Here is a 72,089-nt window from a genome sequence, read left to right on the forward strand (position 1 = left end):
CACATTAAGAACATTATATCTCCTGAATTAGACAGCTACCAGTTTGCCTACCGGGTAATCAATCTAGAGCACAGAGGATGCAATCATTATGGCACTCCACACAGCCCTTTCCCATCTGGAGAGGCCAAACACATATGTCAGGATGATATTTGTCGACTTTAGCTCCACTTTTAATACAATAATCCCCCACAAACTGGTACAGAAACTCCACAATTTAGTTTTATGGATTGGTTTTGAACACCAACAAAACTAAGGAGGTTATTGTGGACTTTAGAAGGTCCAGAAGGCGGCACCTGGGTATCCACATTACAGCAGACCTCTCTTGGGCTCTGAAACACCTCCCATTTGGTCAAGAAGGCTCAACAAAGCCTTTTTTTTTCCTCATAAAGTTTGAAGCAGGCTGGACTCTCCTGTTGGCTGTTGATAAATTTTCTATGGGAGTGTCATAGAAAGCATCCTATGCTATTGTGTGACTGTGTGGTATGCTAACTGCACAGGACAGGATCGATTTGGCCCAGGTGGTTAAGACTGTGGAGAGGATTGTTTGGGAATCCTCTTCCAGATCTGGACTCGGTGTATGCAGAACGTCTGCATATGAAGGCCAGAAACATTGCCAGAGATTTCCACTTGCCCGGATCAAAGATGTTTGACCCCCTGCTCTCAGGGCTGAGGTACAGGACCATGAAAACACACAAACAGACTGAGAAAAAGACTCTTTTCAAGAGCAGTGACATCCATTACACCCCTTGCTCTTACGCGCTCTAATGACATAATGCTGCACTTTTTGTTGCAACTGTTGCTGTTTGTTATTTATTGTTGGTTGCTATTTATTGTTTTTTTTTTTTTGTGACTTAGAATTAACAGACATGATTTTGTTGCACTATGTACAGTGACAATAAAGTAAATTGAATTGAATTAAATTAGTCTTAACAATATTTAAGCAGTTGCAACTGTGTACCAATTCAGATGAAATTTCTGTGCCACCTCTGCTGTGCAAAGATGAATTCTGTTGTTAGTGATTTAAATTGATCACAGCTCTATAAAGTGTCTTAATATATTCATGATTAAATATTAAACATTTCTCAGGCAGTAAATGTGGAAGTTTCAGGTGAATTTGAAAAGTACTGGTTTGGTCTTGGTCTCAACTCGGTCTCACACTGCCTTGGTCTTGTCTTGGTCTCAACCCCTAAAAGTCTTGGTCTTGTCTTGGTTTCAACACTAGGTGAGTTTACATGGACACTTTTTGCTTTCATCGGAATGAGTTAATTCTGATTGACGAATCCGAACGTAGTGTTTACATGACCGCTAAATAAAGTGATCGGGTTGATATGCGCGTTTATATGTCACAAGCTTCTGATCGGATTTTAATCTTTTGACATGCACACACTGCATGAATATACAGAGTTTCCCGCTGTTTTAAAAAGCACACTAGATATTTATCTACTTAGTGTTCTAATTAGGCAATGAACCAGCACATGAACTGTTGTGCAGTACTGCTTTTAAAAATAAAATTGTCAAGACATTGTCATAAAGTTAAGCTTATTTAACCCAAAACCAGTCGTTTGTTGGTTGGTTTATTAAACAAGGACTCTGGTAGAATGTTGTCCTGCTCCACTTTACAGATTCTGAGTGAAAGGAGAGTTTTATAATGACGGGATAGTTATATATGACACTTTATTCACCAGGAAGAACACCTCGTTCCGTGCGTCATACATCATTATGCTATTTCTACGTCACTGCGCATGCGCATGCGCACTACTTTTCAGTTTTCGGTTTTCGATCCGATCAAGTGTTTACATGTCCTCTCGCTCGGATTACAAAAGGAATAAACCACCCCTTACAATCTAAATTTTAGTCGAATCTGGCCTATTCAATCTGATTGACATGTTTACATGGGACTTTTTTATTCTGATTGTGCTTCTAGTCCTATTACGATCAGATTAGTAGGGTCCATGTAAACGCAGCTACTGTCTGGTCTTGGTCTCGGTTTTAGGTGGTCTTGACTACAACACTACTCTTTATGCAGAAAAGATATTTATAGTTGAAGGCATAACCCCGCAAAGCGTCAAAGGTGATATTAATACAAAATTCAACCTCACAGCTGAATTTATAAATCTGTGCATTTTGAATCAAGGAAAGTGAAGGGGACAGTTTAGATCACTGACATACTTGCTAACATATTTACATACTTGCTCAATGGTTCATTTTTAACAAAAGACCATACTCCCCACTTTTACAAATGCATATTAACACAGAAATGTAAATAACTGAAATTACACGCTACAAGCTTTTCATTTTTTCTAATCTGCATTATGATTTTCAGACAACAGATCTTCCCACTTCCTGAGCTTCCTAGTTTATTTCCACTCAACAAAGTTAGCATGTGCAACACTCACATCAGTGTGTTGAGTTTACAGTGTTATCCTGCAGTAGAGCAGCGATCTGTTTCACTCGTGTGTTTGATAGTTCATGTTCACTCAGATTCAGCTCTCTCAGGAGTAACGGGTTTTTACCCAGATGTTTAATCACATACTGACAGCCGTCATCTGCAGCAGGACCCAAAAACCTACAGAAGAGAATATGAAGGAGGATTCAATTAATATCTTTACATATAGGGGAAATTTTGAAAATTTTGCTTTAAAATTTAAAAAAAAAAAAAAAGTTGCTTTTTTTTAAAATCCTGATGTCACTTTGTTAACTTTGATGCACCAACAGGTTGTTCAACATGTGATATAAGTAAAAAAATATAATAAAATTACCTGCATATAATTTGTATTTTGTATTATTTCATCACATCTCACCTCAGTGTCTTCAGTGTACAGTTTGGATCCTGTAGTAAATCACTGAGCTGCTTCACTCCTGATGGTCCAGGATCATTTCCTGTGAGATCCAGCTCTATAAGGTGTGAAGGATTTGATCTCAGAGCTGAAGCCAGAGCTTCATAACCTTCTTCACTGATACTGCAGTCTGACAGTCTACAACAGAAATGAAATTGTAACAGCCAACTGACTAATGAGCTATTCTAGAAATTACCTTTATATACATATATTAAACCATAAAGTGAATTATTTTTGTTCCATTTTAGTTTACGGGCTTTAATATTTTACACATCAACTCACCCAAAAAACTTAAAACAGTCGTAAACTGAGAAATGAAATTTCCCTCGGTCTTTTGACATATAACAGTGTAACAATGTACTATAAAAAAAAACATCCTGTACGTTTCAAAACTCAAACTTCTTAGTTCCAAAAACAACTTTTATTGCAAACCAAGTTTAGAAAATGACTCGTTTTGGAATTTGTCACATTATGATGTCATAGAATGACAAAACGCAGAAGATCAATGCCTGCTTCTATATTATTGCCTCTTTAGCCCTGTCCACTGTTTCACGCATGTAATATGAGAGGGGAATACTAGAGAGTGGCAAAGACAGCATTAATCTATCAACAAAATCATAAAGAGATCCTATGAGGATTAAAAGATACTGTAAAGTATCTACACCAGTCGCAAATATTGTTGTGTCGCGAATCCATTTCTCTTTCATGTCAGAAGCAGCACCAGCACTCGAAGCACGTCAGAGATAGAACGGGACATCAGTTTATTGTCAGGGATTTGTTATGTCAGTTCATTCTCTTCCATTGATTTATAATGGGTTCTGTTGTCTTTAGCTGCATCATGCCACTTGCATCGGATGTAGACACAGAGTAACATTAGGAAAGCTCCAGCTCTAACACTGAAAGATGCAGTGCTGAGTCTGGCTATAATGGATCCAACAGTAATGTCATGACGTGTTTTTACAACTATTGCATGACTTTTCCACAGTGTTTGATATGTACTGAGTATTTATAGGTTAGCCAATCATAGCAGTGGGCATTTACTTCTACATCTTGAATGTGCTCCATATACTGTATAAATCACAGTGTTCTGCAGAGAGGGTCAAAACCAGGATGCAAAATAGCCATTATAGGTGGCTATTTAGGTGGATCACAAAGGTTTCAGTTATCTAAAACTCAGCAGGTTTGAAATTATTTTATCTAAATCAGGGGTCGGCAATCAAACCACTGTGCCAATAACACAGTTTACTAATAGGCCTTATTAAATTATTTGCAACTACCATCTTACCTTGCTCTCTATCAACATAAAGCCGATGCTTTGCAGTGGAATTTGCCCTCTGCTTCTTTGAACAGTAAAACCCTGCCTACAACTTTTGATTAGACTGGCCATCTCAATTATTTTGACATTGACGAGTGCTGTTAGACTGCTGATCTGAAGCACCTCATACGCACAGTGGTCACACAAATTATTTGCTGGAGACATGCACGTATGTATTTAACACACGCAGATTAATTATCACACTTTAATAGTGTTTTAAAGCTTCTAACAGGCTGTTTGGCTTAAAAGAATGATTACCTCAAAATGTACATCAGTATGCAGTTTTCCCTATGGATTGTTTGCCAATAACTATCCCTATGCCATAGGTTGGTGACCACTGATCTAAATGATCCACAACATACAAACAACCACAAAATAGCTAAAAAACTTAGAAAATTAAAAAACTAAAAAAATTAGATTTTGAAATGTCCTAAAATAAGTCCAATCCTTAAACCCCATTGAAATGCTGTGGTAGGGCTGGAAATGTAGAGTTCATGCTGGAATTAAAGCCTACAAATTTAACTGAGCTGAAGAAGTTCTGCCCTTTATTCTGTGATAAATTATCTAGCTCCATGTTAACTGATGGATCTGAATTCTAACCAAATAAGAGGGATTGTCACAAAACTTACCTCGTATCTCTAATGTGCAATGTATACTCTTCAGTCCACTACATAATTGCTTCACTCCTGAATCCTGCAGATTATTATTGCTCATGTTCAGTTCTTTCAGATTGTTATCTGATCCAAGAACTGTAGCCAGAGCTACACAGCTTTTTTCTGTTAAGTTTCACAATCATTTAGCCTACAAGATAAATAAATCAAATCACAGAATAAGATACATGTAATATATTTGTTAAATACAAAAATTAAATTAATACTGATTATTTTTACATGACAGTAAATATACAGCATATATAATATATATTAGACTTTCATTGATTTAAATTTCCTAGATAAAACAAACTAGCATGCTTGAATAAAACTTACTAAAATATGTAAATAAATAATAGGTTTATAGCAAGAGTATATCTCCTTTATAAAAGATGTTTAAGAAGTTGAACTGCATATTGGAGTATAAATCAAACTATGGAACAATGTGCTTGATAATAACGTGATGTGCTTCTTCTGCAGGGAACTAAACAGTTTTTTTTTTTTTTCACTGAAAAACAGAAATTTCTGCATAAAACCCATGTAAATCTAATAAATAATAGCATTACACTGTAATTCCAAAGAAATAAACAAAATGTGTTCTAATTTAACCCCAACAGAGATATATACTTATAACTGGTATATGGTTAATTATCACTATAAATCAGGGGTGTCCAAGCCTGCTATGTATCAATGTAGACAAATGCAATTTTAAAATGAGAAGAAAACATGACAAAGTATATTAAATAACTTACAGAGCTCTTTTGGCGGTTTTGATGACTGCTGATAAGCTAATGGACACTCATCTGATTTCTTGAATTTCTGAAGCTCAAACTCCTCCTGCTCCTCCTCTGATGTCAACAGCACAAAGGCCAAAGCAGACCACTGGGCAGGAGAAAGATCAGAAGATGACAGACTTCCTTTGCTAAGGTGAGTCTGAATATCTTTCACCAGAGTTTGATCATTCAGTTCATTCAGACAGTAGAACAGATTAATGGATCTCTCTGGAGACAGATTAGCTTCTAATTTCTGCTTGATGTACTGAACTATTTCCTTTTTGCTCTGGTCATTGTCATCTTGCTGCTTCAACAGTCCTCGTAAGAGTTTGTCGATTAGACTTGGTTTGACAGACCGAGAAGGAAGCGAAGGAAAAGATCCAGGTGTCCACTGTCACTGTCAAGTGCCTTGTCGACTGCAGTCTTGAGCAAATCAATCATGGTTTCATTTTTTTGTTTTCCTGTTCTGTAGACTCATGAAGAAATATACTTCTCTTCTCTATGTCTAGAAAACAGATGAGCATAAAGGGCTGCAATATACTCTTGAATGCTCAAGTGAACAAAGCAGTACATGGTACCAAGAATGATCCCTGTTTCCTCCTTAAAGATCTGAGTACACATGCCTGAATACACTGATGCCTTATAGACGTTAATACCACAGGGCTTCTAGGTCTGTGTCATAGAAAGATCAGGTTGTTTCTTTCCAGTTGATGAAATGCCAGTTTCCCCAGTGAAATAAAGGCATCTTTATCCCAGGAAACATCTGGTCTGTATTCTCCATCATATTTCCGTTTGGCTCTGCAGGACCTGAAAGCAGAGAAAGTGCGTGTACATTTGTGTCAGAGTCTTGGGAGTGTCTTTGGCATTTGAGTCCTGCAGTTTTTTGGAGGCGTCATCAGCCTGACAGTTTTTTCACATAATTTGTTTTTTTCTCCTCCAAAAAGTTTTGGAGAACAGTGGCTGAAATCCAGCAGAAGACTGGGATGTGTGGCACATGATAAAAAGACTCTTTGATTTTTTTAACATGATCAATTATTTTCTTTGGCCAGATTCTCATCTGTGAATCTTTTTCTGAAGTACTCCTCCTTTTGTGCATCATTGAATCCTCTTACCTCTGTTACCCGATCAATACAGTCAGGAGGAATCTTTCTGGCAGCTGCTGGTCTGGTGGTGATCCAGATGAGAGCAGAAGGAAGCAGATTTCCCTTGATGAGGTTTGGTGAGGAGAACATCCAGAGAGGCTGGTGATGAGACATCACACCAACTTCTCATTACCATCAAAGTTTAGAGGAAGACGAAATTCATCCAATCCATCAAGAATAAACAGGACTTTTTGGTTCCTTCTTGCAAGATTCGTCCCTTTTGTCTCTGGGAAAACTGAGTTTATAAAGTCCCATCAAACGTTGGTTTTCCCTTTTTCCTTTAAGTTCATCTCTCTGAATGGAAGGGGAAATATGAAAGCTGATGCCCTGATTTTCTTTTTTCTTCAGCCCAATCCACAACAAACTTTTGCACAGAGAATTGATTTTCCGATTCCAGCAACTCCTTTTTGTCAGTACAGTTCTGATCTCCTTGTCTTGTTCATGGGCTTCAAAACATCTTTGTGCACTCAATTGGTATCTCTTGTGATTCATGACACCTGGAAGTAACTTCAATCTGTCTTACCTCATGTCAGTATTGACCTGGTTCACTACAACCCCCTGAGTGATATAAAGATCTGTGTAGATGTTTATTCAAAAGTGTAGAGTCACCTTGCTGTTGCAATTCCTTCAAAACACACATGATACTTCTTCTTCAGGTTTGATTTTAGCTGATGAAATGAAGTTCAGCTCATCTAAATACAGGGACAAATATATAGCAATTTAGTTTTAAACCATTTTCTTTAATACATTTCTAACTGACAATATGAAAGATGGTCATGAGTCTCTTTACCTTCTAGAGTATCTGCAGCTTCATCTTGCTCATCTCTCTCAAGAAGTGGAGTGGGAGATCAAGAGCTGCTTCTTTGATACTGCATCTATTCTCATTAAAATCCTTCACAAGGTTTTTGCAAGTCTACTTTTTGTAATATTTTTCTTAAAGTTTTTCCAGCTCATTCTTCAGAAATGTGATTATTTTGCTTTCAAGGTCCTAAAATCAAAAGAAAAACACATTTTTTTTCCTTTTATATTTTTGTGGTCCTTAAAAGTAAACATAAATCAGAAATCAAATTTATATTGAATATTTTTTGCAAGCACTGTTTCAGTAAAACTAACTTTTTTGTTATAAATATAAACATTATTGAAATGTGTTTTCCTACTTGGAAGATCCACTGGAGATTTGTCTTTGAAATTCTTGTAGTTTCTGTGAGTCTGGACATCTGAATCTAATGTTTCATACTGAAGCCCTATTAGTGAATAAATGAATTATTGCATTGTTTTCAGGGAAAATATTGAAAAAATAGTTTGCAAATATTTTTTTAACAAAGACAAATAAAAAGCAATAGCTTTTTAAGTTAGGGGTGTGTCAATCCAATATTCAGTATCGTGTTTCGCTCTGATACTGGCATTTTTTCTGCCGGATCGGGTATCGGTCAGACTAGACCAATCTGCGTATACTATTCTGTGTTATTGTTAAGCCCCACTATGTTTATATAGCCCCACTTTTCGTGCACTGCTGTATATTCCAAGTGTTCTGAAGCTGTTCCACAGTTGTTAATCTGAGGTACAGATGAATATTTAAGTCAAGTTGATACAAAATCTTCTCTCCGCTGTCTGTCATCCTCCATTCAGTATTCAAACTAAGTGTCACGTTCGGTTATGATTGTCAAGACAATCAAACTCTCTTCAAGAGAATTAAATGTTCCTAATATTATACTTGATCTGAGATTTAAACCTGTTAAAGAAAAGGCTCAATAAATTATCGCACAAATTTAATACACTATGCATCAATGTCTCTTCCCTTTGTGCATTGAAATTTTTCTATGCAGAGCACTGTGCCTGCGTGACCCCATATTGCTTCAAGAGCATCATTCTGCGCACAGAATGTGCATAAGTGCTTTGTGCCGCTTTGGATTAGAAACTTTTGTATCATAATACTTTTACACAATGACAGATTATAAATTCATTATTAATGACAGATTATTAGTTAGTTATTAATAGCATTTCTTGTTCATTTTATATATCATATGTTACTGGCCTCATTACTGTGATATGCTTTAAAATAAATGTATTTTAATTTCAAAGTAGGCCCTATATATTTATATACAACTATATTACTTTTTTCACGAATGTATTTTAAAAACCATAACAAAGAGCAATGTATAACATTTTACCAGATTTAGTGCAAACACTTATTCACTTTTATTTGTTCCCCACTAAATAATGTATTATTTTTTTTGACTAAAAGTTTAGATTTTATAAAATTATTGTGCACTTTTCTAGAGTAACTTTTGCTCTTGAATTATCCACTAACCTAGTTTATTAATAGTAGATTGCAAAAAAGTTGGGACACTGTACAAATTGTGAGTAAAAAAGGAATGGAATAATTTACAAAATCTCATAAACTTATATTTTATTCACAATAGAATATATATAACATACCCAATTTTGAAAGTGAGACATTTTGAAATGTCATGCCAAAATATTGGCTCATTTTGGATTTCATGAGAGCTACACATTCCAAAAAAGTTTTGGGACAGGTAGCAATAAGGGGCCGGAAAAAGTTACATACATATACAATGTACATATAAGGAACAGCTGGAGGACCAATTTGCAACTTATTTGGTCAAATTGGCAGCATGATTGGGTATAAAAAGAGCCTCTCAGAGTGGCAGTGTCTCTCAGAAGTCAAGATGGGCAGAGGATCACCCATTCCCCCAATGCTGCGGCGAAAATAGTGGCGCAATATCAGAAAGGAGTTTCTCAGAGAAAAATTGCAAAGAGTTTGAAGTTATCATCATCTTATTATTCTACAGTGCATAATATCATCCAAAGATTCAGAGAATTTGGAACAATCTCGGTGCGTAAGAGTCAAGGCCGGAAAACCATACTGGATGCCCGTGATGACGGCCCCTTAGACTGCTCTGCATCATATACAGGAATGCTACTGTAATGAAAATCACAAAATGGGCTCAGGAATACTTCCAGAAAACATTGTCGGTGAGCACAATCCACTGTGCCATTCGCTGTTGCCGGCTAAAACTCTATAGTTCAAAAAAAGAAGGCCATATCTAAAAACATTGTCGGTGAACACAATCTAATTCTGGGCCAAGGCTCATTTTTAATGGACTGTGGCAAAGTGGGAAAACTGTTCTGTGGTCAGACGAATCAAAATTTGAAGTTCTTTTCGGAAAAACTGGGACGCCATGTCATCCGGACTAAAGAGGACAAGGACAACCCAAGGTTGTTATCAGTGCTAAACTGTCATAAACTCAGGGTGAATCTTAAGGCTTGCATACATGCTTAGTAGAGGACTGGTGCCGGTTTTCTCACAACTGAAAACTGTGTCACACGCCATACTCAAGGCCAATACTTTCCTGTGAAAATCGCCTGTCCAAGTCAGCCAGCAGTGACTCAGTCCACCACATTTTTATTTGCGGATTTATTAAAAAAAATACACAGAATTTCCATTATTTAGTTAAACTTGCTAAAGCTGTAAAATACTGAAAAATAGACTCCTCTCATGTAGCCTATTGCGACAAGGGGCTTTTCACATATCGCGTCTTCTGCACGCTCAACTCAAATGTAGACACATGGCAGGCATGCTCATAATGGAAGCTATGTGGTCTGCTTATGCAGTTTATGCATCTCTGATGGTATGGATTTGCATGAGTGCGTGTGGCATGGGCAGGCTTAACACATCTGAAAAGGCACCATCAATGCTGAAAGCTATATCCAAGTTCTAGAACAACATATGCTCCCATCCAGACGTCGTCTCTTTCAGGGAAGACCTTGCATTTTCCAACATGACAATGCCAGACCACATACTGCATCAATAACAACATCATGGCTGTGTAGAAAAGGATCCGGGTAACTGAAATGGCCAGCCTGCAGTCCGATCTTTCACCCATAGAAAACATTTGCAATATCATAAAGAGGAAAATTCTACCAAAGAAGACCTAAGACAGTGGATCAACTGAGAAGCCTGCTATTAGACAAGCATGGGGACGACATTCAATATTCCTACACGTTAGGCAACTGGTCTCCTTCAGTCCCCACTACGTTTGCAGACGTTATAAAAACAGAAGAGGGGTTATGCCACACATGTGGGTAAACATGGCCTTGTCCCAACTTTTTTGAGATGTGTGTTGATAGCTATGAAATTGTTTTTTTTTTCCCTTAAAATGATACATTTTCCCGCTCAGTTTTTAACACATTTGATGTCATCTATGTTGCATTCTGAAATAAAATAATTGAAATGTGAAAACTTCCACTCATTGCACTTCTGTGTTTTTTCACAATTTGTACAGTGTCCCCAACTGTTTTTGGAATCGTCGGTTTTGTATTTTTGAGACTAGATTATGATTATATATTTTTTCCTTTTGTTATTTTTTCTTTATAAGACGGTTGTCTATATTTAGTCAGATTGTGTGTAACACAAAAGAGTGATGATCGTTCACCACACAACATTTCTGAAAAAGTGGGTATCGAGCCAGCATAGTTTAAGTACACACTGTTAAAGTAATAGGATCTATTTCAAGTATAAATATAGGTTAAATATTGGTCTCTCTGATTGTACCATTTTTTTTGTCCTACAAGAGAATAGCACATGGGCTGGTCGACATAATATATACTGTACTGACAATGGGTATTTTCATACACTATAACAGCAGTTATGTTAGTGCACCAAAATTTTATGATGATTGGCAAAATATAGATTTCACATCAAATCATTTTAAGTATTATTTGCTGAATGCCTTAGCAAATTAAATACAAACTAATAAATAGTTGAAACAATATACGGGTAGTTTCAGGATACATATTCAAATAAATATTTTAGTTCTAGAATTATTTAGAAATATTTTGTTTAACATCCATGTGCAACCAACAATAAGAAACATGAAATACCTTTTGGAAGATGATGTTTTTTTCCTCGCTGAAATTTGGTTGCTGGCCATCTTTTGAATGGTCACTCTTCACAGACACAGAGCTGAACACATGTGAGCCGTGATCTTACACTAATGACACCAATGAACATAGAGAAAAAAAAGAAACAATAATGAAGGAGGCACTCCAGTCTAATTTTTTAAGTTTTAATGTTATAAGTTGCAAAAATAGTTAACACAATGCTATAATTTAATACCTTTTGGTAGATGATGGTTTTTTTTCTCCCTGAATTTTGGTTGCTGGCCATCCTTTTTACCTGTCCACGTCTTCACAGACCACAGAAGCTGAAACACATGTGAGTCGTAAACTTGCACTAATGACACAAAGAACAGAGGAAAATTAGTACAACCACATTAAATGCAGTTGAGGAGCACAAACTCTTGTTGGTCCTATTGATAAGATGAGAACATACTAAAACAAAATTAAATTACAACAAATTCTAAAATTCCAATTCTAAATTATTTGCACTGGCTCCCTGTCAAGTTCCGAGTTTGATTTTAAATCATTAATGCTTCACATTATATAGGCACTGCATGGTCTGGTCCCTCATATCTTTTTGCACTTTTTAACTTTATATACACCCAAGCGTTATTTTTACGGTCCTCACAAGCTTGGTTTTATTAGTATTTTCACAGACACGGTTGCACTTTTGTAGGGGACAGGACTTTCCTCTTCTTCCTAGGGGGCGGGGGGGGGGGGGGGGGGGGGGGTGGGGGGGCTATAGGTCTTTGGAATGCACTCCCTCTACTAATTAGAGATGGGCACAGAATCTAAGTTATTTTAAAATCTACTTAGAAAACTCATATTTGAGGTTAGCTTTTTTCTTGACTGTATTATATTTTTATATCTTAAGTTTGTTTTTAATTAAATTGTGTTGTCATGTGTGTGTTTGTCTTGTTTGTTTTCATTTATGTAAAATGCCTTGCTGAGAACTGTTCCTTAAAGGTGCTATATAAAAATAAAGTTTATTATTATTATTATTATTCTATTACATATTATTATAAACAAAATTACCATCATGTTTCTATTGCAATTAATATACCAGTAACAATTAACTGGTTGTCCACGTGATCAAGTTTGATAAAAGAGAACCAAAATCTTTTGCAAATTTCTCTGTAATAAACCTATCCACTGGTTTACACTGTAAAGCAAGAGTTGAATGTACCTTTCTATTCATTTTAAAGTAGGGCTTGTCAGATTTAAATTTGTTCACTTAATTATGAAAAATACAGCGAATTAAAATATTTTAATTACAGTTAGCTATGTCAAGGTAATTTAAATGCCAAATAGATTTGCATACGCAGGGTAGGAGTTGTGGAAGTGTACTAAAACTGTAAATTAAATTAATTTTCATGCGGACATAAGCCTTTGTAAAGGTGTAAAATCGCGTTTCAAGCGTAAGAAAAAAATGCTTTGGCAGGCATTTTACTATTACTCTAATTGTAATTCAAAGTACTGTGAAACTGCAGCTTCACCAATGCTAAAGCAAAATAAATATGATCTCTGCCATTCTGACTTCCCATTTTTCTGCGACTACACTTTTGGATGTTTGTTTTCGCTAAATACAGGTCAAAAGTTACTGCAAAGCCTGAGAGACATTGAAATTTGCAAGCGAAAACAACAGTTTAAAGAACCGCAAAACAAAACGGATCAACAGCACTGAACCAGTCTCTGTGTGAAAAAAAAACTTACTGTCGCAAATGTCTAAATGACGTGTTGTGCACGTGTGGCAAAAAATTCCCGAAATAAACTGTTATGTACAGCTCCGTCTTTCTTTTCTCTGCGCTTACCAATTTTGCCACGATTCTCTCACTAACTGAGGTTTCGCTTAAGCGTGAGGGAGAGGGCGGGTCCACCACCTTCTTGTGTAACCAATCAAACGAGGCTCTCGCTGACTCTCCATTTACTCTTATTCGATTGGTAAATAAACCTTATGCCCAAAACATTAATCTTAAATTTAGTTTCGGATCGTTTTCTCGCTGCCCAGAGATGGTACTTTTAAACGTACACACAGGTTACATTGAAAATAATATATAACAAATTAATTAAAACCAGGAAAAAATACTTTATATCCAAAGTGCTCGTGAAAAAAAACAAAAACCTTACCAAGATTGCAGCTTTTACAACTTTGTTATTCGTAATTACTGGTTCATTTTAGGCTGTTTGTGGCAATATTTTAATGACAAATGTCGGAGAGTGGATTATTGTAAGACGAGAGGGGTGCCAGTTCGAATCTCACTTGCAGCGGGCTTGATCTCCCATATATAGATTTGGTGCTCTGCGCGCCCTCAGATATTACGTGTAACTCAAACTTTGTCCTGTGTATGCGCAAAATCTTACCTCTGTTTCTCTGAGATGCTTTCCTCAGCTGGAAGTCCTTTCCTCGCTCCTCTGACATACTGCAGCTAAGCAAACTAACGTGAAAACAATCAGTTGTTCAGCATGACCTGATAATGACAAAATGTTACTGAAATGAATAGCAATGACAATTTAGATGGATGAATGTTGATTATTATGGAATGATTTTGTTTGTGCTTGCATGAGAAATGACGTGGAGTCTGATCTATAAAAATCTCTCAGAACTAAGTAAAAAAGGCAGGTTGAGAAAACGTATGGATCTAAATATGCTGTACCTATATTAATATACTAGTACATAATAAGCATGATGTGGTAACACTTTACAATAAGGTTTCATTTTAACACTTGATTTATTAAATAAATAGAATTTATCAGAATAAATGTTATACAATCAGTAATGAAGAATAGCTTTTGAAAATAAAAGTGTAAGCCATCATTATAGTGAGGTGCCAATGAATAAGACAAAACAAAATCCTAGTGTCGTGCGGTATAGATGGAACAACGGCAGTCCACCACCAGTAGTTCTGATCTCCGCGGGGTCTTTGAAAGCCCAGACCGAGGCACTGATTAGCAGCACACTCCAAACACCTGCGCCCCGCTCACCTGGTAGGAGACAGACACAGAACACAGTCAGGAGTAGGAGCCACGGAAAAGCCGTACAACCCCCTCCCTTGACGACAGAAGTCTACCAAGAGAGACTCTAAAAAAAAATACCTACACACACTACCCCCCCCCACACCCAAACCTAGCCAATTTAACGAGCATACATCTCACTTCTCAATATAGGAAACTATGAAGTGATAACATCAAATGTTAAAAATACTCAACTTGGTCCTAGGGGTTATGGCTTGGATACAACCGCCCAAGCTGCCAGCATATGCACAATGGCTACTACTTGAATCCATCAAACCCTCCCCGTTTCCTCCCCTCCCCAGTAGTTCGCAATTACCCGCCCTCCCGAACTCCAGGCTCCAGCAAGTCCTGGTACCTGGAAAGCCAAATTTAAGGAGACTAGGCAGAGAAAAGAGATGGGAGATACCAGAGAGAGAAACAGACAGGAAAAGACACTGACTCACTCCCGGCTCACACGGGCAACGGGACCAGGCGTCATCCATAATGTTCTTCACACCCCGATGTGCCGGATCAGTAGGCTATACGGTTGTAAAAACTAACACCCAGCGCATAAGGCGCTGACTTGGTCTCTTTAGAGAAGATCAATAACGTTAGTGGGTTATGATCAGAATAATGGTAAACTGAAGCACGGCACCCGCCCCTTAAATAAACATCAAAGTGTTGTATCCCCATATTCAAGCCAGTGTTTCGTTCCTCGATGGTCGAGATAAGTTATCTGTGGCGGTTAAACTTTTTCGAGAAGAAACACACTGGCCGATCTACGCCTTGCTCATTCCCTCTGCAAGAAGCACAGCCCCAGCACCCACGTGACTAGCATCGACCTTCATCTGAATGACTGGTCCATGCGGGGAGCCATTAAAACAGGAGCAGATGTAACACAACAATTTCACATTCTCAAAACGCGGCCTGACAAATCGCGGTCCAATCAAATTTAACTGACGGGCCCCTCAAAAGGTCGTTCAATGGGGGCAACGACGGTGGAAAAGTTAGCACAGAAGCCCACGATAATAACCCCACCATTCCTAAAAAACGTCTAAGCTCAGGTTTTGGTAGCTGTAACAGGGTAAATTAATCAAAGCCACCACCCTTCGCGTGCACAGGCCTCACCTGGCCCTGCCCCACCACCTTCCCCCAAATAAACAACTGCTCGCATGGGCAAACTCGCACTTACGATATTTCCAGTTGGAAACGATCTTCAACCTAGCCGTGTAAAAAGAGCCTTGATACCTCAAGATGTTCACCACCCTCCCCTATACACTACCAAACATCATCCAAATAAAACAGCACAGCCCTGTAAAACCAGAGACTACGCGGTTCATTAGTCGCTGAAATGTGTACGGGCTCATTTCGTAACCAAACTCAATAACAGAGTACGAATATAGGCCAGACGGCGGTTAAGCTGAAACCTCACTGATACCCCGAGGTGTCAAAGTAACCTGATAGGTAGCCCTTTAAGTAAATCAAACTTACTTACGAACCTGGCGGGAGCCTACCCGGTCAACGACAGTCTTCAACCCTTGGGAGCGGAAAAGAGTCTGGCTTTGTGATTGTTATTTAGCTTCCGATTAATCGGTTGCAAAATCTATACGTCCCGTCAGGTTTACTAACTAGAATACAAGGTGAAGCCCCAACTGGAATAAGAGGGTTCTGCCAAACCATTATTCAAGAGATACTTCACCTCTGTCTTAGGGGCTGCTGTTTCTCAAATGGACACCGCTAGAAACCTCTGCTATCGGCTTCAGTATCACCCACATCAATGTAATGTTGAATCAAGTGAGTGCACGACGGTTTCCGTGTGCTGAAACAAGGCAGGAAAGTAAAATCAACGACTCAACTTCTAAGCCCTTCTCCTTGGACAAATGCCAAGTAGGGTGTCCAAAACTCAGACAACTTCTCTGAGTTTTCTTCAACCGAGGCTGGAGCCCACAGATCGTATGGGCTAAACCAAATACTCATCACCAACCGCTGCCCCCATGTGGGAAGAGAAGCTAGCTATCCCAGCAAACTGCCCCCCCCCCCAAGCAAAGCAATGACCTAACCTGCATTCCCCCGTCTCCTGCTGCCAGAAAATGGGAGGACCTACTGTAGTAAGGTTTCACAAATATTAATGTGACAAGAGGTTGCGTAGTAAGTCTACGGTCCGGAGTTGCAACTAGATCGTTCAGGGTATGACACCTTCCGAACAAAGCGCCCGTGTCAAGGACCTGCATATTTAGCCAGAAAGGGAGAACCGGCTATCAGCAACAGCGCCAGAAACCTGATCTCCCAAACTGGAATATTCTGCGGCTCAGCCCGGCGATTCATACCAGACTATTAATGTTCTTTCTGAGCCTTTAGTCCAGAATTTCTACACCCATCTTCACAAGCTAAGAACAATTTCCGGCGACAAGCCGTTTCACATACTCCAACAAGTGTAGGACTTTTTTTTTTTCAGGACACCGTCAGTTTAGCCTGTAGGACAGATAAAGGCCCACGGACTCTATGGCGAAACCAAATCATTAGGTGAAAAACCCTTAATTTCCTGTGTTACCTCACGTGGTGCACGCAACAACCATGAAGCCCTTCCTCCCCGGTCTTTGCCTAAGCTGAACACAGTAACCCCTAAGCAGGGACATGAGGCTGGTGTGAAAAAAACGCGCAAAAGAGCCTGCGCTTTCGGGCGCGTTGATAAGCACTACGAGCTGATTGTTTTAAGCATGCAGCTGCTCCAGCACTTCTGAAAACAGATGACGTAAAATTGGAGCCTCTGTCATTGGATAATCTGTGGGATAACACAAGATGGAGATAAACTGAGAGAGAGGCCTTCACCACCGCCTTGGTAGAAATTGTACGTAACGCATAGGCAGCCGGGTAAAGGGTGGCACTGACACAATCACAGTCAACAGGTAACACACCCTGACTTTTGCTGGAGGCATATGGGTCCCCAACACACCATTTCCGATAAAAATACTCAAATGGTTTCCCTAAAGCGGGAATAGGGTTAAGTGGAGCGGGCTTGATCACCTGATTAGGCTTTCCAGTTAATGACATGTATGAAGGTTTAATGACGCATTGGCCACATACTTCGTAGGCAAGAGCAGTAGAAGTACTATAAAGTGTCATACGTCTCCGCACCCCAATGGGCCCGCTATGTTATCCATTTGAGCCGTCTGTAGTATCAAGTTTCTAAACTTCACAGGCACTACTATTCTGGAAAACAGGATCTCTTCAAAACGTCGTTAATCTGAGGCATCCACGTACGAACCACCACCACATCCTGAACAAAATAAACCCCTCGTGGCACTATGTGTCGTTCCTCAAACAGGCAAAACCCCAGCACACAGTTCACGTCAATGTTGAGTCCGTCACTTCTGAGCTACAACAAAATCACTAATGACAGAAGGAAGATGGCAAATCTGGCAAAACACTAGGCTGTAACTCAGGCTTACGATTTTTCTATAAACGCTAGGATAAGAGAGTGACAGGCCGAGGCTAGACGGTCGATAGCAAGTGTTACTGCACAGGCAGGGGAACACCTCAGGTAAGCTCTGCAGGCTACTATACAGCATCTGATGTGGATAGATGGGACCACTCTTAACCACCACAGGTGACGGCCACATCACGGCCAAACACGCTCTACAGCCAAGTTATTACCCAAGATTAGCTGTACATCCATCTTAATGTACAGGCAACGAATGGCGCACAGCAATGACAACCATCACCCTGAACTAGGTCTGACTGTAGCTCAATCGCTAGGCAGAGGACAGTTTACAACCTGCACCCATTCCCCGCACTAAAACATTACCATGCTGGACTCACTAGAAGAGGCAAAACAGACTCTAGAAAAAATTCACAGGCCCCGTAATCCTCTAAGAATTTAACTGGCACCTTTACAGAATCTGCCCACCCACGATACAAACCCATCTGTAATGCAGGAGGATACTCATTTGGACCTCGGCTTCAATGGACCTCCGAAATGGCTATAACTGGGTAGATCCAACACGCTGTCTGCAGACAAATTAGAGGAGGCACACCCACTTCAGGGTTTGACCTATGCTCATGATGCCGGGATGAACTCAGACCGTGCCGCGCACACCACGAAAACGGCAAGAGACAGGTCTTGCGCGGCAGGTTTGCTTCTCTCCCTCCTTGCTCCTTCTCAGGCAGGACACATCGTTCTTCCAGTGCCCCTTCTCTAAACAATAACGACAAGCACTCCGGACCTGCCTTGCCACGAAAAAACGGTTCTCTGGCACGTACGGACTAGTGGCACCCGGGGGGGTCAGTATAGAAAATACTGAACGTTCACTGAAACGCCCAATGCGCTGCTCGCGGTTAGCCCCTTCCTGGATTATATTCTTTAAAATTTTGGCCTGTGCGTTAAAACTATTCAGCCGATCAAAATCTGCGGCATTCTGCTGCGGTTTTTACATTCCGGCTCCATTTATATAGATTGCGATTCGGCATCAGGGCGGCGGGGATTAGTTTCTAAATTGCTCCAAAACACTTATGTTTAGCAAAATTCTTCACAGGTAGAGACGCCTACTGCCAACATACCAACGATTGAAATGAACAATTCAGCTCTCTTACTAGCATCTGTATAAGTCTGCTTTTGCTCCTTCTTCCAATTACGAACCCTAGCCCCCCCCCCCCCCCCCCCTTCGGTCTATGGCTTATGGAACTAACTCATATACCTTAATCACCAGCATCTTCACGCTTGTCGAAATCTTTCTTTCAGGCACCGACAAAGCAATAAACGCCTCCTGCGCCGTTTCCAACTAGCAACGCTCTGGAGTAACAACGTTCGTTCAGAAGTCACTCCAACCACCGATCATCTGCCACACTTTCAAACAGTGGTGAAAAAACACATCCGGATCTTTCTACATTCAACTCGGTAGCAATTCTGCCATATTAGCGCTATCAGGGGTGCGCGCTGGTCCAATCGGGACATCGCCACCGGTATCAACTGCGAATTTACTTACTGCAAACAAACCTACACGTTCCAACGCAATTTCTCGATCCACTTTTGGTTTTTATTAATCTCGCTGACGTTCCGCTTCTCTCTCTCTTTGTTGCATTTCTAACAGCTCTTTTTGTTGTTCAAGGTAAGACCCAAAGGACCTGCGAGACTCACCCAGACTTGCCCGTGGCGTTGAAACACCTTCAGGCTCCAACTCATCCATTGAAGCTATTGATGGGAGAACTTTTCTTTCAGCCAATTTAGTTCTAACCACCTGCCTTATCGCGACAATTTTAGCATTTTTTCTCAAGCCCAATTCAAAATTATAATGTTCACTAAACATCACACAACTGCTCCTTAGTCAGCGTATCTAAAACCTGATCTGATGAGAAGCAGCGAAAAAATTTATCCAAAAGTATCCATTTATTTCCTCTACAGTTTTGCTTTAACCCTTAAACCAAATTTTTAAATGAGCACATTTATCAATGTAAAGTACGGCCACCACACTGCAGCTACAAGACAAAAAAACAAACCAGAGCTTGCCTGCACCACGTCGATCCACTTCATGCATACCAAGAACAGAGATTTTTAATTTTTAATAAATAATATAGCATATATGCCTCCGCATATATATATATAATATATATATATACCAATATATATATTATATATATATATATATATATATTTTTTTTTATTTTTTTTTTTTTGTGTCTGCAACACTGCGAAAGGCTACACCTACCCCAATGAATACACCCCAAATACTTTAGTACTGGCTGTATTTAAACAACCCCAGGCACAAACAAACCAAATTATTTCTTTGTCTCCCGCACCGACGTAATGCTAAAAAAAAATCTCAACCTAATTAAACTAATCCGCGTGTGTCTTTCCCAATCATGTCCATGCGTTTAAATGCCCAATCAAACTTACTGCGCCGGATCACCATAGGATCCGAATACAGTCAACCAATTAGGCACGCGTTAATCAAAGCGGCTTACTACTCCATACCCGAATCGTTTAACAACACATCTGTTAACTACTCAAGCACCAATAGGGACGAATACACGCGAAAAACCTTATTCTACTTATTCTTGAACTAAATAGCATATCCACATTTGAGCGGAGCCTTTGAAAAAATTAAAAGGGAGCATCCAGGGATGGGTGCAATGAATAACACAAATGCACAAAAAAAGGCAGTCCACCCCAGTCGGTCTCATCTACAGTGTCTTTAAAAGACCTGGCCCAGGAACTGATTAGCACAACTCAAACACCTGCGCCCAGCTCACCTGTAGGAGACAGACACAGCACACAGGCAGGAGGAGGAGCCAGGCAAAGCCGTGACAATGGTAATTATCAGACCTGAGCTACCATGGATTTAACAATGAACAGTTGTAGGTTTATTTATACCGTTAACATATCATGATAAGCTGAAACAAATGTATAAGCTCATTGTTAATGTTAGTTACTGAATTTATTCAGTGTAACTACTGGACCTTATTCTGATATGCTTCTGGTAAAACCGGTAAAACAATGAATACTTTATTTTTCTATTGCTTATTATGTTTTATGCAATAATATGCTATGAAAACCAAAATATTAAATTTTGTTTTAGATTCTTTAATAATAATGTAAGTGCTTTCGAGGAACATCAGTGTGTGGCGTTTATCTACCTGTCTAAATTTGCATCAACAAGTGTTGTGTAATATTCAGTTACTGTAAAAAGAAACTCTTCAGTAAGGTGGGGAGTTGACATTCATATTCATTATAGTCATCTCAGGTACACTGGCAGGAGTAAACAATGAGTCAATAACCTATGCAAGCCAAGGCTAACACAGTTAACAAGAGATTTTACTCATTTATGTACATGATGATGAATATATAATGTGGAAACATCCACAAAAGCTAAAACTAAGCCATATTATGACATTGGTGATGATGACATGTATGATTTCATATCCAATTTAAAAATAATATTTTGAGGATTGTTAATAATGATAGATCACATTTATGATTTCATATCCCAATTTAAAGAAAATAACATTTGAGGATGTTAATAATAATCATCTTATCTATCTATCTATCTATCTATCTATCTATCTATATTATCTATCTATCTATCTATCTGTGTTAATTTTTGATAATGACATTTCATTTAGGACACCACCTCTGTTTGATTAAGATTTATTGTAGATGTGCTGAACATGTATCTTGGAGTGACAGGCTTTCCACTCAAAGTGTTCCAAAATATTTTTTTGAGCTGTCCACAAGCAAACTACCTCACTAAGGTTTGAAATCCCTGAAAGCCCTAATGCAATTACACCCATTTTTTTTCTTTTGATATGCAACAGGTATAAATTCCATGCAAAAAGTAATGTCTAAGTTTGTAAATGAGACTATACTGAGGTAAGCAACTATGAGGCTGATAGATGATTCCTGTGGACAAGGCCGCTAAGTGGTTCATGTGTGCCTGTATAAAGGGAGGAGTTGGGGATGGAGGGAGATTAAGCCACATGTCTGTGCAACAGAATGAGAGCAAGAATGTGAGTGGAGGTATGAACCTTACATATCTCTATTTAATTGTAGTGGGAGGAGTTACTGACTGTCTATTGCTGACTGTCACATAAGTAGTCTGCAGACTATCATGAGCTCCATTTTTATAGGCTACCTTTGACAAAAAAAGAAGTTTAAAGGAGCTTATTTATTTATTTATTTATTTATTTTTATTTTTATTTTAGCTTCAATGATAAATATAATAAAAAAATATGAATCATGATAACTACACAAATTTAAGTTAAAAAACAAACTGGTAAAAAAAAAAAAATATGACAATAAAAAAAAAAGAGATGCCCTCTGCTTAAAAAAAAGAAATCATTGAAGGCTATAAATGACACGAGGCCTGTGTTTGGGTGAATTAAAATGTTTTTACTATGCAGTCCCGCCAACCACAATCAAAGGTAAATTAGTTTCCTGAAACAAAATAAAATGCATCAATGAAAGTTATTTTCTGTTAGCTCTGTGCACTATTCTAAGTGGCTATCCAGCAAGTATACAATAATCAATAAGCAATATCAATAATTAAAAATGTATTTGAGTATTAGCATTAGGTATACAGCAGATGGAAGGAATGCATTCAAGCCAGAAATCTTTCTGCAGTACACTGTAAAAAATGGACTCATGGGGTCTTGTAATTTTCATTAAAAAAATTAAGGTGATAATTAAAAATTATGTGTGGATTTCTTTAAAGAAATTGTGATTCAGTGTTGTATAGAAAATAATGAGGATTTTTTTACTAATAAAACCAAGAGATGTGTTTTCCTAATTTTTTTTTTTTTTTAAGGAGACTTAAGCAGTTTTGGGGCTTGAATTGATTTTAAAAGAATTAGCTCAATTTGCAGTTTTATATTAGAGGTGATTGTTAGTTCCCAGCATGCTTTGCATATGGCTGGATACAGAGAGTAAATTTTGAAATTAAATGCTATTTGATGTTTTGAGTAAATGGAAGCATCTATTAATGTTAATGTTCAGTTATGTTTGACATTTGAAAGAGTTTCTGTTACACTGAAGTTTCCATTACACAGTGCAATCATTACCATAGTGCAGAAGAGTAGAGCTTATGGTTATGGATACTACTCCTCTAAGGCATTAAGCCTTGTTTAATGAGCAGTAGCTTTGCTAGTGCTAGTGCAGTATTTTTCAGTAGCTACTCCAAAATTTTCCTGCGCCAGGCTCTTTGGCTATTTCAGTCTTTTAAATGTATAAAATAACTCAAAGTCAAATACAAACAGATCTCACTCAAAATTACAGAACATTTGATAGTAATCTTAGACATTTGTGAGATCATTTCTTATTAATAATATGAAATTTTTTTGTGACATATATCATTTAATTGAGAAGATTTAAACATTAGTTGTTTTAGGTAGGAGTTCATTAAAGAAATCAAGCCTTAGAACCTTCTCAAAATATACTGTAATATTGTATAGTGTTTTACCATAATTTGTTTAAGTAGATAGCTAATACCATTTTTTACAGTGTGCCTTTCATTGGCCATCAATGACCCCATCTTAAAATGTTTGATCCTTACCTTTGGTATATTCAGTCGTGGTTTAGGGAGAAACATTGTATGTCAACTGCAGGTTAAAAAAGGGAGAAGGGAAAAAGGAGAATTTTACACAATTCGAAAGCTGGTGGAAGTTTGAGAATTAATGGCAGTCAAAGTATCCCTAGCAAGCAGATGCACAAACTACCGCAAATGAAACTAAAAATTCACTGTCACATCCTGGAATAGCCTATAAAACACATGATCATCTTTGACTTAAAATTGGTAGTCTAAGTTCTCTTGCTTAGTACTGAACCACATACTCTCTGTTGTGATGCCATTAAAATTAGCTGATGATGAGATAAAATGCAGTGCATAGTCTCTCTTTCTACCATGAGGATAGTCTATACTGTTTTTTGTTGTTTTATTTATTTATTTTGCACAGTCTCTTTTTATTATTATTTATTATTTTTATTTTTTTTTTTGCTTTGAGACACATTTGTGTGGTCGAAGTGTTAATGCAACAGTGTTAACGAATCAGATGTCTGATCAGTAAAATTCAAGTGACAAGCATAAATAGCTACAGTAAAGTGTAAAAAAAAAAAAAAAAAAATGTGATTAAGACACCCGACATGTACAAGGAAAAAATGAAAACAAACATTATATATATATATATATATATATAACATATATATATATATATATATATATATATATATATATATATGAAGAAGTTCAGATACAAAAACCCCTCTAAAAGCCATTTTGAAAATTTCCCTTTCATTAAGCATTTTTATTCGGAAGCATCCAAATGAAATGTAGTCCTATCATTTTAAAATGATCAGGGAATGTATTCTATGACAAAGGGTTTCAAAACATGGCTTCTTATAAAAAAGTGTAAGATGTGTAAGAGATCTCTGAAACAATATTTTGAACACTAAAGTTGTAGACTTCCTAAAACAGACTAAACAGAGAGTGTGTTGGCCATTGTGACTACAGGTGGAAAGATATATCTGATTATAACGTGATGAAAAAGCATTTTCTCTGGTTCTATCAGAGAAGGATTTGGTGCACTTATGTATATATGATAAACTAGTGATATCACATAAAAATAAAAAAATAAAAAATACCAGTTTATAATTCAGAAATTTTACTTAACTACAATGCCTTATGTGGGTAAGTTAAATGCTGACACACTTACCCTACAGCATTCGGCTCACTTGCCCCTATAGCTGCAATTTTGGAAGTGTAAATTATAAATAAATCAAAAATAGCTACTTCGTAGCTTATCAGTTCAGGCCATTATGGGGAAGCTAATTGTTTTGCCTGCATTTATATGTTGCTAAATTACCTATATGCATCATAAATATTTTAGACCTTGATAAATTTGCTTTGATGTAACAAACCATTACATCTGGTTATGCTGTAAATTTTACCGTGACAAGCAAAAAACAATTTTTAAAGTAAATAGGGGCCTCTTTCCATTCCTACCGCGTTTCTCCTCCTTATCACAGTCCCAGCTCCCCGCGGTGTTTCTCTAACTTACCCCACTCTTCCCAAGTTCCATTTGAAGCATTAAGCAGAAGTAAGCTCAGAGAGTTTGAGATAGCCCACTCAAATAAAGATACATCTACAACAAAGCCTGAATTATTAAGAGAATATGTTGCCTCCTCTCTTTTTAATTGTATATTTGTAATAAACAGCGCCAGCCGAAATCGAATCGCTTAATGCTGGCAGGGGTTATTTGCTCCTAGAACGGACACTGCACTAGCAATACTTTTTAATATAGACAAATTATTATTATTAGGCCAGGCTACTGGAAGGTTTTTTTTTCTTTTCTTTTTTTTTTTTTTTTTTGGCTGCCATATTCGCAGAAGTATTTTCCAAGCAAATTAAGTGTGCGTTTTTATCATAATGTAAAATTACTGAGCATGGAGAATAAAAGCAGCTCGGGTTTTTACACCAACAATATACTATAAGCATTATTTACAGAATTTACAGATTTTTCAAACTTGATGCTGCTGTGGAAGGCCAGTTTCAAATCGCACAGTCTTGTCCTCATTTAAAGCCAGTTACTTTGCTTTCCGCATTTATTGACTGAATTCCTGTCCCCCATATTGGGGAGAAATCGGAAGTAGGCCTACATATGTGCTACGTTTCATTTTTTACACGCGCTTATAATGGAGCTCTTTGAAATGCAGCCACAAATGCGTCAGTCGTTGCATTGGTTGTGTAATATAAACAGCGATATGAATGATGATCAGATATTCACTTTTTTGGGACTCAGCACATTATGTAATATTTGCTTCGTTCAATAACAGAAAAAAGACAACTCTTAATGTGAAAAAATAAAATGGGCGAAGTCGACTGGGGTGAGGGGCTTGGCGTTAGGGGGATGCCAGGCTCAAAAAATAAAATAAATAAATAAAGATTGTGAGATCTCCTGGTGAAAATGAATGCCAACCCACCTAAAGTATATTGAATATTGAATATTCTGGTCAACCCTACTGGCGCTTAGTGCCGTTACTTAAAAAAAAAAAAAAAAAAAAAAAAAAAAAAAAAAAAAAAAAAAATCCAAACATTTTTCTACATTTTTTCTTTATAAAAAACCCGAAGCGGAATACACACAGCTGAAACAGTATAAGTTTTGGGGGGATAATGGGGAAATACTGTTAGGGCAGTACCTCGGAAGAAATCGTACGCCCCTGGTCCTTATAGCCTCACATAGTCGGAAAATAAATGGCTTTCTGCTTTAGGATTTTATTTATTTATTTCTTTTTTTTTTTTTTTATGCATTTTAATGTCGAATACATGTTATATAAATATGAAATGTAGAACAAAAAGTGTTCATGGCTCCTCTTCCAGTGGGTGCCCCACACTGCGCCCTGCAACATCAGCCCCGCCCCCAGTACCCCCCAGATAAAATATGCTCCCACGGCTATGCCGTTAAGGAGGTTTGTCTAGTCATGTAATTTACACAGACACTTCTGCATTCGGAATGACCACATCTCCAATTCACTTTCTGTTCGTGTGTGTGTATGACTCATTCGTAGAAGTATGCGACATTGATGTTTTGTATTGTTCTTTTAGATTGTTTCAGAAGTAAACCTGTTTTTAAAGCAAACTGCCTGAGCTGGCAGCTGTTTTTAGCTTCTTTATCTTTTGTTATTTTAACTTACCCAGCATGTATTACTACGGTAGGGGTGGAGTGCAAAAAACACTCCCATATATTGACAGCATCAATTTATAAGGGCTGAAGTAATCTTGCAGAGAGTTTAAGTGGTGCCTTTAACTTTCAAAGAAATTGGTTGAGTTACAGATGTTGGGAAACAAAAGTGTTCTTTCCCCTTGGTCTCCATATCACTTTTAAACGGTGTTGACTCACAGCTATATGAACAGGCATACATGTGTATAAATTAACATTTAAACCACATACATGAGGAAATCCATTCTAATTCCCCTAAACAAATGTAATCCTGAACTATTCATTACTTGCAGTTGTTCAGACAGTTGTGTGCAGCAGGAACAGAATCAGAATTCTTTGAAACACTTTCGATTTGTGATCGCTGTCACATGGTACTATTATATCATGGAAAAAAATCAAAACCCAGTTTAAATATTTTTGACTGGCCATTTCGATATCATTTGCTTGATTTGAATCTTTAATCGTTTAGAATAGAGATAAACGTGGTATGCAAGTATTTTGTAGAGAGCATATAAGATCCTGTGACTACTTGTGGGTTTTTAAGTGTTCAACATTACACGCTTGGTGATTGGAATTAACGATTAAGTAAATCATATATAACATATATATAATATTATATACATATATATATACACTGTAAATATACACACATACATATATATTTGATGCTGAGCAAGTTACTCCAAAGTAAATGACATTACTGTACTATTTACTGTAAAAAAAAAAATAGTGCTTAATGGTTTCAAATCATAATGCAATAAATTATTCTTGGACTGACAAGCAAGAAACAGACATCTAAATGTTAAACTTCAGATGTGTTTGTTAAATTCACTATTGTTTTAGACTGAAATATTTCTATAGTCTATACAGTTATTTAATGCAATTACTGTAAATCCTGCCTATAATTAAACTACAGAATAATTAGGGAGCTAAATAGGACTACTCAATAAATTAATCACACCAACATTACCTGTCTACATAACTATACCACTTCCTGGAAAGTTCAGCTCCAATCCTTCTCAAACACTACTGAACCAGCTATTTATGAACTTCAGGAGCACTGGTTAATTACAGACAGGGCTGTTGGATCAGTGTTGAATTTGAACAGAATTGATCACTCCTGAAGGGGTGATTCATGGCTTCTGTTCATGTAGTTCTTTACTTCCACAGCATATATTAAAATTATGTAATGTACACCCAGCCATGGCTTACTTCACAGATTTCATTTAATATTTTGTTTTTTTTTAGATTCCAAAATATCATTTGGAGAGAAAAAGCTTTCAGTATCTATTGAGAATGGTTACAAAGACACTCATTTTTAGATATTTATCTATACAAGATAGAAACCTCAGGAGGAAACAGACTACACAAACATTCTTCTGACCAGATGTTATGCAGCCTCACAACATTAATGACACTTAATTTGTTCTTTCCCAGTTAAACAGTTTTAAACCTGAATCCAGGTCAATATAGCATTTCAATAAAGTAAGATGATGACACTGAACACCTGCTCGTCATATTACTGCAGAAGTCCCATAGCTGACAGTGAGAGTTTACACTTTAGACGTGTTCAGCTTCAATTGGTCTGCGCAGCACTGCTTGATGTTTGAAATAGTATCATGAGAGTGATTCAAAAGCATAAGAAGCTGTCTTACAGTCTTATTGCTCTCGTGGTACTGTGATGTCATACTTCGATCGGTCTGCACAGCACTGCTTCAAGTCAGACACACCTATTATCTCTTCTCGTGAAAGATTGTGAATTTGCTTTTAAATAATAAACTTGAGATACAATCAAATAATAAGGACATATTTTAACAACTGAATGCACAAAGACGAGACTGTGCTACATTGTGAACAGTAACAAATCAGGAAAACTGTTAGGCAGGACTAAATTATTTGAGCTTGATATTATGTAGAGATTGTTGTGAATGGCATATCTCTCCAGAACAGAAATCCATAATATTAGCAGTAGGCAGGGTGCAGACACAGGTGATGGACTGTGATGAGACACAGGTGTGGGAATGATCGTGGACCAGGGTTGGATCTAGGAGTCTAGATCACAGGCTGGTTTGTCCTAAGGTATTGTGTGAAGAAAAGAACACGTAAGAGCATTTTATGTAACAATGTATACAAAAAGAACATCACATCATATAAAAATGGTGCAGTTTGGGGCACCACTGATTTCCATTGTAGGGAAAAAAAAATTATATGGGGGGAAAAATACTATGGAACTAATTGGTTACAAATATTATTTAAAATTTCTGTATTCACCAGAAACAAAGTCATTTATAATTTGGTTCCAAACCTGTATGAATTTCTAAACACTTTAATCAGTGACCCCAATTACATTATAAAACATTGTTATAAATAGTTTAATATTTACAATAACTGTATCATTGCTTTTTTGTTGTTATATTGTTTTTGGTTTTGTTTGTTTTTTTTTTTTTTTTGGTGCCTTTTTAAAAAAATTCAAATTATTGTCATTGTGTGAGTATCATGAGTGTTTTAAAAATAAAACATTGTTAATAAAACTACTAAAAATTCAAAAGCAATTAGTGATTTTCTGTCTTGTGTTGCTGGATTAACAATAATGACACAGATGATAAACCTTTTATGATGGAGAAGAATGAAGAAAAAAAAATGGGAGCTTAAGCCTACCACTGCATTGCTAAACATGATCATAAAACACAACATGTGAATGTTCATCATTCATTCAACTGATTGAGTGTTATGTTATCTTAAGGACTTTCGTGGACAGCTGACTCCTAAATTTTTTTGATATTTTTCATATTCTGTCTGTTGGTGAGATAGAAATTAAGTTTAAATAGATTTTTACCTTTTATGGGCATTTTACCATTATAAAGCCATTTTTTCTATAAGTTTGCATTATCTTTTGAATCAAATTCTTACATTTAATAATTGAATTAGAAAAATTAAGACATTTGGGCTGTTACCAAGTAAAGAAATCAGTATCAACAAAATTCCTCTTTAAAATCCAGACATAAGCTGCACCTGAAGTGGCATTTACAAGTATTAACACACTGTTTAATGCAGAACATGAATGTATTTAACCTGCAGTTACAAATGCAGAACTTATGTTTTGATATATTTAACATAAAACGTTGAATACTGATATTTGAAATTACTTTAAAAGGAAGATACTTTAAATGTGAAATTAAAACCGCCAGTAGGTGGCAGCAGGTCACTGTTAATAAGTGAGTCGTTGTGATTGAACCGAATCATTTAAACGGTTGATTCATTCAGGAACGAAAAGCCATCATGTTGCTCAGAGATGCAAACCAGTGCTGTGGCTGTGTTTGGAATTATTTTTGTTGGCAAAATAGAGCAAAAACAGACAATACGGTGTCTAAAACACAAGTCTCTTAATAGAATTTATAGTTTACTGAACTGTTGTTAAAAACAAAACAAAAAAAACTACATTTGTATATGGTAATTTTTGGAGAAAAAAAGGCACTCTTCCATGTGAAATTTACCAAAATTGATGAACTATATTTAAGTGGTATAAATATACACATGTTCTACCCCCATGTCTTTTAATTTGTGATCATTCTGAATGTACTTTAATAAACTGAATCATGCAGTGAAAGAGTGCACCCTAAATGCACACACGTAATGCGTGCACTCTGTAGGTGTTTTCAATGTTTTTTGCATCGTGAGAACATTAAACAAAATAGCTAATTTGTCATGGTGTTACTTAACTATATCATGTTATGAATAAACTAAACATTCTGAATTTCTACCTCCATGTGTTTCTACTGAGTTTATGTCTGCTGTTATGCTTATTTGTTCTGAAGTCTCTAACAAAGAGACCAACAGAGTGAGCCTCAGCACGAACTTGTATTCTGCTAACTACTGCAATTCTCTCTGATGACGCAGTAACTTACCGAGGGGGAGAAAAAAATCTCTTGTCTGTCCAATGATTGTAAACAGTCATTAGGTCCGTCAGACTGAAGATTTTTTAGCGGTAATGTGACCAAAAATATTTAAGACCTATCTAATCTGAATTTAAGACATTTTAAGGCCTCATATTAGGAAAACACTATTTAAGACATTTTAAGACTTTTTGAGGACCTGCAGACACCCTGAATATAGCTGTTATATATAGCGGTTATCAAATTGTTCAGAGAAATGATTTAAATTACTAGTTTCACCATTCACTGACCAACAACAGAATCTTTAACAATTCATTACCTCGTCCGAGTGTGATAAGAGGTTCAATGGTTGAGGATGGAGGAGAGGGTCCTCACCAGGTCAGGTTTCCACAGCTGGTGCAGCAGAATTAAGGAAACTAGGGTTAAAGAAAATATGTCACAGACACATCACTCATATATCAAAGGAATAGATATAATAGATAGTTTAAAAAAGTGTAGAACATAAATCTTACAGTGGATTTGTGTGGAGAAGCAATATATTAAACAAGCGTTTTACAACAAGGTGTCCGCGTGAGTTGGAGCGTGTTAAGTCTGTGAGTTGCCATTGTAAAAATCACTCCATCCAACTTGCCATCAGACATCCACAGTGAATCAGGGCTCAAGCCTGTATTAACTGTTACAGAAATAATGGAATATAATAACAGAATTATTGTTCGTTATGAAGCTACGGTAATTTTTGCATTTATCTCCATACTAAATGTGTTTAGGTTACTGTTTTTCATGAATACCATACTTTTTATTATTATAAGTTTTTTTTCTTACTGTGTAGTGAAGAGCCATTCATGGTTTTACCTGTGGCTACCATGACCTACAAATGTATGGTACTATAGGGAATAACATGTGGTAAATTTTAATGCGCTAATATAAAGAAAAGCAAAGGCTATAAAGGACCAACTCAGATGAGCTGTCAAAATACTTATATATTTTCATATAAAAATTAGTTGTTTTTTTATACACTTTTAACACGGATGGTTTTTAAACAAATTTATATTTGCATCCCAACTTGAGCACTTTACTGTCAAATATCCATTTTCATGAGAAAAAAAAAAAAAATCATATGTTGCCACTGTGGTAAACTGATTCTTAAATTGTGTGGCACTGAAATATTCAGGGCAAGTGTAATGTGACACACAGAGAGAAAACGATACTCTTTTAGTACTGGTTAATGCCTAATAAAATATAATAACTAATAAAATAACCTAATAAAATAAAAACAACTGAACCAGGATATGAAGATATTTTAAAATATTTTCAACATATGGTGATTAAAAGTAAAAAAAAAAAAAAACACCAGGATACATTTACAAAACATAATAATACAGGTAGCAAACAGGTAACGTTAGCCCTTGACATTATGTCCATGAGGTAACCCTCCCTCACACAAAAAAAAAAAAAACCTGTACTAAGCAATATTTAACCATTAAACTGTAGCATTATTTATAACCTCTCTAAACATGAGCACATTGGGTTTCCTGTATCCAGCTCAGGAAATTTTTTTAATAATAATAAAAAAAAATTAAAAATACATGATTGAATGTCACGTGACCGTAGGCTACATATATGCGGTTTTAGTTTTAATTTTTATATGTTGTACGTTGTGATTTCCTCAGCCTACTGTACCCTCAACATTTTTGGATCATTTTTCCCACATTAATAACCTGTAAATAGCACCAGTTGTATATATTAAGTTCCTGTTCATTCACTGAGTCTGTTTCTACTACTGTTGTTTTAAAAGTTAATTACTAGTCGTCTTTATGTTTGTTTGTAGTTTGTTGTCAGTTCGTCAAGTGGTTGGTAAGTAACATTTATATGGATTAATCAGCCCTTTCTTTAAGTTATTATATTCGAGATAAAAATCATTATACATGTAAACACAGACACACACTGAATATTAAAGTTACAAATACAAACAACCTAAAACTAAATACCGAGATGTTAAGGGCGCTTTTTTTCCCCCTCGCGAAACAGCTGAGGTAACGTTACATCATCTCATTCACTTAAACGCCATTCTGAGTGGCTCCAATCACCGGTCGGGCGGGAAAATCTGAAGCGCTGCTCTGCTCAGTACTCATTGGTTTAGGCCTATCGGCACTGAGGGAAATCATGTACAAATTTAAAATGTTGCTATACATAGCTCGTGCTGAATCTAAAATCGCCACTCTGTACCCTCAAATAGGATACTTTTCGAGGGACACCCATTTGTGGTGGTCCAAAACATGAGTGGACGCTATCAAGTGCACTCATTCACTCCTATTTTACAAGTAAGATTTACACTCAGCGGCTGTCCGAAATTGCTCACTCGTTTTCATTCATTCCTACAAGTTAGCTGTATTATTGGACGTCGTAAGGGGCTTTCTCGGATTGGTGTATGCTGCTTAAGTCCTCATGGGAAGTTCGTACTTACGAGTTGACAAGTCTAATTACGACGTCGGGTGCGTTGAAGTCAGTTTAGTCGGCACAGACTAGCGGTGTACCTTCTTTTAATAAATTACAAGAAAATTATAACGGAATTTGTTAACTCTGCTTATAGAAAAAGAAGAGCAAATAATTTGCATCAGGTGTGTTTTGCAAATTAAATTATTTTTGAATAATTTATGAAGCCACTTTAATCTGTATTGCATAAAAACTTGTTATATTGCAATCCTGTCTATCAATTTCAACAAAAAAATTACCATCAACAGACGTTGCATGCTTCGATTCTGTCATGTTTCTCATTGACACGCCCCCAACTCGGAGCTTAAAGAAAATTGAGTTTCCCACTCGTAATTACATTTACATTTAGCAGATGCTTTTATCCAAAGCGACTTACAAATGAGGACAATGGAAGCAATCAAAATCAACTTTGTGGTGGCGTTCATGTGCGTTTAACTCGTAAATACGATGTATCTGACATGACTTGAACGCACCATTTGTGGTGGATTTAATGTGAGTTTAACTTGTAAATAGGATGTGTGTTAACGTTATAACAGCGGCCCGGATCAAGTTACACAAGCACTAAACATACATGTAAGACCCACTATTCCTCAACATGCACAGTTAACAGGTGTTAAACATTATTACCTTCGAGACGACGACACCCTGGCAACAGCACAAGCGCAGGCCTCGTTTCCAGCTGGTATTAACACGCATTTCGTGAATCACAAAAAGGCCTGTTCAGTGATAACAGTTTAACAAACTCAAGGTTGCGGGATTTCGTTTCAAGTTTATCAAACCAAACCATTCCATCTTCGCTCGTATCACGACGCTGATCAATTTTCTCAGTTGAATAGGTGGTGTTCTTGCAGCACCACAGTAAAGCGCGACATCAGCACCTAACAGCCAATCGCATGCCTTAAAACAGAGGAAACCTAATTAAAATCTTGCGAGACACTAAGCGCCATTCAACTCTTACCTAAAGATTAGATTGACACCAAGTACACTGCCATTTTTGTTACATAAGTTTTCTATTTTAAATAAGTGCTGTTGTTTTTAACTTTTTATTTATCAAAGAATCCTGAAAAAGTATCACTGGTTTCAAAATTTAACACCTAAAAAAAAAAAAAAAAAATAAATACATATACTAAGCAGCACAACTGTTTCCAACACTGATAATAAATCATATTAGAATGATTTCTGAAGGATCATGGGACACTGAAGACTGGAGGAATGATGCTGAAAATTCAGCTTTGCATCATAGAAAAAAATTATACCAGAGTATATTAAAATAGACACCCATATTTTTAATTTCCAATAATATTTCACAATATTACCCCTTTTCTGTATTTTGGATCAAATAAATGCAACCTTAGAGCAGAACAGACTTCTTCTGTGATCACATGATTCTTTGGAAATCATTTTACTGATTTGATGCACAAAATTGTGAAAACATTTACATTGAATACATGTATAGTGAAAATGTACCAATTTTGGTTTTAGTGAACTTTCATCAAATAAACAGCCTTAAGTAATACGATTTCTTTTAAAAACATGAAAATCTTACCAGTACCAAACTTGTGTGTAAATGTATAATTTTATGTGAGCAGATCTCTTAGGTGCAACTGATGATGCTTTAAAGAACATAATGTGATGAAATGAGAAGTAAATCTATGTTTAAACCTCAATTATGGAAGATTGTCAATCTTTGATTTAAATCAGATATACTGTATTGTATTGTACTGTAAACTATTTATATAACCATAAAATGCATCAGTACACATCAGAACAATTGAAAATTTAGATAAAATGTAATTGGTTTTTTTTTATTTTTAATGTAGTTATTTAAAATTTCAGCATTTAACTATGTCCTTTGTTTAATTTGACAACAGAAAGTTATCCATTACCATCTGTCAACCAACTAAAGGTATGTACATTATGTTAATGCACATGACTTGGTAGGCCAGTAAACAAACATCAAAAAATGGGTTTGTTTGTATTAAGGTCTTAATACTATGGCTTCAAATGAACCATCCTATTGGACACTGAGAAGAAAAGCAAAGGACAAGGTGGATCAAAAACTGCAGACAATACAGGCAACAACTTGGGGGAAGGAACTGGGTTTGATGCACAGTAACACCTGTCAAGGTCAAAATGATGATGAAGAAACATTTATGGACTGTCTCTCTCATGTTGATGAGACTGAAGATAGAAGTGTTCCTGATGACAGTGAATCAGACACAGAATCAGAATCAGAATCTGATCCAAATTCCCTAGAAGATGATTTGGCATCCTGGGCTACTGAACACAAAATTACACATGTGGCACTGAATTCACTGCTCAACATTTTACAGCTGCACAGTTTAAATCTGCCAAAAGACTCGAGGACACTGTTAGGGACTGTGCATTTGAACCCAGTATTACCATTTCGGAGTGCTGAATTCAATTGCAGAGGTGCTACATCAGAAATGTTGACATTCTGCACAACATTCACATGCTGGAGCTTCAGGTCAGCATTGATGGTTTGCCCCTCTATAAGAGCTCCGCAACACAGTTCTGGCCCATCCTAGGGACACTGCAAAACATCAAACAAGAGGAACCAGTGAAAACAGGTTTATTTTGTGGCACAAGTAAACATTATATCCACATTTGATTACATTAAAGAATTGGTATCTGTGGTAAATGGTTTATTTTGAGGATTTGAATTTGAAGGAGTGATGTTAACTTTACTACTCTCTTCGATGGTCTGCGATGCACCTGCCCGTGCATTCCTGAAAAATGTTAAAGGTCACACAGGCTATCACGGATGTGAAAAATGCACACAGGATGGTTTGTACCTAGAAAATAGAATGACATTTCCAAGAATTGACATGCCTTTAAGAACTAATGAGAGTTTCAGAAACAAGACAGATGCTGATCATCATCATGGTCCATCACCTCTTGAAGAAACATCCCTAAACATGGTCTCTGGTTTCCCCCTCGACTACATGCACCTTGTGTGCCTCGGAATCATGAGAAGGCTTCTTCTCTTGTGGCTGAAGATGGGTCCTCTGACTTGTAGGCTGTCAGGATTTCAAATAAACACATTGTCAGAAAGACTGTTAAATGCTCGGAGAAGTGTGCCCATGGAGTTTGCACGGAAACCAAGGGCACTGAGAGAAATTGATAGGTGGAAGGCAACAGAGTTCAGGCAGTTTTTACTGTATACCGGACCTGTCATGATGAAAGATCTTCTTAACACAGAGGTGTACAAAAATTTCTTGCTACTTTTTGTGGGAATCTTCATCCTGTGCAACAACAGTTTGATTGAAGAATACTGTGATTATGCTAATGACATACTGGTGCTCTTTGTCACTCACTTTGGTCAACTGTATGGTCCACAATTCTTGTCCTACAATACACACTGCCTTGTACATCTTGCAGATGATGGGAAAAGGCATGGTGTCCTTGACAACTTCAGTGCTTTCAAGTACGAGAATCACCTAAACAAACTCAAAAGACTTCTGAGGAAACCAACATGCCCTCTGAGTCAAATAATAAAAGGATTCTCAGAAATGCAAAGATGCTGCAAAAAAACTCACAAAACCAGGCCACATCTCCTCAAGAAACCACATGCGACTGGTCCTCTACCTGCATCCTTTCATGAGGCGACATAATATAAAGAGTTGAGAACAAGCCTTCACACTCTGAAACTGGATCAGGCAAACAGTCAGGTTTGCATTGGCGGCAAAGTTGCTAAGCTGCAAAACATAATTTCATTCAGGGATGAAATTTATGTAGCTTACAGTACCTTCAAACACCAGGAATCCTTTTTTGACTATCCACTGCCATCCTCTACACTTGGCATTCATTTAGTGGATGACCTCTCAACAACAGTTGATTTCTGCAAGTTTGAGGAAATAGAGAGCAAAATTTTTCTTGTCCCCTATCACAATCAATTCGTTTAAATTCCTCTTTTACATACGGAGTAATTCTTTATCAGCACTTTTTGTTTCATAGTTCATGCATTTCAATTACATTGTTGAAAATTAATCAGTTAATAAACAATACGGGTTTCAGGCTTGCAAAAAAAAAAAAAAAAAAAAGAAAGAAAAAAAAAAAATGTACCTAATCGTGGAGTTTGAGGGAGAAGGGACGACTGGACCAGCCGCCAAGTCCTGGTATGCAGATGGCTACTCCTGGTGGCCACCATATAAAGACCTTGACAGGTTGCTGAAGAGTGTTAGGACAATGGAGGCACCACAGCCAGAGAAAGGGTGGACCCGACATAGAGCAAGAATCCTGCACGAGTCAGGTAAGAGTAAATGATGCTGTCAATTAAACATGATCTTGCCCAGAGTAGACCTGTATTTCATTTTGCAGAATCTTTGCACATCATTTATCCACATTGTAAAACATGATCTCACATAGCTTTAATATACAAAAATGAGGCCATACCTGCATTTCTTTTTCCAGCATCTTTTCAGAATGTAGCCAACAACTGGAAGAAGGCCAGCTACACTTCTGACATAAACGCAGAACCTGAAATTGCAGGAAAAATGATTCCCAAGTAAGTCCTCACAAAAAGACAAAAGAAATGGTTTGTCGAATGAAAATGGCATCATTTGCCTTCATGTGTCATCTATCTTTAAATTTAAAGAAAGGGATAATGCACGGCTAGCTGTGCATTAAACCATTTTAATTTAAGTTATTGTGTGTGGTTTTTTTTGCTTTAAATTATGTTATAGTGTAGTTTAATGCACAGCTAGCTATTTTATTAATAAAAATCACAGGACAGCATTAAAAACAAGTTTCTATGCTCCTGAAAGTCAATGAAATCAGCACATTAATACAGAAAGGTGATATAAACTGACTTGGAATTTCTTTTTCATTAAGGAATAATTGACGACAGGCAGTTGAATTATTAGAAAAATAATGCACACCCGAGGTTGTGATGCATTACACCTAGGATGTGCATTATTTTTCTAATAATTAAATGGCCCAGAGTTAATTATTCTGCTTATAATCCGGTTACCACACCTCAAAACATCGATCAGATTATATATTTAAAAGGATTCGTCCAGTTTTTGTACTTCAGTCGCTATTGTGAGTAGGATAATTTCTTCTGCATCTCATCCAATGCCTCTTTTGTTAGTTCCAAAACGTTGTTTTAAACTGGTAACGGAGGCTTGAGACGTTGATAGCATTCTAATGCAGTTATTAATGAAGTTATTAGAAAGAGAGCAAGAGAGACAGAGACACAGAGAAAGACAGAGAGAGAGAGAGCTTGTGTGAATTAGGCTACCTCTGTGCGTCCTAAACAGCGGTTATTACCTCACTAGTGAGAAATGTCATGTGTAGCCTTTAAGTTGCTACACTGTATAGGCTAACTGATGAAATCGTCAGGGCAGCACTGACAACACCTTTTTTGTGCAAACTGCATGACCGTAGTGTACGTGTGCTAATTTCTGTTATTACAGTTTTACTATGTGAAGTGATATGGAACTGTAATGCGGTCAGGAGAGCTGCCTGGAACTACGTTCGCCGTGCGTTTCCCAGAAAATAATTGCACACCTCAGAACGTTTGTCAGCCAATCAGATTCAAGCATTCAACAGCCCCGTAGTATAAACTGTTTTAATACATACCTGCCAGCCAATCAGAATAGTCAGACGGACCATGGTATAAGTTATTGAATAGGAGCTTCAGTGTGACTGGTACATTTATTTAATTACTAAAAGTCATTCGTTCATCTTTGGAACACAAATGAAGATATTACTGATGAAATACCCCATAGACATCAATGCCACTACCACCTCAGAAAGGTATTAAAGTCATTGTTAAAATAGCGCATCCGGGTCTCTGTCAAAATGCTGTCTCCTGCATCAGCACCTCTCGTGAATGCATGTCAGAGACTGACACAGAAAAAAATTAATTGTTGAAAGAGTATTATCGTCACTTCATAATTAAACCTGAACCACTATAGTCCTTATTTCCTTTCTGGGCCTTGAGGTAGTAGTTGAATTGCTGTCTATGCAGGATCAGAATGCTCTTGGATTTCATCTAAAATATCTTAACTTGTGTTCTGAAGATGAAACGAAGTTCTTAGGGGTTTGGAACGACATGAGGGTGAGTAATTAATGATAGAATTCTCATTTCTGGGTGAACTAACCCTTTAAGGAGAAATAAAGCATAACATTTATTGAGCACATTTCTATGAGCTACATAACGCAAAGAGGCAATGAATGTTTGCAGTTGTTATTTTATCTTTGTTTTCCTAGAAAGAAAACAAGTACCGGTCATATCTACTCGTCAGATGAAGAGGCAGCAGATCAACCACCCATTAAAAAAAGAAAAGCTGCAAACAAAGCAAGTGTTCCACCTGCACCAAAACCTCCAGCAATTCCAAAACGCAACAAAAAAGGAAATGAAAAATAATAATAAAAAAAAATGAATACTATAAATAAAAGTACACATTTCATGTTGACTCAACCAGAGGTTGAAAGTAAATTTTTTTTTTTGGTTCCCTGTTGAAATAAATAAAAAATGAATATCATGGATTTATATCTACTGTGTAATCCATGATTTTTTAGAGGGGTGTCAAAATGAAGATTTATCAGCCAAATTACAAGGGAATTAAAAAGATGGCAGCATTGTTATTTTTTTTTTTACATAAAGATTGGTAGCTTTATTAGTAAAATCTGTTGACTTCAGAAATCTTTGCTCCATATGTCAGAAAAACAAAAAAAATAATCTGTGACATTCAATATTTTGGTTTTCTTTCTTCAGAAAAAAATATTGGAAATATCAAATTTGATTCAGGGAAGTTTCTGAAATTTGGCTGATCTGACACAGAATGACCCAGCATGAAATAAGTAAGATTAAAGGTGCATAACAGCCAGAACACCAAAATTGAAATCCCCCCCCCCCTCCCCAATTGTCAACAGCATTTGTCAATCAGCAACAAAGGGACATGGAAGACCAACAGCAGAACTGGTGTGAGAGTCTCCCCAGCTTTCAAGGTAAATAAATAATTAGTTGTATTTGGCTAGCTGGAAAGCTAAATGAAGATCAGCATTTGATGCAATTAACGGGTTAGTTCATTCATAGAAACCTCTGTGAATTACTCATGTCATTCTAAACCCATAAAACTTTAATTTCAAAACACAAATAAAGATGTCTTCAATGAACACAGGGATTTCTGTTCCTACATTTCCATAGTCCATACAGAGATTGTAGAAGTAACGGATACAATATGAGTTGTTTAATTCCAATCTTCTGAAGTCATAATCACTTTATACAATAAACACATTTTTTATTTGTAAGCAACTGTCCCTTTAAGATTATGAACCGTTGTTAACCGACTTAAACTGCTTGATTCAACTTACCTACTCCACCTTTCTCAGCTCCACTGCGTATGTCTCAGGGAGACCATCACGGAGACGGCTGGTGTGTTGATCAACCTAACACACAAGGTAAAAGACCATAATCAGGGATAAAGGAAATCTGAAACATATTCACAGCATTTAAATAAATCTTAAAAAACTGAACAACATTTTGTGTTCAATCCATAGAGCACAACTTTGCTGTCCTGAGACCCTCAGAGGACCACCTAGGAAGAGCCCAGAGTAAGTTCATTGCACATAAATCCACTTAAGTAATTTTTAAAATTTGACACCCTTCACAGATCCTTCTATTATTTAAAATAAAAAGAGTGGCTCATATTTTTCTCCATTATTGGGCACTCTATATACAGATGGTAGACAACCAAAATGGGTACTACCGCCGCGCATACCGCCGCGTTAACTGCAAGTCAGTCGCGTGTCAAATTAATTCGCGAAACTACCGCCAGGTGGCGCAAAGGGACGGATTGCGAACTGAATGTAATTGTAAAATGAGATAAAATGAGGAGGTAAAACAACAATTACATTATGATATAACATTGTACCATCTTTAAAAAACCATAAAAAAATGTACAGTGAGTTAATTTCAAAATGTAGGATAGTCTTTGGCTACAGTCTACTCATCAAAAATTAAAAGAAGACCTTTACACAAAGGATCTTATGCTTGCTATTGTTATTAAACAGTCATTGAATATAAGGCCTATATATACGGATAAAAAGCTAAATGTTTTCATTTCGGTTCATTCTTGGTTTAAAAAAAAAAAATCCTTCAGGATCCATTTGCAGATAGAAATGAGAACGGTCCAGCATTTAGCAATAATTATGATTAATTCTGTTATTATTCTTGATTTTTCAAACTGATAACACTTTGCATTTTTGAATTATGTCTTTACTGTGTGACCAAAAATTGAGTATTTTCTGTTTCAGCTGTTTGATCGTGCTGGTGCCTCGCGCACATTCATTGGAAACAGTAGCCGTTCACCGTGCCATTCGCCGCGAGCAGCGGTCCACGTTGGCATATTTTTGTTAATTATGATTTTTTTTTTTTTTTTTTTTCCCGTCGATACTGAAACACGCGTGAACTACAAAGCCTATTTTTCCTAATGAATAATAGTTAAGCTTGAAATAGGCAACATCACGAATATGGAAACGTTTGGATTTCTCCCGAATGAGAGCCCAACCTTACCTATGGTTCGCTTTAAATTATTATTCATTTTTTTTGTTTGTTTGTTTATAGTTAAGCCTATATTATTATATACTGCAATTTTATTTATCCATTAGAATTATATATTTGTAATTATTGTTCTGTTCTGATAAATTTGTTAAATTTAAAGGATTTGTTGTAAAGTGAAGAGAACTAAAAATATCCTGTTGGCACATTAACATTATTAGGCCAGCCGTTATTATTTCTGAATGTAATAAAATGCAACTTATACATGACTTATGTATTCTTATATATATACTTATACTTATATTTTTTTTTCCTCTCACAAACTTAATTTATTTTTTAGCCTGTTTTAAAAAATAAATAAAATAACGTGCAGCAAACGAAAATAGGCGATTAATCGGTTAAAATTTGTTACTGTGGGGTAATTATAATTTTTATATACTTAGGAACAGAGTCTGGGCCTAATCTAGGCTATCCAGGGTTTTTTATTTTTTTTATTTTCATTGCATTTGAAAATGACTTTGTGCAGCACATTCACTTCGCACGCTCAACCTGCCTCGCGCCTTGCTCAGCTGTGGACGATTTAAAAATGTTTACTATAAAGGTTGCTGTCCCATTTTATACAGGAATTGTTCATTTAAAAAAAAAAAAATCGAATTATATTGTTAGTTCTAATTATATTGTTAACACAAGTTCATTTAGGCTATTTAACATGCACTGTGACATTTTACCCTTTTTAACTTATAAACTCCTTGAGATTTTAAAGTCAGTTTAATAGTATTGAAGTTCAAGTTTTTAAAAAAGGTTTTAAATGCTTAAATTATTTCTATGAATTAATAATATGTTATCAGGTTTTAATTGCTTAAATTATTTATATGAATTAATAATATGTTATCATGTTTATTTCTTGTAGAAAATAAGTGTTTATTCTTTTAGAAAATAAGGGAAAAAATAAGGGACGATCCAAATATTATTCATATTTGTTTTGCTTCACCTATTTATGTAAGCTAAAAAAAAAAAAAAAATAATAAAAAAAAAAAAAAAAACATATTGTAATTAAAAGTGCCATCGGCCTGAGTAAATTTTACCATTATAGAATTGTGACTTTAAAGGTTAGTGATTTAGGAGGTGAAAATACTGTGAAATTACAAATGTTATGGGATTTTAAAGCATAACAAACTGAAGGGCTATGAAACGTTAGCCAATAAAGCATTTTTTAAACAATGGCACTAAAAGTTTTGAACTAAAATATTATTTCAACCATATAGCCTGTGAATAAACAAAATGCATAGGCCTACTTTTCAATGAAAGAACACTGAGAGTTTGCTTCTGGTGTTTGGATTTGTACTTCAATATAATGAGGTCCAAGTTTAGGAATAGCCAATGCGGGTTCGTTTTTTATTTTTCTCTCTCTCTCTCTCTCTATTTAACTCTCTATTTAATTAACAGCATTAACTTACAATGAAATACATCTTCCTTCAGGAAGACTGAATGTTTTTCTGTCTTGCTAAATGTTGGGCTCATGATCAGTAAGTTGTATTCGCTCAAACTGATTTAGTTAAATCAAAATTTGCGGACTTTGAAGCTGGGTGTAGTTTGCGCGAGTCCCGCGCGCTGTGAAGTGGGAGCAGCTGACGGAGGACTCCGCTTGGTCTTAAAGCCTTCCGCAAACGCTACGTTCACAAATAACAATGATTTTCGTAAAATAATGATTAATTATCAATTGATAATTTGTTATCATTATGGTCTTGTGAAAACAATAATATGGGCTGCATATTATAAAATAATAATAAAAAGAGTAAGGCTGCTGTGAGTGCAGGCATGTTTCAACCCAGTAACAACACACCGTTCCTCACAGCCCAAAAACAGACCGAATTCAGTTCAGCTGGAGGGGGTTGGGGTAGTTCTGTATAGCTTGTGGGGGTCGAGATAAAGGTGTGAATCTCTTGGTCTTTCATATGCACAGTGTCTTATGAGGGTATCAAACTTGCAGAACAGGTTTAGATAGGACTCGTCATTTTGGTTTTAGGGCAACTTTGAAGAAAGGTTTTGATCCACTTCAAATGTTGACTAATGTATAGCGCAATATAGTTTATTAGTTATTATAACTTCAGAGGAAGTTGCCTTAACTCAATAAAATAAATAAATAAATTCGCAAACGACATCCAGACCAGTCCAGACATCAGTATGATCCGTCTATGATGTTTTATAGGCTTTTTTTAGATTTGGGAATACACATGCGTTACAGACATGACAAAAAAACATTTTGGAGTTTTTGGAGACTTTATTATTATTATTAATTAATTATTATTATTTATTTTTTTTATTTTGCCTATTTACAATGCACAAACCAGAAGCAACAATATCTGCAGAGAAGGGTTGGCCATTCTAAAAAAAAAAAAAAAAATTTATTTCAATTTTTTGTGTTTCAGAGGAAAAATCAGTGTTAAGGCATCTCTCCATTACAGACCGTTCTGAAAGAAGAATTTATGCAAACGCGTATAAAATTGCTTTATAAACTTTAACAGAGATGTCTAGAGGGTATTTAATAGATCTGCCCCCACGTAAAATTTTTCTAGTTACTATTCGTTCATTTGTCATTATTCAACTAATCGAAGGTTTATATTACATTTACATCTATAATCCATAATGAGCCTTAATATATTCCGCGCTCAAGCACATGCATTAAGTTCGTCACAAAGCACAGGCAGAAGTAGCCCAATAATTGTGAAAAAAGGAGACATTTTAATTATTTATTAATAAACTAATGTTTTCTTGTCGGCTGCAAGATGAAATTCACAGTGCTGACTCTCTCCACATGAACGTGCCTTTAAAGAGACATACAACCTTCACAGATTACATAATGCTTTCGTTCTGAATTGATTCGTTTAAAAGACATTTCAAGCTTTCTGTAGATATATTTCTCATGTATGTGAGACACCACAATTTTAAGTTAATTCATTATCAGGAAAAAATTCAAGTGATCTTGTGGGCGCCTCCCTGTCCTGCACGCATAATAATTTTCGCACAAACACTTAAATATGAATAATTATTCACATTTTGCATATGCATTAAAAAGTAAATAATTTTTTTAAATGCAATTATCCAAAATAAAACCAAACAAGATTTGTAGTGAAGATAAAACAAATAAGAATAAATGCTGCGTATGCACTCAGCAGCACTCGCGCCGCGCAAATCTTGCACGCAGACATTTTACACACCTGCATTTAAATGCGGCTGCAATTTTTTTTTTTTTTTACTTAAATTCTATGTAAGCAAGTAACGGCGGCTCCCTTTAAAATCACTGAAGTTGTCTATTAATGAAGCTCTTTTTTTACGTTATTTGCAGTTTGGTGATTATAATGAGAGAACTTGAGTTTAATCGTGAGGACGTTTTATTAATCAGTCCATTCTTTAGAATTTCAATGATTTAGCTAAATCGTGCAGGTTTAATTTATTCGTTTCTTGTTTTAATTAGGCCTAGATAATGGGAACGAAATTATACAGTGCCTCACGTTTTACTAAAATAAAGAAAATAATTTATAAAACAAGCAACAATTTCTTACAGACAAATATATTTTTCCAAGAAGTTGTCTGTCAAAATAAAGGACAGGTAACGAATAACAAAAATGCATGTTGTTTTATTAAAGGAATTTTAAAAATATAAATTATAAAAATATAGGCCTAATATATGAGAATATTGACATTTTGCATATAAATCCATGTAGCCTAGCTCACTAAAATAGGCTACCACTTTTAATGCTACGATGCAAAGTAAACCACCATTTCTTTTGAATAATATAACACATAATTCATATTATATAAATAATACTGCACACCTATTAAATGTGTCAAATCTAAAATATGGTGTAATACTGTGTAGCTTAGAGAAAATATAAGCACTGGCTCAGGCACAGGCTTGACATTTATCCTGCTTGAATTCGTTCTAAGAAATGCACATAACTTCATAATTACCAAACTTTCATATGTGAATATTAAATATTTTAACTATAGTGTTTTTCTTTCGTTTTCCCTGACTGCAGCCGTCAAATGTAACACATCAGCGAGGCAAAGCTGTCGTCTATTTGCGAAAATGTGCTTTGATGCGCTTGTTTGAAAACTTGTGATTAAAGCGCCACTCAGCGGTCAAAAGCTGCAAATGCACTTTGCAGACGGCGCGGCGGCGGTACGAGCGGCGGTGGAAGTAACGTTTTGGATGTCTACCTACTGTACATGTCATTTTAAAATGACATATTTGAGGACCAGAACAGTGGTATAAATTGAATTTTTTTTTGCATGTGTATGCAGGATACCCTTCTATACAACAGTAATTTCCTAAGCATACATTAAACTTTCACTTTACAATTAAAGGATTAGTTAACCAAAAAAAAAAAAAAAAAATCTGTTGTTTTTACTCACTCTCACTTGGTTCCTAATCTTTATGCAACACAAAAGGTACCCAGGGGGCAAAACACCTGTTTTTTTTTTTTTAGGAAATCAGACATGGGCTGCTGTAAAAGGTTGTCATATAAAAATGAAATCTATGATGTCTGAGGATCACAACCTGGGTGGACAACCCGGTCAACAAGCTGCTGGAAACTTGTAATTAGGGTCAAAACAATGCTACCTCAAATTCTGCTTTAACTCCCCGGCATCACCCAAGCATGCTAAAAAGGTTTAATTATATTCATGAATCCTGAGACATATCTCCCTGATACTTTAACTAGAAACAAACTTTCAAAAGAGTGGAAGATAAGCTTTCATCTGTAATTAGAATGTAAGAGTTAACAATGCCTCTTAATTCATAGGTAGACAAAAAAAAGAAAAAAATATTGAACATTCCATTTGTAATCGGTAGCATTCTTTTCCCTTTGTTGTTGTTAAAATAAACAAATTACCATGTGAAGTTAACTTTTACTAGATAAATCCTAGACATTGCAATGTCAAAATATGCGTCATTTTCGAAAAATGACGGAAACCGGAGACGCGGCTCTTTTCAAGTGTAAGTACCTCAGGGAAAAACGTTGTTCATTGTGGTTAAATTGCACTTGTTTACAATAATCAAAGTAAACGGCTGACTTATTATAAGTTTAAACACTGTAAATCTATGAGATGATTTCGTGAATCGGCTGTAAGATGTTTTTAATCATTACGGAGCACATCGATCTAACGGACAGATCGAGCTAACGTCAATGCTGTACATCAGCTTGTTAACTGCTTTTTTAACGGAGACGTCATTGTTTAGCAGTTTAACGATTTTTTTCCCCTCTGTCTAGTGTTCATATTTAAGTTAGTATATATTTTGTTGGCTACATAGCAAGGTACTGTTAATAAGTACGCCTCAGTTTGTCAGTGTAGCATTAATATTATAACAATATTATAATCATGATTAATGTTTACTGTTTTGACCTTACAGGGACTGATGAACACACTCGGCTCCTTATCCAGTGGAGAGTAGCTAATGAAGCCCTCATTACTGGAAAGCGTAATGCTGCCATCAAAGGTTTTGAGTAAGTAAACAAATGATGTAAAATGTCATTTTATAAAGGTGCTGTTGACACTGAATGTAGTACATACTAACTCTTCAAGTAAAGGTCTTACTGAATTCTTTTTGTGCTTGATTTCTGTGCATTTATTGTGACAGAGCAGAAGCTTGAGGGCAAAATTTCTGCTGCTCAAGTCAAAAGAAAATGGGAAAACCTAAAACAAAAATATAAAGTAAGATTTAAAAAATAATAATAATTGTTCACCCCAAAATTTGAATTCTTTCATTATTTGATCATGCTAATGTTTTTCCATGTTATAGTAATGCAGTAAACTAATGAATATAATTGACTGTCTTGGTATTCTGCTTTTAAATGTTTGTAGGATCTTAAATGTCCACAGACTGGTGTGAACACCGAGGATGGTGAGGTTACAGCAGCATCTTGGAAGTGGTATTCTGTCTTGGATGAGGCAATAGGGGGCAGACCCTCCATCACACACCACCCAACCTTATTGCCTCAAACAGAGGAGCTGATCCTTGAGATGGAGGAGAGGGAAGCAGAAAGAGAAATTGAAGCAGTAGAAAGGGAGGAGAGGAGATGGAGAGAGATGATGGAAAGGGAGGAAAGAAGAGAAAGAGAGAGACGAGAACGAGAGGCCAAGGATAGAGAAGAAAGAAGAGACCGAGAAATGAGAGAGAGAGAGAGAGAGGAAAGACGAGACAAAGGAGAGAGAGAGATTTCTTCAGCTTTTACAGCTCATGGCAAAAAAATAAAGAATATTAATATTAAACTACACTTTCTTTCCATTTATTTATGCTGAGGTTTTCATTTGAGTCATGCTGTTTTATCAAGTTTGTTGCAATGTTAGTTTCCAGGGATTTACAGTAGCTAGATTTTGTCAGTTGTGAAGTGCTTAGTATCTGACATTGAGTAAGAGCTATTTTAAAGCACTTATGTGTACACTGATTTTGTAGTAGTTTCCAGCTGAGAATGAGTGCCGCACTGTAGAGAAAAACCAGACAGCTTTCAAATGTATTTATTTTATTTTTTGTTTCAAATTTAACTTCTACATGATTAAGAGCAAAAAGCTTAAGACAAAATCACTTTTGCATCAAGTAGTATAATAGAGTTTAAAGCAACACCAAATGGATATTTCTTACAACATTTTATAATGGTGCCAGGAAAATAAACTTCAGCATCTTCAGACAGGTCACTTTCACAGACAGTTCTCGAGTTTCTTGAGGTTAACATGTAGTGATTTCATCTACTAATCTCTTTTATAGGTCTTCACTTAATTACTCCATAAAGTAATTTGTAAAATTAAGCTGAAATATTTAAAAACCGATTAGCCTGAGCTGCGACATCCCCAGTTACCCTGTGCAGCCGCGAGGAGGCCCGACAGGAGTCTTGGTGATGGAGACGCTGTGCACTGGCAGAGGAAAACCTGTAGAAAAACAGGGTTTTTTGGTCTTAAATAGTCTTAATTCATCCTTCCACAATTTTAAGCTTTAAAAGGTCTTAAAACAGAGCAGAATGTCTTAAATTCATCAGGGCAATAAATGTACATGCACCGCCAAAAAGTAATGTCTTCTTTTGTCCCAATACAAATACTGAATATAAATAATAAATCAAAATACATTTATTTGAGATGCAAAATGAAGAAGTTGTCTTGTTTATACTTAACAAGAACAATATCTGTCACTGGGGTATGAAAATTATTTTTCTATTGGTATTAAGATTTTTCTGAGCCCACAGGCAGATATTTGTCCTTGTTTTAATAATAAAATTCATTTTGTTCAATTTCACAGAATACAAGACTTCTTATATCATAATTTTGCTTCCCAAGTAAATATTTTTTTAATTTATGTCTGCTCCCTATAAATTTACATTTAGAGGACATGATGAGTTGTATTCCCTTCAGATTATTCATATAGCTTTCTAAAAAAGATAATGTTAAAATGCCGATGAAAGCAGTTACAATTACAATCAACATTGCCAATAAAAAAAATCTTAAATTTACCTTCATAAAACCTGCAGAAACCCTGAAAACCTGCTGCCAGTGGCAGTGAGCAGTAGCTCTGCACTTCCACCTCCTCTAGATACTGCTACTGCACTTTTTCACATCACAACACCCACACACACACCTAACTATTCACATATTAACCAGCTAACAAGCTTAAACAATGGGAATCTGAGAACATGAACTGATTTGCAGAGTCTTGACCTGTTAAACTGTCTCAGAGGTAATCAAGCTCTTGAAGAGCAGGTGCACAGTTGTCTGGTGCTGACACAGCTGCAGCCAGATTGTCCCGCACATCCTCTCCTGTGCTGGCTTCTGTGTTTTGGGGCTCAGGTGGGTCATCGACAGGATCCTCCACAACCTCTGGATCAACAATGTCCCCGTTCTGAAGTTGGGGCTTGTGGAGCACCGCACAGAATGCAACAACATCTGGCACAAAGGGAGGACTCACTTCCAGGGCCTTGATGAAGATTGAGCGCCAGCGTGTCTTCAGCATCCCAAAGGCTCTCTCAACAATGTTACGTGCACGAGCATGCTTGGAGTTGAAGCAAGACTGTACAGGATTCTGTATGGTGTGATGAGGCAGATGGGCGCACACTCAAACAGGGATAACCACCATCTCCAAGGATGTGGTTTCCTGCAGGTGGATAAAGGCGGCCAGTGTAAACGGGGCTGTTCTTCAGCACCCTGGCATCATGCACAGACCCGGGATATCCAACAAAAATGTCGATGAACTTCCCCTTGTGGTCAGTGATGGCCTGCAGCTGGACTGAGTGGAACAGCTTTCTGTTAAAGTAGCATAGGGCTTCACTTGCTGGTGACTTGATCCGGATGTGGCACCCATCTATTGCACCAGCCACCATGCGAAAAGCTGGAGACCCAGCCAGCTGGACAAAACCTGCCCCCACTTCCTCCAGGTCATCTGGGGTCGGGAAAGCGATCACCCTCCTCAAAATAAAGATGACTGCCCTGCTGATTCTGTGCACAATGTCATGCACCGTGGACTTTGGGATGTCAAAGGCCAGAGACACCACATGATATGATGCTGCATGGGCCAGCCAGTAGAGAAACACCAGCACCTCAATATCTTTTTCCCAGCCATGATCAGAATCTGACCTCAAAGCAGTGATGAGGGACATGATGGACTGTCGAGAAAGCCGGAGGTTGGGACGAAGGTCAGATCCATCTTCGAAGTACAGTCGAAGGATTGGCACAGCAGCATTCAGGTGGCAGTAGGTTGTAGGGCTCACAGTCTGTAAATGTGTATATACTTTTTTTTAGAATGTTATATATATATATTTTATTTTGTATATATTATCTATATATTGTATCTATTTATAATATTTAGGCTGTTTATATTTATAATATTTATTTAGGGTATGTATATTGTATTAATTCTCTTTTTCTCTTTCGCTCTCTCTTTATGTATATGTATGTGTGTGTGTTTATATGTGTATATGTGTGTGTGTGTGTGTGTGTGTATATATATATCCAATTGTGTATGCATTCATTCAAGTTTATTCATTGATTCATGTGTCTTGTTTGTCCTGTGTATTTTTATTTATTCATAACAATAAATTACTTAATTTCGTTGCTCCAAATCAGCCTCTGTCACGGTGTTCATAGACATATCTTTTTATTCTGAGGTAAAATTTGCTAGCTAAATAGGTGAGTATACTTACATTATTTGATAAACATTTTAGAAGCTGTCGAGGAAGGCGTGATCTGCGAGCAGCTGACCTGTTCCTCCTCAGAGATGTTGATTCAATCAAAGTTAAAACGCGGATGAAAGCAGTAAGAATTACGATCAACATCGCCGATGTTCGCGCAGTCGAGGGGGCTCTTTAAATTTTCGCGCTGTTGTGAAGACGCATGACACGTGACGACATCAACACGTCAGATGTAGTACCACCGAATTCCTTTCATACTACCCACACTCATACTATATAGAACGTACTTTTTAACGGTCGAGTAGTACGTTCAAATTCAAATGTAGACCCAGTAAGCAGTATGCGATTTCGGACGCACCCTCTCTCTTCTGTACTCTTCTCTCTCCCTCTTCTTCTTCGGAGGGAAAAAGGGGGTTTTGTCATGTGCCTCGGCGACATCATCTGATTGGACTGCAGCCAAGTTCAAGGGCACTGACACCCTCTCATCTGATCACTCTGCAACAACTGCAAGTCAGCCTATTTTCTAACGTGAGTCACTTTCTACTGTTCTACCAACCATGTTAAAAAGTTACAACCTCAAAGCTAAAAAAAATCTATTATTTCAATAAAATAAGTGATTGGGCCTATATATATAAAATTATGTGAAGAATGAAGTAAAAAAGAGAGAAATCCTGTCAAATATGAAGTTAACAAAGAGTTAACAAAGACTGCCCTCTTTCACTCTCTGACAGACAAAACTAATTTATGAGGTAAATCTTCACTTCACAAGAAATATTTTAATGATCTTCAGTAAATAAATCAATAACATGAGTAAAAAAAAACATTTATGTGAAGAATGAAGTAAAAAAGAGAGAAATCCTGTCAGATATGAAGTTAACAAAGAGGAGTCCTGTCAGAGACTGCCCTCTTTCACTCTCTGACAGACAAAAATAATTTATGAGATAAATCTTCACTGTACAAGAAATATTTTAGTGATCCTCAGTAAATAAATCAATTACATGAAAATAAATTCTTTAAATATGAAGTAAAAAAGGACAAGATTTAAAAAAAAAAGTCTCATGCTTACCGAGGCTGCATTTATTTAATCAAAAATACAGAACAAAAACAGAAATATTTTGAAATATTATTACATTTTATAAAAAGGCAATTTACACTTCCATTCAAAATCTTTTGAAACAATATACACTACCTTTCAAAAATTTAAGTTTTGTGATTTTTTTACTTTTTATTTTTTTTTAATTTGTTTCTTTTTAGTTGTATTTTATGAATCTTTTTTTGAGTTTGTTTGTTTTTAATTGTTTTAAAGTACAGTATATTAAAGTATAAAAGGTTTACTTAAAACTGTAATTATATTTCATAATATTTAGTTTTTTCTGTATTTTTGATAAAATAAATTCAGTCTTGATGAGCAGAAGAGACTTCTTTCAAAACATTAAAAATCTGACTGTTTTTATTTATATTTATTTATATTTTGACAGTTTTCACAAGTAGCTTTCTCTGTATTTTCTTTTCCACAGAATGGCATCTTCAACTTCTCCCCCGGTATTATTAAGGTGCAAGTGTGTGGACACCTGTCTTAACCGCCGCGCACTGACCTATTGTACTAAAGGGAAAAAATAGAGGTAGCGAAGGTTAAAACAGAGATGGTTTGTGCACTTACTGACGGAACAACAGTTTACTTAAATAAAAAAGATGGGCTCACCCCTGAATTTGAGGATGGGGTGAGTTACATTTTACAGAATTACACCCTGTCCAACACATACGGACAAATGTATTTATTTGTTGGTCCTGGAGCCCTGTGTCCACCTTCACCCAGCATGACCGGTGAAGAGGGCGACGAATCTTCAAGAGAGGCTACCTCAGCCTCCAAGGACACATCAAAGAAGTGAGTGAATTTGCTATCTCTTTGATCTAAACATTTTTGCAGTGTTTAATTCATTCTTTTAAGAGGTTTACCTTAAATAACTTACCAGTTTAACAGTGTTACCTCTCTATTATCCTTTTCCTGCTTCAAGTTACCTAGAATAGAGTGAACTGACTTTAAGAAATCAAACATAAAAACAAAGGAATCAAACATAAAAACAATGATTTGTATCATAAAAAGCACTATACAAATAAACTTTAAATTGAATTGACGTTTTGAAAATAACAAGGTTCAGAAAATAAGTGCTAATGTATTTATTAATTATTAAAATATAAAGTATAATTACATATTTTATATTTTACATTTTAAATTTTATGGTTGATGATGTAAATCTGACAATCTTCACCAACACCATGTACAGTAGGCGGCCATCCAAAGCGTTACTTCTACCGCCGCTCGTACCGCCGCCACAGCGTCTACAAAGTGCATTTACAGCTTTTGACCGCTGAGTGGCGCTTTAATCACAGGTTTTCAAACAAGCGCATCAAAGCACATTTTCGCAAATAGACGTCAGCTTTGCCTCACTGATGTGTTATATTTGACTGCAGTCGGGGAAAATGAAAGAAAAATATTTAATATTCACAGATGAAAGTTTAGTCCTTATGAAGACATGTGCGTTTCTTAGAACGAATTCAAGCAGGATAAATGTCAAGCCTATGAGCCTGTGCTTATATTTTCTCTACACCATATTTTAGATTAGACACATTTAAATAGTGTGCAGTATTATTTATATAATATGAATTGTGTGTTATATTATTCAAAAGAAAAGTGGTTTACTTTGCATCGGAGCATTAAAAGTGGTAGCCTATTGTGAGCTAGGCTTGCGTGTTTTATAAATTATTTTCTTTATTTTAGTAAAACATGAGGCACTGAATAATTTTGCTCCCATTATTTAGGCCTAATTAAAACAAGAAACGAATAAATTAAACCTGCACAAATTAGCTAAATCATTGAAACTCTGAAGAATGGACTGATTAATAAAACGTCCTCACGTTTAAACTCAAGTTCTCTCATTATAATCAACAAAATACACACGATGTAAAAAAGAGCTTCATTAATTGACAACTTCAGTGATTTTACTTCAAAGTCTTCTTTACTTGCTTTCATATAATTAAAGAAAAGTAAAAATAAATAAATAAATAAATGAAACAAATAAATTGCATCCGCATTTAAATGCAGGTTTGTACAATATTCTGTAAAATGTAAAAGTGCAAGATTTGCTCTGCGCGTGATGCTGAGTGCACGTGCAGCATTTATTCTTATTTGTCTACATTTTATCTTAATTACAAATCTTGTTTGTAATTAACAAAACAAAAAAAATTTACTTTGTAATGCATATGCAAAATGTGAATTATTATTCATATTCAAGTGTTTTTGCGAAAATTTATTAATGCGCATGCATGACAGGGAGGCGCCCTCTCGATCACGTGATTTTTTCCCTAATAATGAAATAACTGAAAATCTGGGTGTCTCACATACATGAGAAATATATCTACAGAAAGCTTGAAATGTCTTTTAAACTAATCAATTCAGAACGAAAGCATTATGTAATCTGTGAAGGTTGTATTTCTCTTTAAAGGGGCGTTCATGTGGAGAGAGTCAGCACTGTGAATTTCATCTTGCAGCCGACAAGAAAACATTTGTTTATTAATAAATAATTAAAATGTCTCCTTTTTCACAATTATTGGGCTACTTCTGCCTGTGCCTTTGTGCCAAACTTAATGCATGTGCTTGAGCGCGGAATATATTAAGGCTCATTATGGATTATCGATGTAAATTTAATATAAACCTGCGATTAGTTGAATAATGACAAATGACTGACTAGTAACTAGAAAAATCTTCTATCTATAAAAATATCCTCTAGACATCTCTGTTAAAGTTTTTAAAGCATTTTATACGCGTTTGTATAAATTCTTCTTTCAGAACGGACTGTAACGGAGAGATGCCTTAACAATGATTTTTCCTCTGAAACACAAAAACGAAAATTTAAATAAAATTGATATTTTATGTTTTGAGAATGGCCAGCCCTTCTCTGCAGATATTGTGCTTCTGGTTTGTGCATTTTAAATCACATAAGGTCTACAAAATATATAAAAACTCTTGTGTTTTTTTGTCACGTCTGTAAAAAAAGCCTATAAAACATGTTCATAAACGGATACTTTACTGATGTCTGGACTCTGTTTGGGATTTAGAGAAACTTCAATATATTGTTCGTCAATAGGCTACATTCTGTGAAAATTTATATTTCTCACTCTAAAAAATATTGTATGGACGCAACAAAATAAAACGGCCGACGGTCCACTCAGGGCTTGTAGTTCTGATTGGGCTCAAGCCTCCCCTGCGCGCCTGAGACACGCTGCCGAGCAGAGTATGAGCAGAGCAATTCTGACTGGAGCGAGGAGAGGATTTTTTAAAAGTCGGAGCGTCGTGGTTTTCACTCGCTCCAGCACCGCTCCATCACGAGTACAATTCATGCCAACAGCCCGTAATATAACTGCATATTTAGCAAGAATTCACATGATAAACATATTTAGCTATAGCTTGATACACATAATCTCTCCGATCAGAAGACTATAATAAAATGCAAATATAATGTAAATATATATACAATGCATCGATCTGTAGATAAAATAACTGACAAAAATGTACTGTTATTTTTAAATACAAACAAAATTTGCACAGCAGAAAGCAGCAATTATACTTTTTAATGCTGACAATGTTATTAGTTTGGCGTTTGGTAAGGAAAAAAAGGTTGCACACAATAGCCTAATCCCCTTTGAAAACTCTCCTGTTATTTTATTTATTTATTTTATTTTTTATAGACTACATTATGAAAAATAACATTTTAACTTTATCCACGGAGGGAGTGCGGAAATTGTATGATTGCATGATGGGCTGAGTATATTAAAAAATAAATAATTAATAAAATAAAGGTCTTTCCAGCATTAAGGTAATAACGTTACTGCTTTTTATTAATCATCTTGTCTCAGTTATAAATTTGAACTGGTAAATGATAAAGAATTAGCTATATTAAAACTTGTCTTGAACAATTTCTTTGTCATTTGAATATTGGTTTTAAGTAGGGAGGCAAAAAAAAACGATTTAAATCGTAAAACGGATTTTTTTTTTGTGAAAAAAATTGGGGATTTTTTTTAGGCCATAAGGCCTATCGCCCAGCCCTAATGCAACAGTTTGGATCTTTTTATTTTATTTATTTATTTATTTAATTAATTTTTTTGAGTTAAGGCACTTCCTCTGAAATTAAGTTATAATAACTAATAAACTTTATTGCGCTATACAGTAGTCAACATTTGAAGTGGATCAAACCTTTCTTTAAAGTTGTCATAAAACCTGTTCTGCAAGTTTGAAACCCTCATAAGACTGTCCATATGAAAGAGCAAGAGATTCACACCTTTATCTCGACCCCCACAAGCTATACAGAACTACCCCCCAGCCCCCTCCAGCTGAACTGAACTCGGTCTGTTTGTTGGCTGTGAGGAACGCTGTGTTCTCATGTTACTGGGGTGAAACATGCCTGCACTCACAGCAGACCTACTCTTTTTATTCATTATTTTCTCGCAGCCCATATTATTATTTTCACTAGACCAAAATAATAACAAATTATCAATTGATAATTTATCATTATTTTTGAGAAAATCATTGTTATTTGTGAACGTATGCGTTTAATTAATGGCTTTGATTTAAGGCGGAGCGGAATCCTCCGTCAGCTGCTCCCGCTTCACAGCGCGCGACTCTCGCTAACAGCAGCCAGGATCACCGTCAGCGGTTTGATTTTATAAAATCAGTTTGAGCGAATACAACTTATTGATCATGAGCCCAATATTTAGCAAGGCAGGAAAACATTCAGTCTGCCTGAAGGAAGATGTGTTTCATTGAGCTAATGCTGTTAAATAGAGATATAAAAAAAAAAACTAGTGTAGGCTATTCTTAAACGTGGATCTCATTATATTGAAGTAAAAAATCCAAACACCAGAAGCAACCTACACTCTCAGTGTTCTTTCATTGAAAAGTATGCATTTTATTTATTCACAGGCTATATGGTTGAAATAATATTTTAGTTGAAAACTTTAAGTGCCATTGTTTAAAAAAATGCATCATAGAAACGTTCATAGACCTTCAGTTGTCATGCTTTAAAATCCCATGCCATTTGTAAATTCACTGTATTTTCACCTCCTAAATTACTACCTCAATTCTATAATGGTAAAATTTATTCAGGAAAATTTTCAGGCCGATGGCGTTTGTTATGACATTATTTATTTTTATTTTTAGAATAATTGTATCCTACATAAATGGGTGAATCAAAATAAATATAACTTTTTAACTGCAGGCAGATAAATGGGTGAATCAAAACAAATATAACTTTTTAACTGCAGGCCTTATTTTATTAAAGAATAAAATACTTATTTTCTTCAAGAATAAACATTATAAATAATAATAAAAGAAAGAACCTCTATTAGCCCTTATTTGTAGGGTTGTAGGAGATATGCGAGCGATTCATAGATTAAAAAAAAAGAAAAAAGTGGGTGCTTGGTTTCAGAAAACGAATACAGCTCGTAAAAAATGCAATGATAAAAAAGTCATGCTAACTTATTAATTCATAGAAATAATTTAAGTAATTTAATCCGTTTTTATACTAGATTCAACTTGAATTTCAATACTATTAAACTGACTTTAAAATCTTCAAGGAGTTTATAAGTTGAAACGGTAAAATGTCACAGTGCATGTTAAATAGCCTAAATGAACTTGTATCTTATATAGTATCTGAAGACCTTGATTGAATGTTAGCATAAAACTAACAATATAATTTGATTTTTTTTTCTTTTTCTTTTTTCTTTTTTAAATGAACAATTCCTGTATAAAATGTGACAGCAACCTTTATATCAAACATTTTGAAATCATCCACAGCTGAACAACGCGAGAGGCAGATTGAGCGCGCGGAGTGAATGTGATGCACAAAGTCATTTTTAGATGCAATGGAAAAATAAAGCTGGATAAAAACATACACGAAAACACGCTAAAAAATAAATTAAGTTTGTGAGAGTTGCATTTTATTACATTCAGAAATAATAACGGCAGGCCTAATAATGCTATAGGCTAATGTACCAACAGGACATTTTTAGTTCCCTTCACTTTACAACAAATCCTTTAAATGTAACAAATTTATCAGAACAGAACAAGAATTACAAATATATAATTCTATTGGATAAATATAATTGCAGTATATAATAATATAGGCTTATAAAAAATAAATAAATAAAATAATAATAATTTAAAATAATTTAAAGCGATACATAAGGTAAGGTTGGGCTTATCTCTCTCATTCCGGACAAATCCAAAAATGTTGCCCATTTGAAGCTAAACTCTTATTCATTAGGTAAAATAGGATTTGGATTTCACACGTGTTTCAGTAGGCCTATCAATGGAAAAAAAATCATAATGAGCAAAAATATGCCAAAGTGGCCCGCTGCTCGCGCTGCATGGCTCGGTGAACGACTGTTTTCAATGAATATGTGCGCGTGAGGCACCAGCGCGATCAAAGTCACAATTCACAATTATTGGTCACACAGTAAAGGCATAATTCAAAAATGCAACGTGTTAGCAGTTTGCAAAAATCAAGAATAATAACAGAGTGAAATAAGAATTATTTGTAAATGCTGGACTGTTCTCATTTCGCTCTGCAAATGGAACCTGAAGATTATTATAATTTTTTATTTTATTTTTTTTTAACCAAGAATGAACCGAAATGAAAACATTTAGCTTTTAATCCATATATATAAATAATGTATATGTATGTATGTATGTATGTATGTAATGACTGTTTAATAACAATAGCATGCATAAGAGCCTTTGTGTAAAGGTCTTTCTTTAAATTTTTGATGAGTAGACTGTAGCCTAAGACTATCCTATTTTTTAATGGCTTTTAAGGATGTTATAATGTATATCATAATGTTATTGTTGTTTAACGTCTTCCTTTCATTTTACAATTACATTCAGTTCGCAATCCGTCCCTTTGTGCCACCTGGCGGTAGTATACCGAATGATTTTAACACGCGACTGACTTGCAGTTAACGCCGCGGCCCTGCGGCGGCGGTATTACGCATTTTGGATGTCTACCTACCTTAGAAAGATTTAGAATTTAGAATCCTTTTAAATAAATGTGGAGTAGCACTGCATGATTAACAGCACATCTATCCATCTATAACACTGTAGATTATGGAACACATTCAATATTAACTTCTTACTGATAGTATGGTAGTTGTAGTGGTTATGTTTAAGTGTGGGGTACCAGAATATGTTTAGATCCAGAATAAAGCATTAATATGTGCTTTGTAAGAACCAATAAACAGCCAATATGCTAGTAATATACATGCTAATAAGCAATTAGTTAATAATGAATGTTGTTCCCTAATCAAAGATTAATTAACCTAAATTGGGTGAATTTAATAAAATAAACATTCTAGGAAAGGACTGTGAAATGCTACTCACTTGAATTTTAATTGTCTAGCTGCGTGGGGTGAGGATGACACACTCACGTTCCCGTCCTGGATCTTCACCTGAAGTGTGGAGAAAACGTTTTTGAGGTATCGTTGTGGAGGGATGAGGCTCTGCGGGACCCTGTATGCAGGTGACGATGTGGTCATTACTTTAAATTAATTAATTTTAAAAAGTAACCTGCTTATATAATTAAAATAAAACTGCACAAAATAAATTTGATATAATTGTGATGCATTATTATATTAAACTGAATCAAATCGTTGACTTGACGATAATCAAACTGAATCATGAAATAGTATTCAAAATTAGGATTAGTGTGTCCCAAACTGTAGAATGTTAATGTAAGCATTCCAAAAGTACCCTGATGGTCTAAAGTTTCAAGACAAAATCTGAAGTCCAGATACAGCACTCTCTAACACTAACATTTAATGTGGAGGATATTAACTGTGACGAGATGATTGACAGTTTAAAGTGCATAATGCAGACTCTAGAAGACTCAGTAGCATATTCATAAGTATGCTTTAAAGAAAATCTACATAATTTTTCTACACATTGACTCACTGGGTCTCTGATCTGCATTACACACTTTAAATGATAACAGGGTGCGCGTAACTAATAGGTGCAATTATGACAAAGTAGTAGGTCTCAAACTACTCTTTTACTACACACTCTAAAGTATGTACTCTTAAGTGTACATACTTTTTGGGCATAGTATAAGCAAGTGAATTGGGATGCAGTGTAACACTTGAAACTTCCAGTACTCATTTTATTTATTTATTTTTTTTTGTAAAACTTACAGATTGCTATGGGGCAGGTCCAAGAAACCGAAGTTGAAGTAATCGGTGTCTCTGAGATCACGACACATGCCTCTTTCTCACGAGTGACTGCATGGTCTGTGCAATCCCTGAGAGCATCTACTCAGGCATCGAGGATGACCTGATTCTCCAGCCAGCTGCCATGAGGATAATTCTGAAGCACATCAACCGCCGTGTTTTAGAGGTTCATTCAGTCAAGCAGGAAAATATAAATAGTTATCTGTTTATATATTTCTCTGTTTAGTTGTTTTTTTTTTCACTTTTTAACATTTGATGTTTTCTCAGCTTGAAGCTTTTCTTTTGTTTGTTAGTTTTTAGTTTGTACATAGTTTGTTCTAAACCGTTTGTCAGTAACAATAAAAACATAATTTTGTGTTTCCGCAGTAGTTGTCTTCTTTACCATTCATATCCTTCCTCTCATATCTATATCTTTAGTTGTGTCACTTTGAAGATTAACCAAAGGAAGGAGAGTAAATGGTGACAGCTTTTATTTTGGGGATAAGTATCCCTTTAAGCAAACAGAGAAGCACATCCTTTAAGACACTGTGCTACTGAATGTAAAACAATTAGTCCTGCTAGAAATTATAATGCAATATATTCTGAAGAAAATATGTAATTGTGCCATTATTCATACTCAATGCACTACAAGTTACAATAATATTAATAATAAAACTACAACCCTTAAACTTTGTCCTAGAGTCTCACAAACTGTGACACATTTTTTCCCTTTTTGACCCATGAAACTTTCTACCTTTTCAAATCTCAAATCACATCAGAAAACCATTTGTTTTAAATAAAATGGAGGAAATCTACATTATAATAAGACAGATTTCTGCTCATCAGATTAATTAGTCCAGAAGGGATGGCATTAACTACTGTTAAACATTCTTTATATTTTACTGTGACTGATCTTCATAAATATTTTTCAGTTGTGCATATACGTCATCAGTTTGTTCCATTATCTTTTCACAACATATTTTAATATTTTACACACTTTGAATCAAACATATTTTTAAATGAAAAAACAAAACAAAAAACGAACTGTAAACCGATACAACTTAAACATGACTAATTTAAAGATGTTTTATCTGATAATTAATGCAAAAGAAATCATAAAAATATACATGAGATGCTTATAGACAGATAATCATTTATGCAACAGATCTGTCACAAAACAGATAATAAATTAAATAAAAATACACAGAGAAATACAAAACACCAATATTTTAATTAATGCAAACCTACCATAATTGCATTGTTCAATTGAACAGTTACAATTATAAATTATGTATTCAAATAACATTAATAAACCATATACATGCAGAAATCTGAGGATCGTTTGACAGTCGCTAACCTTATGATCTTATAAACATCAGTCAGAACAGAATCAGTTCTCTGAAAATGTACAGTACACACATTTGAGTGGTTTGTTTATATCTTTGATATACCGCTATCTGATATTTAACTTGAAAAACATTAATTATATCTAGCCAAGTTCCGTATGTAAGCTTCCCTTACAGTAAATGCAAACGTCACAAGACTGGAAGAATCTATCTATCTATCTATCTTTCTATCTATCTATCTATGTATGCTAATCACTTGCTTTTTTGAACTCTTCTTGCTTTTAAACTTTTCAAACTTTTTAATCATTTTAAACTTTTCAAACATTCTGGCCAGGCTTTCTCAAGCCAACTTGTCTTGACAAACTTTTTTATCTAGTTGGTTTATTATTATTCCACTTAAAAAGCAAAGTTTAAGCTAAATGAGGTGTACACAAATTCTCCTCACCTGAAATGTTCATATCAGACTCAAAACTTCTTGGTATGTGTTCAGGAGCTAAACTTATGAATCATAGTAAAAACAAATATTGCCATATTGATGGCTCAAGAAGGTGTAATTGTTCAAATAACATTGTTTCATTTTAAAATATAATAAAAAATTAAACCCTCAAGTGTTTTTCAAGTGTGATATTTCTGTAAAAGCCAGGGACAGAAAAATGGACGTTTCCATAGAATGACCCGTAAGTGTAAAAAACACTTCTGTTGTAAATTACTTTGGATAAAATATTTTGCTAAAATGATTAAATGTAAATGTAATGTAAATTTAAAGTTGATGTTGTTTCATAATTAAAATTATACTTCAAATCTACAACTTACTACCTGTGTGCCACCAACCCCTCTGCCAGCTGCTTTCTAACCGGAGTATGCTTCAGTCTGTATAAGACCAAAATCTTCATATTTTCACAAGAAGATGAACAGCACATCAGACACATGCAAGCACTTCAAAACATTCAGCTCTCTCCTCAGTCCCCCTCCACCACCTCTTTTAACAGATGAAGATTTTGATCATTTCTTAGCAAATTTCTTAACAAACACTACACTGAAAGGGGGCTTGCCAGGTTCACTGAGTGACTGCAGGTTTAGTAGCATGTGGAGGGACATCCTGGGAAGCCAACCACTTTGGATGTTTGCTGAAGAGTGTATGTGGAGTCTCTTTGGCTGCTTGAAGCTTGAGGCAGGCAAAGACAAAACCGGAGTCATGGCTTTGTGACAAAACTTAACTTAGTAAATGAGACTCAACAGAAAAAAAAAAAAAACTAGACTAGACTAGATGCCTCATGATGTTAGAGGAGTACCAGGCATGTAGTAAGCCCACAAAAGCACCGAAATAACGCTTGAAGAGTGCAAAAGCTTAAAGGCAAAAAAGCACAAAATTAGTTTTTGTCACAAGTTTTTAAAGGGATAGTTCACCCAAAAATATAAATTCTCGTGTTGTTCTAAACCCATAAGACCTTTGTTCATCTGCTTGTAAACAAGGTACAGCACATGCATGTTCTACGTCAGCAGTACCACACACACACGTTTTTTTATGAGCAGAGTTAAACACTGGAATGCGTTCTGATACTCTTCATAATGGTGCTGGAGTGACGTGGAGGAGAAGAATTGTTGAATAAAGTCATTTTTATTATTTTTGCACACAAAAAGTATTCTCGTAGCTTTGTAAAATTACCTTTGAACCACTGATGTCACACAGACCATTTTAATGATGTACTTACTGCATTCCTGTGCCTTGACCATAGTACCCTTGTGGTCTATGGAGGGTCAGAAATCTCTTGGATTTCATCAGAAATATCTTATAACGAATAGTTAAGAATCATACTTGTAGTTTTAGTTTTTTACTCACAATTTGTACAGTGTCCCAACTTTTTTGGAATCGGGTTTGTACATGTAAATAGAAATAGACATAAATACAAAACAGAATATATACAAATAGCTTATTTATTATTATTATTTATTATTTATTATTATTATTCCAGAGAGTGGAAAGAGTGCAGTCTCTGACAGGACTCCTCTTTGTTAGTTTTGCACTGAGGAGAGGCTTCCGTCGGGCCACTCGACTGGTGGAGGGCTGCAGTGATGGTTGACTTTCTACAACTTTCTCCCATCTCCCGACTGCATCTCTGGAGCTCAGCCACAGTGATCTTTGGGTTCTTCTTTACCTCTCTCACCAAGGCTCTTCTCCCCCGATAGCTCAGTTTGGCCGGATGGCCAGCTCTAGGAAGGGTTCTGGTCGTCCCAAACGTCTTCCATTTAAGGATTATGGAGGCCACTGTGCTCTTAGGAACCTTAAGTGCAGCAGAAATGTTTTTGTAACCTTGGCCAGATCTGTGCCTTGCCACAATTCTGTCTCTGAGCTCTTCAGGCAGTTCCCTTTGACCTCATGATTCTCATTTGCTCTGACATGCACTGTGAGCTGTAAGGTTCTTATATAGACAGGTGTGTGGCTTTCCTAATCAAGTCCAATCAGTATAATCACTCAAACACAGCTGGACTCAAATGAAGGTGGTAGAACCATCTCAAGGATGATCAGAAGAAATGGACAGCACCTGAGTTAAATATATGAGTGTCACAGCAAGGTCTGAATACTTAGGACCATGTGATATTTCAGTTTTTCTTTTTTAATAAATCTGCAAAAAATGTCAATAATTCTGTGGTTTTCTGTCAATATGGGGTGCTGTGTGTACATTAATGAGGAAAAAAAAAGAACTTAAATGATTTTAGCAAATGGCTGCAAAATAACAAAGAGTGAAAAATTTAAGGGGGTCTGAGTACTTTCCGTACCCACTGTACATTTAACCTGACTATGCATTCATAACTCAGTTCTTCTGTTAAAGGAACAGTTCACCCTAAAATGAAAACACATTTACTCGCCCAGGTAATATTGGAATTAACATTTTCAGTATTACTATCATCAAGCCATGGTTGTGCTTTTATGATTTTTTCCCCAAAATAAAATTTGATAATTTCATCTTGATAAACAAAATATATCAGTTTCTAATCATTACTGTGGATAGACATCATGAACTTTTGTGGAGAATCGTAAGGCACAGAGTAGATTCTAGTATAAAACAATGTAAGAAAAGTGACACAAATCATGAGATATTACTGAGAAAACCATAAATACAACACCCTTAAGTCTCGCTATAATAGTCAATTATTGCTGCATCATTAAATAAATCAGGAATCTATTTTTGAGTTAAATAAATATGTTTATTAAGCATTTATAGTGAGTTAAAAATGGCTCACTATTTGGCAGGTACTGCAATAAAATCACCCTGTTTATTCATAGATTTATAACTGCTTATCAATGATTTATAATGCATTTGTAAATGACTTATTAGTCATTTTAAAGGGAAGACTTTATAAAGGGAACTTTAATGTAAAGTTTTAACTTTTTTTTCAATGTCCATTTGCATTTGTAAATAAAGAATTCAGCATATAAATATTAGTAATTTCACAATACACAGGGGTTAAATAAAAAAACAAAAAAATCCTGAGCCTGAACATGTTTCTGGGGGCGTTGCGGGGATGGTGCAGCACAACCAAAGCATGCAGTGACTGTGGCATCTTTAACATTTGAAAGGATACTATGGCAAAGTTATTGCTGTCTTTATTCAAACTGATTTTTTCATGAATGTGTGGTTGACCTGAAGAATGAAAGCTGTATCAAACTCTTGGAAAATCATGAGCTATATCACTGCACATTGACACTAGAGGTGTGACAATACACTTGTCTCACGAGATGAGACAAAATACAGATACTTGGTTCACTAGAACATGACAATATTTAATACTATTTTTAAGAAATTTTCAGTGACAAAATATTTATCTTTTAATTACAAAAAGTAAAACAATGCAGTTATATTTAGAAATATTTTAACTAATCTAGGGCTGTAACTAATGATTATTTTGGTAATCGAGTAATCTACTGATTATTTTGACAATTGAGTAATCTGATATTTTTTTTGTAAAATTGACCTAAATGAAAACCAGGCTTTAGTATAACTATTTATATTTAAACTAACGATGAGGCAATAACACTGTATGCCTATACATAATATGAACATAACAACTGAAGTACATTATGTATTAAAACAAATACCTGCAGAGTGGGCCAACTGCCTGGTGAATTTTCACTTTACGGTGTGATTAAACAATGTTTAAATCCATTCAATTTTAATATTTGGCCACAGGCAGAAACTTTTATTTTGAAATCGTGATGTACAATACATGGCATATTTAGTCATAGGTTGATGTATTCTCCTGTGTTGGCAAAGGTTTATAAATTATATATGTTACAAATCTAGTGAGATAATGCACACATTTTTCCCAAGCGACAACCTCCCGCTCTCTCTCGTGAAGACAACATGGAAGTGACTAAAACTGCAATTCATCGACTGACCGCTTGAGGCTGGCTGCAAAAAAGAGTCAATCCCATAGACTCCCAATGTTAAAATACCCAACTTTACCAGCAGAAAAAAACATGTTTACAGCCTGGTTAAAAAAATGATTTTGGTCTATATAGCTAATTTTGCCTTTCTTCACAACTGTGAGGGGGGTGAATTTTTTTATAACTCATCCATTTAAATTATATTAAGCCTTAAAGTTCTGCATAATTAAGGGCGTGGTCACTTAAGTGACAGGTGGATTGCCGCTGCTGACACTGCCGTCGAGCTAGGTGGGCGTGGCTTCAACCTGGGCCTTTTTGCCCATTTTCGATTATCTGGGAGTGACGTGCGGTGAGTGACAACAACAAACAACAACAAACTAAAAACTTAATCCTACCATTAAAAGCCGTGCTTGCACAGGTTCTGCACGATCCTCTTCAATAATATCTTCTGCTTCTCAATCGAGCTCAAAATGATAAGTGATATTAACGACGCCATTGTTTACAATACAACCGGAGCACATTGTGCTGAAGTGAGGGACAGGACGTTTAGATGTGTGCTAGAGGCAGTTTAGCCAATCAAAAAACACTGGGCTAGCTAACCAATCAGAGCCCACTGCCTTTTTCTCTGGGAGAGGGCCTTCATTTCTAGGAAATGATCAGCGAGTTTCTCAGAGAAGGGACAGAGCTGTGTGGAAAAAAGTAAATTATGTGTAAAATAATGCTTTAAAAAAAAACGTAGCATTAACTCTGTTATAAATGCACCCCATAAACACAATCAAGCCTAGAAAACATCCACTGAACCACCCCTTTAAGATCACAGCAGCATTACGCATTTGTGTTTATGGTAGGAAGCTGACACAACACTTCATAATGATTATTAAAACATATTAATTGTATTTTTGTTGAATACATAGAAAGAAAAAATTTAAAGCTAAGTTTCTAAATTCTAAAAAATCTATTATCACTAACAGAAGTCTCAGTCCAGGCATCATATAACAGACTTGAGTCATTACATGTACCTGTATCTTCATAAAACCAACACACATAACAGACAAACTGTAGAATTTATAGATGGCAGTTTTTTTTCTTTTGTTGAAATATTTGAGTTAAAGTTAAAAATCCTTTACCAGATGCACCTCCACTTCTCTGCAAGTAGGGTGCCCCTTCTCTTATTTCTTATGTCCTCTATGGCTTTTAAATTCACAATATTGTTCTAAACATTTCTTTATAGCTCGATCCATCAGTTAAAGAGTATCTGGGTGATGAGGAGTCAGATGACAACCCCCTCGATCAAGACGATCTGTCAGAGGAAAGCCACTCCTTTACCTTTTTTGAATAAGAAAAGCTTTCTCAATCAAACACCTGTGTTTAATCAGGGCAAAAATCCTTTAAAGCTAAAGCATTAAACAGAATGTCACACACAAAGCACCTTTACTTAGCAGTCAGCCCACAATCAGATTCTGTTTTCAGACAAAATAAAAAAGAAAAGTGAACTAAACCTGCAATTAAAACTGAAAGTGGTGTTTTCATGTGTTTTGGTGCTACTGCTACAGGTATAGGTAATATGCCTAAGACCCACAATGCCCTAAGTTATTGTGGAGACACAGCTACCATAGTTACTTTGGAGACTTTCTCTGGTGATAGCAGCATTGTTGATCGAAACACTCGCTATCTTTGGCAAGGATGCCGAAGGCATTCTCTACAACCCTTGGTGCCCGAGAAAGGTGATAGTTGAAGACTCGCTGGTCAAACTCCAGCGGTGTATGTGGGAAGGGCTTCATCAGATCTGGCCGAAGTGGGTAAGCCTCATCCCCCACAAACACAAAGGGAAACTGGATGTTTGAATTCGGCAGTGACTTTGGCTGTGGGACACTCAGCAGCTATTCATCTAATGCCCAAACAGACCTGCATCAGAAACTCTGCCCTGCGTGCCTACATTCATATAAATAAAACTGCAGTTTGCATCAACGGCTGCCAAAATAAGGATGCAAAATCTGTATTTGTAGTTTCTGAATGTACTGCCACTGTGTGCTGGTGACTGGATATAAATATGCTTTCCATCCAGGGAGCCCAAGCACTGAGGAAACTGTCATTTATCTTAAAAGCCTTTGGCAATCTCCAAAGATAATCTCTTCCTCAGTCCAAAAAACAAAACAAGTGTGAAATAATTATTTGGGCTGCTTACAGACCTTGGACATATAACAAAACAAAAGTTTTAATCACATTTCTCATTGATTTTAGTTGATTCTCAAAAGCAACAGGGACACTGTCCTGACAGAAGATCACTTCTTTAAATTTTAAATTTTATTCTTAACTGTGCAGTGCATGCGGGAACAGTCTTAAACTGTAGAATTAAAGGGATAGTTCACCCAAAAATGAAAATTGTACCATGATTTACTCACTCTCAAGCCATCCTAGGTGTATATGACTTTCTTCTTTCAGATAAATACTATCGTAGTTATAGTAAAAAAAAAAAATGTCCTGGCTCTTCCAAGATTTATAATGTTGTTAGTGTTGTTGATTTTTTATGAAGATGAATTGAGTGTGTTATTTTTAATAGTGATTCATAATCTCTAGCATCTGCAAACTGTCATGCACGCACTTTAAATAAAAAGTGAAATAAGAACAAAATGCATCAGCCTGAAAACTAAAGGTTTAGAACAATGACACATCAATCAAACTTAGATAAAGCAATTTTGTAATTACACAAATATGTACCTTCAGATTGTGCTTTTTTAGAACATGATGGAGGGCTTCACAAGTCTGCAACAAACATGGAAACAGTGCTGGCCCCCATCCTGAACTGAAAACTGAGGGACTTAAAGAGATGTCATATGATGCTGCTAAAAAGAACATATGTTGTGTTATTTGGCATAATGCAATGTGTTTATGCGGGTTTAAAAGTTAATTTAAAAAAAAAAAAAAAAAAAACCACATTTCCATACTGTATCTCCGCCATTACCCCCCCCCCCCCCCCCCCCCCCCATTTTCTTGACTCCCCCCCCCCCCCCCCCCTCTTTACTCGAGTTTCTCCGCTCTTGACACTTTTATTTACTTGGCAGTCTATTGGTTTTCATCCAAAATATATTAAATTGTGTTCTGAAGACGAACGGAGCTTTTGGAACGATACGGGGGTAAGTGATTAATGACAAAATTTTCATTTTGGGGTGGAGTATCCCTTTAATCTGGTGTCCTGTCTTGAAATTTGAGGCTCCGCTTTTTCCAAAATGAGCCTGAAGTCATTCGACGTCATTCACAAGATCTTCCTGAACCCTTCTTAGTTCTCAATCTGTTAATATTAAATTATTAAATATTAAAAATATTACTATTCAGAAACTTTTGACTGGTAGTGTATGTTAGCCTATAGTAAGTTAAAGATATTAATATTAATAAGGTGAGTCTGAGATGTTTATATGACAGTGATTTCACATTTCTTTCACATTTCAGTTTGTATGAAGGCTAAATATAAAAGGTGAACATTAAGTTATTTGTGCAGTTTTTTTCCTTTTTTTATTTATTTTTGCCAAGTTTTATAGGAGGAGGTTTCATAGACTTGGCAAATCTATTTTAAGTGTGACACTTCTGCTGGAGGTGCAGATGGATCATGAACAAGGGGTACTGATCCATCCTTGAGTTGCAGATGGATCATTCAGAAAACAGTCTGAAGTAAAATGGATTTGCTGATCTATTTTAAGTGTGATACTTCTACTGGAGGTGCTTTTTTATAATGAACCTAAAGTGGTTTTGATCTATTTTTTTTTTTTAAATTTTTTCAACAAAACCTCCATTGAAATTTAGAAAACTAATCAAAATGTAATCAGTTACATTTCTTAATAAAGTAACTGAAAGATTACACTACTTATTACATTTGAAGTAGGGTAACTTGTAATCTGTAATATATTAGATTTCCAAAGTATCCTTCCCAACACTGGAACTTGGACAGGTATTGGCTCAGAATCGTCTAGATCCAGCTGTGGTGTAAGATTCTGGACTCTGTTCGAGTCGCGGCACAGGAAGAAGTGCTTTACAGCTTTACAGAATCTCCAGAAGAACACACTGACTGTCTTCCTCTTCCTCCCTTTTCTAAAATTAACAATAAACTATTAGAAACATCACTGCGAAAGATTATTAGAGCTGCAGCTAACTAATTAATATAATTAAAAGTGAAAATTATACAACAGAAGCAGTTGTTGGGTTTTTAAGCAGTTGCTAGCAGTGAATCAGAATTATAACAAGTAATGATGGACAACAGAACATCGCATATTAAAAATGGTAGAAATAAAATCAACCAAAGTAATGAGGACTCACCGTCACCCGGGTCAGAACTGGACGGATCTGGTTGAGATTGGAGATTGAATGATGGGTTCATTAAGTTTGTCTTCTGGTCCGCAAGGCACAGATGGAGAGGGATCTCTCTTTTGTAGCAGAAAGCCTCTGTATATGGATTTTGTTCATTCTTTTTCATCAATATATTACGTAAGGTACTTGATGAATCTCTGTATCACCTCTTTCAATATGCCAGTGCAAATTACAGTTGAACTATAAAGAAGTTTGACTCTTCCGATGAGAGGGACTGAGAGTGTTTCACCACCTTTTCTCATCTAACTGATGCATGGGATCCGCTGTCTTCTGCCAATCTAGCTCTTAAACCACCTGTGCTCTTCTAGATGCTCTAGCGTCAGTCTGTTCGCTGGATTGCGGATCAAACACTGGAAAATCAGGTCATGGCATGCTGTAAAGATTTCAGAGTGAGAGTGCGGGTTAGTCTTAACATCAATGTTAACATGAAAAAGCTTCTGAACAGTAAATGTTTTACCAATTAAAATTTCAGTATTAGATGATCTAAATATCCCCAATTAAATAACAATGGTCTACAGTCATGTTGGTAAACATTTGTTACTTGCTAGACTTCCTGTCTGACATATCTGTTTTGTCTGTAAAGAGGTGTCTGTCGTGTTTACCTGAGGATAAAGTGGGTTTTGCTTTAACATAGTCACGCAGTATTTCGTCTTGGTTTCCAAATGGCAAAAACCCGTGCAAGATTTCAAACAGCACAACACCTATTGCCCAGACATACGCTGGGTCAGCGTGGTATTTGCTGTGCCTTATGACCTCAGGTGGGGTGAAGAGTGGTGCTCCTGTAAGAAAAGTTTTTTTTGTGTTGAGCAATGCTGTTGTCAAAAAGACAATACTGTGATCAATGACACTGCACTCTGCTTTGATAACACAAACACACCTCGGTATTCACTGCTGAGAAGGCCCTCACTGCTGATTGGATAAGAACAACCGAAGTCAATTAGTTTGAGCTCCAAACTGGGGTTAGTCACCAGGATGTTCCCCGTGTGGATATCACCATGGAAGACTCCATGGTCAACGCAGTGTTTCACAGCTTGGACTAACTGACTGATTAACCAGCGAGCTTTTCCTTCATTCATGTCGTCTGAACACGTGATGTACTGATGCAAGGTACTGCATGGTTTCGGGTACTCCATAATGAGCACGAAGCTCCTCTTCTTCTCAATCCAGTGGTGTAGTTTGATGATGTTGGGGCATAATGGAGGTTCTCGCAACCTAAGCAACATTGCCACTTCTGCGATGACAGGTTTGGAATGACCAGCCTAGCGAAAAACAAACAGTGGGCTTTGAGCAACTCGTCACTTAGAAGATCTGTAGAAGGATGGACATCGTTGACTTACATCTTTGTTGTCTAATTTATTTCTGCTTTATGTTAGTTAGCTACAAGTATTTACAGCACAATAATAATTACTCAGAATCAACCAAAATTATCCTTAGATTTGTTAACTTACAAAGTGAAGACGGCGGTCATTTTTGTGCTTGTGGATGTACTTCATGGCGACCTGTGAATGACAAAAGCACAGTTAATTCTCCCAAGCTCTACAATCTGTTTAAATCAAGACAGTGGACACACATCTCTACATCTGGAGCAAAATGTCCGTTCAAGTCAATAAAAGTGCTTTACCTTAATTCTATCATCAAATATGTGGGTTCCCTCATACACCTTTCCAAAACTCCCGTATCCTAGAAGCTCTCCCACCAGAAAGAGACACACTCTAGATCCTAAAAAACACACAGGAGAAAGAACATGGACATACATCAGGCTTCACTTTCCTTTTATTGTCTGAAATGAACAGATCAAATAAGATCCATTTAAAGAATCCTATC

General features: G+C 36.1%; 3 protein-coding genes and 2 long non-coding RNA genes across 7 annotated transcripts in view; 2 read left to right on the top strand and 3 right to left on the bottom strand.

Moving 5' to 3' along the window:
• Positions 1-28,463: 28,463 nt before the first annotated feature.
• On the bottom strand, positions 28,464-34,176 carry LOC109095211. 2 transcript variants are annotated; one of them, XR_006159942.1, is made up of 3 exons: positions 33,846-34,176; positions 31,045-31,141; positions 28,464-28,906 (listed from the first exon to the last, which is right to left on the bottom strand). It is a non-coding gene; the product is annotated as an uncharacterized LOC109095211 (long non-coding RNA). The 2 variants fall into 2 exon arrangements; XR_006159941.1 differs by lacking the exon at positions 33,846-34,176 and adding an exon at positions 31,238-31,581.
• Positions 34,177-35,907: 1,731 nt separating this feature from the next.
• Positions 35,908-37,746, top strand: LOC122144913. Its single transcript, XM_042756129.1, has 2 exons — positions 35,908-37,491; positions 37,653-37,746. Exon 1 carries the CDS (start codon positions 35,915-35,917, stop codon positions 36,851-36,853), a length of 939 nt encoding a protein of 312 aa, XP_042612063.1. The 5' UTR covers positions 35,908-35,914; the 3' UTR covers positions 36,854-37,491; positions 37,653-37,746.
• Positions 37,747-39,935: 2,189 nt separating this feature from the next.
• LOC122144919 lies at positions 39,936-40,866 on the top strand. Its single transcript, XR_006159951.1, has 3 exons — positions 39,936-40,196; positions 40,581-40,649; positions 40,749-40,866. It is a non-coding gene; the product is annotated as an uncharacterized LOC122144919 (long non-coding RNA).
• Positions 40,867-49,364: 8,498 nt separating this feature from the next.
• Positions 49,365-51,398, bottom strand: LOC109096600 (putative nuclease HARBI1). Its single transcript, XM_042756130.1, has 2 exons — positions 50,934-51,398; positions 49,365-50,504 (listed from the first exon to the last, which is right to left on the bottom strand). The coding sequence occupies exons 1-2, from the start codon at positions 51,063-51,065 to the stop codon at positions 49,770-49,772; spliced, it is 867 nt and encodes a 288-aa protein (XP_042612064.1). The 5' UTR covers positions 51,066-51,398; the 3' UTR covers positions 49,365-49,769.
• An 18,371-nt stretch (positions 51,399-69,769) lies between these two features.
• LOC109089138 (probable serine/threonine-protein kinase MARK-A) overlaps positions 69,770-72,089 on the bottom strand; it is a 4,095-nt gene continuing 1,775 nt past the window's right edge. Inside the window, exons 4-10 of one of the 2 annotated variants that reach the window (XR_006159931.1) lie at positions 71,887-71,984; positions 71,714-71,764; positions 71,143-71,524; positions 70,868-71,044; positions 70,498-70,638; positions 70,215-70,340; positions 69,770-69,989 (exon numbers count right to left, since the gene is read on the bottom strand). Coding sequence is in view for 1 of the 2 variants with exons in the window: in XM_042756127.1 (XP_042612061.1) it covers positions 70,544-70,638; positions 70,868-71,044; positions 71,143-71,524; positions 71,714-71,764; positions 71,887-71,984 (803 nt within the window). In the remaining variant the exon portion in view is untranslated. Of the gene's footprint in view, positions 70,341-70,497; positions 70,639-70,867; positions 71,045-71,142; positions 71,525-71,713; positions 71,765-71,886; positions 71,985-72,089 lie in introns of both variants that reach the window. The other variant, XM_042756127.1, reaches the window with a different exon arrangement.

This window comes from Cyprinus carpio, unplaced genomic scaffold (assembly GCF_018340385.1).
Source record: "Cyprinus carpio isolate SPL01 unplaced genomic scaffold, ASM1834038v1 S000006800, whole genome shotgun sequence".
Lineage (NCBI taxonomy): Eukaryota > Metazoa > Chordata > Actinopteri > Cypriniformes > Cyprinidae > Cyprinus > Cyprinus carpio.

What these genes read in the sequence shown, in the direction of transcription:
- LOC122144913 (XM_042756129.1), top strand. Translation starts at nt 35,915, where the DNA reads ATGTTAACTTTACTACTCTCTTCGATGGTCTGCGATGCACCTGCCCGT.
- LOC109096600 (XM_042756130.1), bottom strand. Translation starts at nt 51,065, where the DNA reads ATGTTGATCGTAATTCTTACTGCTTTCATCCGCGTTTTAACTTTGATT. An exon ending in TAAAATGTTTATCAAATAAT is followed by an intron (nt 50,505 to 50,933) that starts GTAAGTATACTC and finishes ACACATTTACAG; the next exon opens with ACTGTGAGCCCTACAACCTA.